This window comes from Ammospiza caudacuta, chromosome 17, assembly GCF_027887145.1.
Source record: "Ammospiza caudacuta isolate bAmmCau1 chromosome 17, bAmmCau1.pri, whole genome shotgun sequence".
Classification (NCBI taxonomy): domain Eukaryota; kingdom Metazoa; phylum Chordata; class Aves; order Passeriformes; family Passerellidae; genus Ammospiza; species Ammospiza caudacuta.
This window is the reverse complement of record NC_080609.1, coordinates 16,171,330-16,236,879: the sequence shown is the minus strand read 5'-3', so window position 1 is coordinate 16,236,879 and position 65,550 is coordinate 16,171,330. Positions and strand designations below refer to the sequence as shown.

General features: G+C 56.0%; 7 protein-coding genes and 2 non-coding genes across 9 annotated transcripts; 5 read left to right on the top strand and 4 right to left on the bottom strand.

Annotated features, from left to right (window-relative positions):
- Positions 1 to 8,844: 8,844 nt before the first annotated feature.
- Positions 8,845 to 11,819, top strand: NOXO1 (NADPH oxidase organizer 1). The gene is made up of 8 exons (XM_058815703.1): positions 8,845 to 8,919; positions 9,034 to 9,097; positions 9,575 to 9,755; positions 9,984 to 10,165; positions 10,355 to 10,468; positions 10,931 to 11,048; positions 11,252 to 11,437; positions 11,480 to 11,819. Exons 1-8 carry the CDS (start codon positions 8,845 to 8,847, stop codon positions 11,817 to 11,819), a joined length of 1,260 nt encoding a protein of 419 aa, XP_058671686.1.
- Positions 11,820 to 13,052: 1,233 nt separating this feature from the next.
- On the bottom strand, positions 13,053 to 22,635 carry TBL3 (transducin beta like 3). The gene is made up of 22 exons (XM_058816062.1): positions 22,574 to 22,635; positions 22,386 to 22,437; positions 22,216 to 22,311; positions 21,955 to 22,002; positions 20,804 to 20,945; positions 20,599 to 20,683; positions 19,949 to 20,116; positions 19,501 to 19,576; positions 19,275 to 19,371; positions 18,548 to 18,744; positions 18,120 to 18,261; positions 17,724 to 17,782; positions 16,880 to 16,983; positions 16,345 to 16,495; positions 16,009 to 16,239; positions 15,779 to 15,849; positions 15,234 to 15,390; positions 14,819 to 14,877; positions 14,485 to 14,588; positions 14,261 to 14,332; positions 13,832 to 13,990; positions 13,053 to 13,358 (listed from the first exon to the last, which is right to left on the bottom strand). Exons 1-22 carry the CDS (start codon positions 22,624 to 22,626, stop codon positions 13,246 to 13,248), a joined length of 2,436 nt encoding a protein of 811 aa, XP_058672045.1. The 5' UTR covers positions 22,627 to 22,635; the 3' UTR covers positions 13,053 to 13,245.
- A 1,059-nt stretch (positions 22,636 to 23,694) lies between these two features.
- On the bottom strand, positions 23,695 to 23,819 carry LOC131565490 (small nucleolar RNA ACA64). Its single transcript, XR_009275458.1, has one exon. It is a non-coding gene; the product is annotated as a small nucleolar RNA ACA64 (small nucleolar RNA).
- A 360-nt stretch (positions 23,820 to 24,179) lies between these two features.
- Positions 24,180 to 26,815, top strand: RPS2 (ribosomal protein S2). Its single transcript, XM_058816098.1, has 8 exons — positions 24,180 to 24,200; positions 24,304 to 24,462; positions 24,575 to 24,664; positions 25,085 to 25,192; positions 25,617 to 25,790; positions 25,884 to 26,043; positions 26,424 to 26,515; positions 26,695 to 26,815. The coding sequence occupies exons 2-8, from the start codon at positions 24,307 to 24,309 to the stop codon at positions 26,773 to 26,775; spliced, it is 861 nt and encodes a 286-aa protein (XP_058672081.1). The 5' UTR covers positions 24,180 to 24,200; positions 24,304 to 24,306; the 3' UTR covers positions 26,776 to 26,815.
- Positions 26,187 to 26,324, top strand: LOC131565488 (small nucleolar RNA SNORA64/SNORA10 family). Its single transcript, XR_009275456.1, has one exon. It is a non-coding gene; the product is annotated as a small nucleolar RNA SNORA64/SNORA10 family (small nucleolar RNA).
- A 287-nt stretch (positions 26,816 to 27,102) lies between the features above and the next one.
- NDUFB10 (NADH:ubiquinone oxidoreductase subunit B10) lies at positions 27,103 to 28,919 on the bottom strand. The gene is made up of 4 exons (XM_058816227.1): positions 28,707 to 28,919; positions 27,823 to 27,961; positions 27,424 to 27,563; positions 27,103 to 27,311 (listed from the first exon to the last, which is right to left on the bottom strand). Exons 1-4 carry the CDS (start codon positions 28,852 to 28,854, stop codon positions 27,187 to 27,189), a joined length of 552 nt encoding a protein of 183 aa, XP_058672210.1. The 5' UTR covers positions 28,855 to 28,919; the 3' UTR covers positions 27,103 to 27,186.
- An 816-nt stretch (positions 28,920 to 29,735) lies between these two features.
- Positions 29,736 to 38,041, top strand: RPL3L (ribosomal protein L3 like). The gene is made up of 10 exons (XM_058816104.1): positions 29,736 to 29,844; positions 30,818 to 31,010; positions 32,176 to 32,344; positions 33,429 to 33,564; positions 34,278 to 34,464; positions 35,157 to 35,317; positions 35,879 to 35,980; positions 36,067 to 36,162; positions 36,679 to 36,798; positions 37,931 to 38,041. Exons 1-10 carry the CDS (start codon positions 29,842 to 29,844, stop codon positions 37,985 to 37,987), a joined length of 1,224 nt encoding a protein of 407 aa, XP_058672087.1. The 5' UTR covers positions 29,736 to 29,841; the 3' UTR covers positions 37,988 to 38,041.
- A 587-nt stretch (positions 38,042 to 38,628) lies between these two features.
- On the bottom strand, positions 38,629 to 47,963 carry LOC131565355 (testis-expressed protein 2-like). Its single transcript, XM_058816207.1, has 13 exons — positions 47,878 to 47,963; positions 45,179 to 45,341; positions 42,999 to 43,873; positions 42,715 to 42,915; positions 42,217 to 42,514; positions 41,556 to 41,770; positions 41,259 to 41,411; positions 41,070 to 41,169; positions 40,784 to 40,916; positions 40,548 to 40,685; positions 40,097 to 40,309; positions 39,707 to 39,827; positions 38,629 to 39,066 (listed from the first exon to the last, which is right to left on the bottom strand). Exons 3-13 carry the CDS (start codon positions 43,860 to 43,862, stop codon positions 38,941 to 38,943), a joined length of 2,562 nt encoding a protein of 853 aa, XP_058672190.1. The 5' UTR covers positions 43,863 to 43,873; positions 45,179 to 45,341; positions 47,878 to 47,963; the 3' UTR covers positions 38,629 to 38,940.
- A 746-nt stretch (positions 47,964 to 48,709) lies between these two features.
- On the top strand, positions 48,710 to 51,186 carry MSRB1 (methionine sulfoxide reductase B1). The gene is made up of 4 exons (XM_058816152.1): positions 48,710 to 48,808; positions 49,277 to 49,419; positions 49,515 to 49,629; positions 50,110 to 51,186. Exons 1-4 carry the CDS (start codon positions 48,754 to 48,756, stop codon positions 50,133 to 50,135), a joined length of 339 nt encoding a protein of 112 aa, XP_058672135.1. The 5' UTR covers positions 48,710 to 48,753; the 3' UTR covers positions 50,136 to 51,186.
- The last annotated feature ends 14,364 nt before the right edge of the window (positions 51,187 to 65,550 follow it).

The window sequence follows — 65,550 nt, the reverse complement described above, 5'->3', positions numbered from 1 at the left end:
TGTGTTCCTATGGGGTCTGTAGTATCTCTTTGATGAGGAGAGACTGCAGGAGCTGGGCCTGGTCAGTGACCTGGTCTGGCCAGGGGCTGCACTGGGTGATCTCTTCCAAACTCCACTATTGTGGGATGAAGATACTGTGTGTGGCAGAGCCCATGGCACACAGCAGCTCTCCTTCGTGCCAGCGGTGCTGACGGGCACCTCAGCGTTATCTCCAGCAGACTCATACAATCAACAGGGCGATTTTATGGACAAACAAGTGGATAACTCCATTCATCTCGTGCTCCTTTATAGCAACACGCCCATATGAAGTTCTCCATGTTTTTAACACCTGTCACATGCTTGTAAATCCATACTGAGGGAGGATTTTCCTCTTTCTGGGAGCGTTGGCATGGGTCACACCAGGGCAGGCACTGTCTGGGAGTGGCTGGGCTCTTTGGGGTGATGGAGAGCCAAACCTGGTCTCAGGGCCTGGGTCTTGAGTGGAAATTTAGCATTTTTTCTTTTATTCCCAAAGAGCCACAGGCTTGTGAGCACATGAGGGTGGTAACCTGGGCAACTGTCCAGCCTGGCATCAGACTTTGGAGCTTGCTCTTTCACCCCTGGGAAATGTTAATTAGCTGTGGCCTTACAAAATTCCTAATAGAGGTCAGAGAGTGAAAACTTGGAGAGCAGCACAGACTTGCTAACATCCTTCTTTTTGGCTTGATTCTGTCATGCTCTTAAAGGTTTGAGAGCCACAAGTGTCCTACAATGAGCAATATGAATTTTGTATCCACTTCAAGTTTTCTCCTGTTCATCACCTGTAGGTCAAGTGAAAAATATGATTATTTTGTTTAATGCAAACAAATCTATGTCCAGGATGGAGCTGGACCAACATTTAAAATATATATATAAATATATATATATTAAAATATAAATGAAAAAAATATATATGCGATTTATTTAACACAGTGGGGTGTAAAATGTGTATTAGAAAAAGCCTCATTTTAGAGAAATACCTCAAAGACTTGCCCTCAAAAATACTTCAACACTTGTGTTTCATGTGGAAATGGCTGAGCTGTTCCTGCTCTGTGGAGCACTGAGCTGATGGTCTGGATCTCCATCTTGGGGTCTCTATTTACCAGTGCGCCTTTATTTTTATTTATTTGCAGTTTCTTGGGAATACTTATTTGCTGATTTTTGTGAGGCAGGGAGAAGACACGTGAGTAACTGGTAGGAGCTGCTGGAATGGCTTTGTTTAAAGTCGTAGACAACTGTAAAGATAAATCTCACACGCAAAAAAAAGATCAAGTAGGGACAGCAACATTTTTATGTCTGTTTTCCTTGCCCACCAATAAATGTTTTAACTGATGCTCATGACCTCATTAATTTTTGTAAAGTCAGGAAAAAAGAGAATGAGATACTGAGGGAATTTCCTCTAGAGCTTTATTGTTTGGTCTTCAAGCAATTAAACAGGCACAGAGATGTTTCCAAGTCACAGCAATCTCCTGGTTTGACCGTTAGCAGACTTTGCTTCCTTGATTGTGATTTAATTTACGGATTCAGTTAAAACATCAGCATTTTTATTGAAAAGGAAAGGCCTTGAAGGAGGCTGTTGGTTACAGAGATTTGTGCTCCACATTGCTCCCCTTGCCCATTTCCTGCTCAGCTCTAGCAGCAGAGCTGACTCTTTAGGAAAAGGTCCTCCCAATTTTCTCCACTTGCCATCACCTCCAGCATCAGCTATGATTTCAAAGTTTAAAAAATAGAGAAACGCTCCAAATGAAGTCAGAGCAAGGAAATTCACTTAACTGTCTCTAATTGAATCCAAGTGCAGAGCCAAATGATTTCCATCCAAAGGAAGGAATGGGGTGCGGAGCCGAGGAAGGATGAGGGAACATTCCCTCCTGCTCCCCTTTGGACAGCCCTAACCCACCCAACCCTCTGCTCCCAGCACTGATTTAGGAGCTGGGGTGTGCTAGAACCTGTTACCAAACAAACTCCTCACACAAATTCAATTCTGGGGAGCAATCCTTCCCTGTGAGGGTGGGCAGGCCCTGGCACAGGTGCCCAGAGCCACTGTGGCTGTCCCTGGATCCCTGGCAGTGCCCAAGGCCAGGCTGGATGGGGTTTGGAGCAGCCTGGGTTGTATTCCTACAATACAGCAGGAAGCTGTCGTGTATTTACAGGTAAGAGTATGAGCTGAAAGTCTGACCAGTGATAAACCAGCACCAGGAATTAGTCATAGACTCGCTTGAGAAATTACAGCCAACTAGGAAATAGCAACAACAACAAAAAAGACGTTTATTTCTAGGTATGTGAATCATATTGATCCTCTCTGCCTGCGTAGAAGAACTTTATCACCTGCAAAATTTCCCCAAAGCATGAATTTATCCCTCAGATATCACGAAGAAGCCTGCAGCCCCCTGCCAGGGAATGGGTGAGGTGTGTCAGATCAGATCCATCCAGAACTGTTGAAATGTGTTCAGAACAGTCTGAAGGACAGCACAAGGCACTGCCTTGCTCAAATCTGGGCACCTACACCCGACACTGAGTTTGTTCTTTTAAAGTTGGTGCCATTTTTATGTGTAGGTCCTTCTGCTGATTAAAATGAGAATCCATGAGGAATGGTGATGGCAGGGGCAGAGGAGAAAACCAAATTATTTATTATTTCTGTTTGTGTCATGCTCTAATCTATCTCCTCCTTCCCAGACCCACCCTGAGCTTCCCTGGAATCAGTTCATCCATTCTGAGGATAAACACAGCAAAACTGGGCGTTCCTTTTGTGCTCTTGAAAAACAAAGTCTTCAGTGAGGAGCTCCTGTTCCTCTTGGCTTTGCAATAGGAGAGTGGCCCCCGACTTGGGATAATTCCTTTTTTCCAGAAGAAGGTCAAAGGAATTCAACAGGAAATCTCCTTCGGTGGGAGAGGTTTTCCTCAGGTAACAGTTGCTATGTTTGGACTCATTAAGAATTAAACCTAAATGAAAGAACAATCCCTTCCACATTGCTCTTCTCCCACCAGGCTTTTGAGTGAAGGAAGATTGGGTCTGGTTTTCCCTGGTTTCTGGAGGGGCCAAGGAACACAAGTTGCTGTCTTTGCTCTGAAATGCAGGTGGACATTTAGCTGGTGAAATCCCCAGAAGAGATCAGGCTTTGCCTGCTCTGCTCCTCGATGGCCGTGGGGAATGAGGAAAGGGAAAGAGTGGGATAAGCATCTCTGACTAATCTGGAAGGAACACAACGGTCCTGTCTCCGATCAATTTACTATATTTAGCGTGATGTAAGAACAGATTTTCCCCAAGTGCAAACAGTATTTCTTCATGTTCACTCGTGCTTGCTGCGCTTGCTGTTGGCTGTACTGGTGTTGCTGGGATTTTCTCCCACCAGATTTTGGAATGTGTAGGGCAGGCTGAGCCCTGCAGAGCCTCAAACGTCCTTGGAAACTCCATCCTGCTTTTCTTCTGCCTTCACATCTCATTTCTGGGTCACAGCACATCCACAAAGCTCTGCCCTCATGCTATGCACTCATCAAACACAGCTTTTTCAAAAAAAATAATTCAGGGAACCTCCTCTTCTTGAAGCAGCTTAAGTTACATTCTCACCCTTTCTGGAAGATTCCTTCTCGAATCACGCTTTTGTATTTTGCATAACCTTAGGAAAACATGTCACTTTTATAAAACAACAAGGAAATTATTTCAACAAGTGCTTGGTAAACAAGAGCCCGTCCGCTGTGCGTGCCCCAGGCAGCGAGCAAAGCTCCTGAGACGGGCAGAGCTCCCCTTGGGCTGGACAGGGCCATCCCAAGGGCTTTGCAAAGAAAATGACACCTCAGGAGTGAGGTTTGAGGGAGTTTGATGCGATGCTGAGATTTTGGATCCTGAAATAAAGCTGCCTGTGAGGAGTGAGTGACCCCCTGCACTGAGGAGGGATGTGCTCCTTGGGAAGCTCCTGTGATGGAGTGGGAAAGGGCTGAGCTGCTCCCTGGGCTCAAAGGCTTCCTGAATTGGGTCTGCCACAGAGAAATGCTTTAGTGCCTACAGCAGCTGCTGGAATTAGGATAAAATGAAATACTTTCTTCTGGATTAGTTACTGCAAAATTTCTCATCCCAGCCTGTGTGAAAGTTCAACTGCTCCCTTTGTTCGTGATGTGAAGGAGACTTTTGTCAACTCCAGTGTCTGGGTTTTCATTATTCTTTTTAAATAAAGGTCTGTTTCTCTATTTATTAAAAGTCTAAAACCTCTTTGTACTTTTAAAATCGGCTTTTAGCATCTGGGCTTTTCATTAAAGGTGCTGATAGGTCATGTGTCATCACAGGTGACCTTCAAGAAAAGTAAAGGGCAGGTTTTGATCCTGAAGGTGAGCAAGGGAAAGATGAAGCTTTTCCACCAGCTTTGTTCCAGGCCCCCTTGGCTGTGCCCACAGCTCCTTTCTGTATCTCTTCCTTGCAGCTGCAGTGTCCTGAGGGTGGTTTGAGGACTTTTCCTCTCTTTGCCTTTCCTGTGCCGGCCATAGAAGGAGAAATCCCTGATGCACAGTCCCACACATCGTCAGCCATGAGGGGCACAGGTCACTCAGCAGCCCAGACACAACCTGTGTGTGTGGGACAGATGTTCAGGACACAGCTGCTCCTCTCCAAGCATTTGGGACAAGGCTGTTTCTTGTTGGACCTGGAAAATGGCTCAGGAGGAGCTGGAGAGGAGCTGCCTTTGGCTGCCCCCGAGCATCTGTGCACTCAATTCTGCTTCTGCTGAAGTTACTCCTCATCCACACTGAAATGAGTAGAAAAGAGAGCATCAGTGTTTATTTGTCATGGAATGAGGCTGATATTGGAATGGAAATACTCAGTGGGACAGCCCTGGTGACTCTGGGGCCTTCCTCCAGCCTCTGGGTGACCTCCTTCATCTTCCCAGCCGTGGGCAATGTGGGGCAGGCAGCCTGGTGTGACTCCCTGTGACAGTGCCTTAGTCACCTGCTGTGACACAAACATGTTTCTGTCCCCAGAGGAGCTGTTTGTGGCTGGAGTGATGCTCCTTGAGCAGCAGAGCTGCACCTTGGTGGGGTGCAGGAGGCTCTCTTGGAGCAGACTGCAAAATTATGGGAGTCATTGTGGAAAAATCTGTGTGTCCTGTATCTTGGCAAAGCTGGGCAGTGCACTCCTGCATATTGCCTGTTAATTTATGATCTCTTTGGTACCTTGTAAAACAACTAAAGGAAAATTAACTGCTGCCCTCAGAGCTGTGTAAATAAATATCGATGATGAAACAGCAGCATCCAGTAATTCCTGCTGAGTATCACTTTTTCTGGGCAGCCCCCTCCTCCCCTGCCATTAATTATTACCCACGAGAGGCACTGATTTATGGCAGGATGACATGGGAACTGTAGAAAACACAAAGTAAACTTGATAATGCCGGAAAAACAATGTTTGTCTTGTTTTTTATAAGCGAGTCCAAATGCATCCAGCAGAGCAGTGGAGTTGTGGCCTCTGCTGGTGGGTGACCCATCCTTGCCAATGGGTCCTGCCATGGCTGGGAGTTGTGGAGAGCTTTGAGGAGCACTGTGCCCATCCAAGGCCATCTGGCCCAGCCTCCTTCCAGCTTCATGGGCAGTGTCACTGCAGAGGTGACGTGGCTCCTGAGGTCATCCTGGAGCTGGCAGTTTCGTGACATCACACTTGACACCGCTGGGACACCGATACTGCTGTGACAGCTGCAGAGCTGGAGCTGGGCCCTGCAGGTGACTCCAGAGGTGTTGGTGTCTCAGAGGAGTGGCAGGCTTTCCCCCTCCCCTCCCTGCACCTCAGTTCTGCGTCACAGAGACCTTCACTTCCACAAAACATTTTCTCAATAACCAATTATTAAGTTTTGAGCAGTTTTGGTCATATTTGGATTTATACAACACCGCAGTCACCAGCAAGCTCCAGTCAGTCCAATCTTTTCCAGAAGATCAGCTCTCCAAGCTGCAGGGCTGGTCCTTCTGCCTTGGGTGACTTGGAAACCCCTGTGTAGCTTCACCTTCCAGTTGTAATATTCCATTAGATGTTTTCCACACCCCCTTTCTGCTTGAATTCCCTGAGAATGATGAAATACAGCAAAACCAAGGCCATTTCCTACTCTTCTGGTTTTTATGGCATCCTCAGATCAAGGTGCTCTCTGAGCCTCCCCAGCTGTCTCCTCATCCTGCAGCTCCTCCAAGGCTTTCCTTGTCTTTGGCTTTTCCCAGTCAGGATAAACATGCTGAAACCTTTACATTCTTGGAAATACATCGTGGTTTGTGTTTGCTCTGAGACAGGAAACCAAGCCAAGGTGTTTCACTGGGAGTCTTGGTCCCAGATATTTCCAAGAGCCACTTAACAGAGCCACATGAGGGGGAGCTTGGCCCTGGCTTGGCTGCCCAGGAGAAGCCAAGGAGCGCAGGTTTGAGGACATGGAGTCAGCAAAGGGTTTTGGCACCTCAGAGACTGGAACTTTCTAAATAAGTCTGCTGGATGAAGTGATTTCCTCTCACTCCATAAAATCCTCACTCTGTGATTTGGGGAGATTTACCAGCGCATGGTTTGGCTGGAGGATTTGTAACAAGAGGATGGAGGGTCTGATTCCAGGGCTGTGGAGGGCAGGGAGCTGCTCCAGATCCCTTTTTCACAGGGCAGCTCCTGTGCAGCTTCCTGAGCCAGGAAATGCCTTGGAGGTGCTGTGGGACAGATTTTCTCTCCAAAATCCACACTGAACCAAAGTGCTCTTTGGATAACTTTCCCTTTTTAATGCAGGTCAGATATCCAGCAGCAATAAATCCAACTGCAATAAACCTGCTTTCTTTGTCTCCAGAAACTGCTGCCCTGCTGTGTGGGAGCAGCCTCCCTTGCTCATGGATCACAAACCAAGACCCTCCTGACTGTATTTTCCAGAAGGAATCTGGTTTGGCTCCCTGTTCCAGTTCTGGGGGGGATGGTTTGGTAGATGAAAAATCATCTGTAGCCATTGCTGAGGGTTTGAGACACCAGGTGTAGCTGGGAAATGAAAGGGAGGCACGGCTGAGCCTCTCAGTTTGGGTTCCAATAATGATAATGATAAAGATAATTATAGTGAGAATGGTCCAATTGAGGCTTTATCAAAGAAGAGGTGCTTTGATCACTCGGTGCCCATCAGCCCTGAGGTTCAGGGAGAGGACAGGCTGGCCAAGGCTGGAATTATCTCTGCTGCTGAGCCCCTGGGCAGTGGAGCTGCTCCTTAGGAAGAGCTGCTGGCTGCCCTGGGAGGGTGTGGACACCTGGCTGCACACAGGGCAGAGCACTCAGAGATGAATTTCCATCACCTATTTACACCTGAGGAGCTTTCAGTCTTTTAGTTACATCCTGGGAATGTGTCTGTTCATTACATCGGCATCTCAATGGAGTTACTGATAAAACTGTCTGAAATCTATTTAAAGTAACTCGGCAGGTGGGACAAAGAAGGAAAAATATTTGCAACAAATATTACTCACATTTAATGGTGCTTGATCTGTGTTTTACGACCCACGTTCTAAATCAGCCTTTGAGGCTGGAGTGAGCTCAGCCCGAGCTGCAGGTTGTGTATTACAGCCATAAAACCCTCACCTGTGTCCCGGAAACATCTCGGGCCAGGTTCTGCAGCCCCTGTGACCTACTCTGCCCCAGCGCTGGCAAACAGCCCCGCTCCCTTCCCTGCCTTCCTTCCCGGCACTGGTGAGTAAGGATGTGATAACAGAGTGTGTTTTCCTCCTCGGCTCCCTGAACTCTGTCCCTCCTGCAGCCGGCAGCATTTGCATGTTCAAAGCGGGGCGAAAGGTAAAAGGCACGCGAAGTTTGGCAAATCGGGGAATTTCTGCCCGGCCTGGGCGGAGGAGGAAGCTCGGGAGCACCTCTGCCCTGCCTCCTGCTCCGTGGCATTTAAACTGGGCAGTCGGGCTGGAGCTGCATTTCTGCTCACTCCAGCTCCCATCGCTCCAGCTCCCATCGCTCCAGATCACATCCCTCCGTCTCCCATCGCTCCAGATCACATCCCTCCGTCTCCCATCGCTCCAGCTCCCATTGCTCCAGATCACATCCCTCCAGCTCCCATCGCTCCAGATCACATCCCTCTGTCTCTCATCGCTCCAGCTCCCATCGCTCCAGCTCCCATCGCTCCAGCTCCCATTGCTCCAGATCACATCCCTCCTGCTGCCATCCCTCCCGGTCCCATCCCTCCCGGTCCCATCCCTCCAGGTCCCATCGCTCCAGATCACATCCCTCCAGCTCCCATCCCTTGGTCTCTCATCACTCCAGCTCCCATCACTGCAGCTCCCATTCCTCCGTCTCTCATCCCTCCAGCTCCCATCCCTCCCTCTCCCATCCTTCCCTCTCCATCCCTCTGGCTCCCCGCGAAGGAGGAGCAGCAGCCGTGGGGAAGATGAGCTCTAACAGATATCCCGTGGATGTGAAGGCTGTGGGCTTCATGCAGTGCAGAAAACAGAAGGTACTTTAATTTTTATTCTTTTTTTTTTGGCTTTGTTTTCTTCCTTAAATATAATTTGCAAACTGGGAGACTAGAGGATTTTGAATTACTCTTCCAGGGGTATGTTTGCTTATTCCCCATAGTATTGGGATTGGAGCCTAGGGGTCTAGGATAAGGGGACTTGGTTTTTAATGAGCTTAATATCTTGGGGTTTGCTCTCTTTTTGTCACCATAAAATTCTCCTGGTTTCAGCAATCATTACCTATTTGGGACTATGAAATTAAAAACATTTTTGTAGGTTTAATGCTTTATTTAATTTTTTTTAAAAGCCTCAACTAAGCCACAGCAAATGCTAATTATCTGGAAGCATCTAAAATTGAACATTGTGATTAAACTGCTTTTCTTTTCCCAGAACTACATGATGTTTGTGTCCTGGTCAGATCAGAACAACATTCTCATCTACAGGACGTTTGAAGACTTTAGGAAATTCCATGTAAGTGAATTTCCAATTCCTGAAAGTTCAAGGTTCCTGTCCTGGGGAGGGGAAGAAGCCGAGCCATGTGTCAGCTGTGAGGAATCACTGTTCTCTCCTTCTCCTTGCTTTTAGAAAGAGCTGAAGAGAAAATTCCCCACTGAGAATGGGTCACTGAGGAGTTTACCCAGGTTTAAAGGTAAGGACAAATCTCTGATGGACCAACAAACCCAAGAGTGATCAGGGACAGCCATACCCATGACAGACACTGAAGCCTCTGAGTCTGACCTTCCTCTGGAACAGATCAGGGGCTCACTGCTCCTGCCATGGCACCACTGGGTCACATCATCATGTTTGGGTCTAGTACAGACTTAAAATGACCCAGAAAGGCTTTTCTAATAGATAGCTGTACTTGGCAAATTAATGCTACACTTCAAATATTGACCTAGAACTTCTTGAAACGCTACATGTGAAAAAAAAGAGAAATCTTAGATGTTAAAAAATCCTATCAGGAGCTGTTAAAATGGCAGGGAGGGAGGGACAGTGCCTTTGTACAGTTTGGGCTTGGGCAGGAAGGGTGGTGTCTGAGGGCACCCACTGTTCAGGGAAAAGATGCTGCTCCAGGGACCCAGATCCATTGCTGTCCTCTCCCAACTGTGCCCTTGTTATTTTGAAGGAATAACTATGCAGCAGAGGAAGGGTGGCAAGCTGAACAGGTGCCTGGAGATCCTGAAACTGCTGGAAACCTATTCCCAGGAGCTGCTGAAAACTGATGTGAAAATCTCCCGGGGTGAAGAGGTGATTCAGTTTTTCAAGGCACAGACTCAAGACCTCGATCCCTCCTTCCCTGAAAACAGGTGTGAAATATGAATTGTATTTTTTTGTTTGTTGGTGAAGCAAAAATGTCATGGGATATGGATAGAAGGGAAACACCAGGTACACTCCAGGGCAGTTCAGCTGGGTGCTTTTAATTTTGTTTCTGGTGCCTGAAGCTTTTCTCAGCCTACTGCAGAAATGATTTCGCCAAAATCAATACTAAACTCAATCTCTCACATGAGTTTTTGATGTGCACCTTCACCTTCCAGTGCTGTGATCATGCCATCAGTGTTCAGAAGGGAGAAGAGCCCCCAGCCCCTCTCCATCACCCTCCCTCAGGCGTCGCAGAGCTACCGCTGCATCGAGGCCTTTGAAACCAAAGACACAAAGAACAAACCCTTTACAGTGGCTCAGGAGGAGATTGTGGAAGTGCTCATCAAGGACATGACTGGTAGGTCTGAGAGGATTCAGTGTTGGGGTCGATGGGCAGATGGATTCATAGCTAGGCAAATGCTGAGGTAGTGTCAGGGGTTCAGGTGTTTGCACTTGTCCCTCCTGTCCCTTGTGTCCCCTACCCAGGGATTATTGTCATGTCTTGACTTGCAGGCTGTTAAAATCTGGGTGTTCTTCCTCTTTGTAGGCTGGTGGCTGGTGGAAAATGCAGACAAGCAGATAGCCTGGTTCCCAGCCTCATACCTGGAAGAGCTTGATGCCTGTGAGGACATCCAGAATGCCTTCAGCTCAGATGAAGAGGGTGAGTCTGTTCCTCCTTCAAAACACGAGTTCTGCAAACCGCCACCACTTTACCCACTGCCTGGAGTCCCTGCCTGGACCTCTGACTCTTCTGGTTGGCTCTGCCACCACCTGTGGGTCATGGAACCATGGGCTGGTTTGGGTTGGAAGAGAGCTTAAGGCCCATCCAGTTCCAACCCCAACACCTTCCATTGTGCCAGGCTGCTCCAAGCCCTGTCCAACCTGGCCTTGGACACTTCCAGGGATCCAGGGGCAGCCACAGCTTCTCTGGGCAACCTCTTCCAGGGCCTCCACACCCTTTTTGTAAAAAAACTTCTTTATATTCAACTTAAATGGATCAGACTGGGGTCCCTGAGCAAACCAGTCACTCTGAGGGACAGCTGCCCTGCAGCTGGGCTGGTCTCTCACAGGGATCAGAGCATTTTCTCCACAAGGCAAATCCAACCTTTCCCTCTCTCTGCAGGTAGTCTGTACTTTGTGGTGCAGGCCTACGAGGCCCAGAAGGCAGATGAGCTCTCTCTGAACCAGGGGGTGGTCGTGGAGGTGCTCAGGACGTCCCACAATGGCTGGTGGCTGATCAGGTGAGGCTTTCCCAAGCCCAGCTGCTTGCTGTTCCTCCTGTGTGGGATGCACAGGAGCCCCCAGAGCTGGATGTCCTTGGCTGGGGATGCTTTCCCCGTCCTCACACCCTGTGTACAGCACTGACCTGCTCCCCAAGTGCTCCCTCCCCTTGGCCTGAGGTGCTGGAAGGGTTTTCTCAGTGTTTTTCCATCCCTGCCCTCAGGTACAACGGCTGCACTGGCTACATGCCCTCGCTGTGCCTCCGGCCCTACCAGAACCCTCACCACAAGCTCCAGAGCATCCTGAGCTGCAGCCTGCACACCTGCACCCCGAGCCTCAGCTCCCGGGAGGAGCACAGCTCTGCCAGGAGCAGATCCCGCTCCCTGCCCCAGGCCAGCTCCACCTCAGGGCTGGATTTGGGCTTGGACAGCTCCTCCCTGAGCTCGGGCAGCAGCAGCGCCGGGAACGCCCGGCTGGCCCGGAAACCCGAATTGTCTCGGTCCCTGCCCGAGGTGGAGCCGGCCAGGAGCTCTCCTGGGCCGAGCCACGAGCTGGGCACACACAGCAGCAAATCCCCAGAGCTCAGTGCCAAGGACAGGAACGACTCCGGCTTCGTGGAGCCCTCCACGGCCGAGCCGCCCCCCGCTGACCCCGAGCTGGCCGCGGGTGTCCCCAAGGTGCCAGCCCGTCCCTCAGCCCAGGAGATCCTGCAGCGCTGCAGCACCGTCACCAAGCGAGCTGTGCAGCACTCGGCCCCCCGGCCGGCCCTCCCGGACCCCAGCCAGCATTAGGGACCCTGGGCAGGGGACACGGGGACAGCCCTGACACCCTGGAGCCCCCTGGGCGCCGTGGGCAGCAGCTCTGGAGTGTCAGGGCTTGCGACTGTCCCCTCCCCAGGGACACAGAGATCCATCACTTCTGGAGTGTCAGGGCTTGGGACTGTCCCCTCCCCAGGGACACAGAGATCCATCACTTCTGGAGTGTCGGGGCTTGGGACTGTCCCCTCCCCAGGGACACGCACACATCCACCACCTCCCTGGGCAGCTGCAGCTTCCCCAGGGAGTTACCTGGACAGGGCTGAGTGGGGTCACTCGAGCTTCCAGCAGCTGCAGGGCTGGAGGTCACTCAGAGCTCTCCCCCAGGCAGGTGTTCCCCTCCCTGCAGTGCAGCTGGGCTATTCCCCACGCCAGGATCAGCTGGCACAGCCACAGCCACCATGGAGGGCACAGGAGTGGCACCAGAGTGCCTCAGTGTCCCCTGGCACAGCCATGGGATTGGGGAGAGATGGGATGTATGATGGCACCTACTGAACCCGCTGTTTTATAGGTATTTTTAAAAACTTTTTGACTTTTGGTATTGGTTGGAGGTTTTTTTAATAGGTTAGTGGAGAGGTCATGAAATACAGGGATGGGCTGGATGTGCTGAATGGTTGTGAGAATAAAAAACCTGCTGGGGAGGAAGCTCATCCCTGCTCCCTGCAGCCACGTCTGTGCAGGCACAGGAACACAACCAGGGGAGCCACAGCTCCTGTCCCACCTGGGGATGGGAACAGAGACCACCTTTATGGACAACACATTCCTCTTTCCAGGGGACTGGCTAGTTACTGAAACAACAATTCTAATCCTCAACTCACTAGCTAGAAATGAGTTAGAAAAAGAGTTACAGGAAAATCAAGACTTTTCTCTACACTGATGGCTTTAATTGTACTTATTCTCCCAGGTATCTGTTAATATTTTTATAAAGAACTTGTGAGGTATTTGTGTTGTTTGAATTTTATACATTTTTGTCTATGAAATAAAATACATGTAAATATCTCTGAAGCCTGCTTGTGCTTTATGCTTCAAAAATTTGCTATTTGGGGAATTTAAATTGTGCTTCCTTCCTCCCAGGTGCTAAATTTTGGGTGGGCACAGGTGAGACCCCTGCCTTTGCCCAAGCAAGATCCCAACTCCATGAACCCTTTAAATCCCAGCTGCTCATTGGGATTTTGCCTTTTTTAAATCCCAAACTGCCTGCTGTTTGTGAGTCTGAAAATTCAGGGTGTGAAAACACAAACCCTAGCTTGGCCAAAGAAATGACCTTTTCCTTTCATTCATCCCTGAGGAGATTGAATGTTAGACTTGGCTTAGAAATGAAAACATTTATTATAAAATACAGGAGTAAAAATCCTGGTGGGAAAAGCTCTTTGGAAAGAGCAATTGGTGGGAGGACGGAGGGTCACAGAGTGCCCTGGTCCTGCTGGGCCACATCTGCCAGCCTCATGTTGTGCCACATGAACTCGATGAAGGTGGAGGCCTGGAGCAGGCGGCTCAGCCTCTGGAAGTGGCGCTCTGCAGGGAGGGAAGGAGGGCTCAGGGAGGCACCAGAACCCTGCCCTCGATTGTGAAGCCAGGCTGGGAGAGCTGGGAATGGCCAGCCTGGACAAGGGAACACTCCAGAGGGGCCTGAAGGGGCTCCAGGAGAGCTGGAGAGGGACTGGGGACAAGGCATGGAGGGACAGGACACAGGGAATGGCTCCCAGTGCCAGAGGGCAGGGATGAATGGGAGACTGGGAATTGGGAATTGTTCCCTGTGAGGGTGGGCAGGCCCTGGCACAGGGTGCCCAGAGCAGCTGTGGCTGCCCCTGGCAGTGCCCAAGGCCAGGCTGGACACTGGGGCTTTGGATGGGGATCCCACCCTGGGATGGTGGAAGGAAGGTGTCCCTACCATGGCAGGGGTGCATTACCTGGCCTGCCCCTTCCACCCCAAACCATTCCATGATCCCTGACCCAAGCCAGCCCCTCCTGTCCCCACAGGGCCTCACCTGTGTAGGGCAGCAGGGACTCCACGGCAGATTTGATTCCTGAGAACTGCAGGAGGGTGTCGGGGGCCTCGTGCCTCAGCAGGGTCTCCATGACAGCCTGGGCCTCGTGGCAGTTCCTGGAGTTGGTGTTCCACGTCACCAGGAACGCCAGCACGGCCTCTGTGGGGGGAAGGAAGCCTGGCCAGGCTGGCACACAGCACAGCCCACACTGAAAACATCCCGGGGCTCTCACCGAGGTTCAGGTCCCACTTGCCATCCCTGCAAGTGCCCAAGGCCAGTCCTGCTCTACTCAAGGTGTCCCTGCCCATGGCAGAGTGTAAAACTGAACACTCTCCCAACCCAAACCATCCCAGGATTGCAGCATTCTAATTTCAGTGACAGAAAAGCCTCTGACCTGGACACTTTCAGCACTTCAGTAACGCCACAAACCTTTCTGATCCTTGCGGAGCCGAACAATGTTCTCCTCCAGGCGCCTCCTCCCCTCGGGCTCCCTGAGGATGGCTGGGGAGAGAAACCACAGCAGGGACACCCTGGTGATGGCGCTCAGGGAAAACTCAGGATTTCAGAGTAATTATTGCCCTGAGCTGGCCGGAAGGGGTGTCCAGGAAAGGAGGGAGGGCAGGAAATGCCCTCGGAGCACGCTCTGGACTCACCCTTGACCACGGTCAGCACCGTGTGCGGCCGGTCCAGGGAGATGGCCAGGCCCAGAGCTTTGAGGAACCTCTTCTCATGGAGAAGGTTAGACAGCTCCTGCTCTCTGGAAAACAAATCAGGAGTGAGAGTGAGACAAATCTTCAGGTGCTGAAAAAACCAAAACCACAGAAAAAGCAGCAGATTTGGAAATAAAAGTTAAGGAGTTTGTGGTGCTCATCAATATATGCCCTCACTCCAATATTGGGATCAGGTGGAGCTGGATGGCTCCAGGTGTGCACAGTTCCACTGCACAGTTTGCCTTTCACAGTTCTTCATGACACAAGATCAACTCACTTCATAATCTGCTCCTCCTGTTTAGCCTGTGCTTCTTTCTCCTCAATTTCAGTCACATCCTATTAAAAAAAAAAAAAAAAAAACAGGTTAAAACTTTATCAAATCCTGCTTTAATACAGAAGGGTTTTGATTTGGCCATCAAGTGATGTGGGACCAGTTTCTGCAGCAAAATCTTGGGGTCAAGTAATTTAAATGTTAAATTTCCAACTTCCCTCCAAAGCTCATTGCTAGGGCCCAATTGCTACTCTGAGGAAATACAGAATGGCCAAAAAATACCCTCAAACCCCAAGGTCAGCCTCGTTAACCTAATTTCAAACTGCAGACAAGGAGAACACATGAAAAACAAGCCACTGGGACCCTGAGCTCTCCGATTACCCCCATTATTAACCCAGGGAGGAGGCAGCCCCTGCTGTACCTGCCACAGGGTGATGCAGGAGTCACTGGAGGCTGTCACGACCATGTCATCCTTCTTGTTGGAGTGAAGGCCCCAGATTTTGTCCTCATGACCATCCAATGTTTTCACACACTCGTTTGTTTTAATTGTCCAGAGTTTTAAGAGACCGTCAGATCCACTTTTGGAAGAGAAACACAACAGAAAGAATCACTGGACAGATCCTCTCTTGCTCTGTCCCACCTCAAATATCAGATGGACTTGAATGAATTGAACTAATATCCCAATTCCTTCCAAACAGGAGCAGAGTTAACCAAACATGAGGAGGGCAAGATGCACCCTTGGCTTTGTCTACTGAGTTTGTCCCAACCCAGCAATGCCACAGCAGCCACATGGAACCCATGGGACACCTGGAGAGGAGGAAGATGAAAATAACCTCCACAGAAAGCCTGGCCTAAACATGGCATCTTCCTATAAACCTGTCCCAAAATTCTTTGGACACAGGAGTGTTTCCTCTTGGTGCTGCTGATGGGCTCAGACATTCCCTGACTCTGGAATCAGGCACAAACCTGCTGAGCAGCTGAGCCCCTCGGCTCACAAAGATGATCTTCAGCACTGAGGCATCGTGGCCCTCAAAGGTCTGCAAAACACAAAGGGAGCTCAGCACTTCCAGGCCTCTGGAGAGACCCCAAAGGATCCCAGTTACTCCCAAAGCCCAAAGGAATAAGCCCCAAATTTTGGAAGGATCCTTGAGGAACCCCAAGGTTTTGCCCAGGGCAAGAGGCAAAGCTCTCATCACCTTCAGACAGCTGAAATCCCGAAGTCCCCAAAGCTTCAGGGTCCCATCGGCCGAGGAGGTGGCCAGGACCTGGTCCACAGGGGAGAACTGCACGCACCAGATGCCACGTTTGTGCCCAGAGAACACCCCCAGCAGGGAGCAGTCGGAGCAGGACCAGAGCTTGGCCAGCCTGTCCTGCGAGCCCGTGGCCAGCAGCTTGTCATTGGGGGACACTGCCACGCTGTTGATGTCCTGGGGAAGCCACAAGAGGAGGAGGAGGAGGGAGAGGGTCAGGCCTGGCTGTGGGACACTGAACAAACAGAGGCTGAAGCACTGAAAGATCAGCTGGAGCTGTACCTTGTCATGGCCCCTCTCAGTGACCCTGGCATGGAGGGGCTCTGGGCTGGAGACCAAGGCTGCTTTAGCTTTGGAAGTGAGGGATTCCGGGATGTTCCAGATCTTGATGGTGCAGTCCTGGCTGCTGGTCACTACAAAGCTTTCCTTCATCCTGAGAGCAGAGAAAGCATCAAGGGCAGGGAAACAACTCCGTGGTTTCTCCTCCCTGACTGGGATCCCCACACTCAGCCACTGCTCGGTGTGGGAAATGGTTTCATGGCTCCCCAAGCTCTTTCAGAGGGATTCCCCCATTTCTGGGAGCATCCAGGGCCAGGCTGGACAGGGGAAGTGTCCCTGCCCATGGCAGGGGTGGCACTGATGACACCTGAGGCCCCTTCCCACCCAAACCACCCCACGGTCCCTTCCCAGCCGGGCACCAGGAGAAGCTGGGAGCAGGGCTGAGGAGCAGCACAGCTGGGAGGGGACAGCACCCCCAGGACATTCCCCTCCCTCCCTCCCTCCCTCCCTCCCTCCCTCCCTGCCCAGCGTGTGTTACCTGGAGCAGGCGACAGCGCCCACGCCGTGGGCATGGCCCAGGCCCTGTGCCACACAGGTGACCCTGCCAGCCCTGCCCATGCGCCACAGCCGCACGCTTCTGTCCTGGGGGGGACAGAAAAGCCTCAGCTGGCTGGGGACAGCAGCTCCCTGAGCTTTCACCTCATCCCTGAGCCCCGCTGGTGTCTGCTGCTCCAGCCTGAACCTCACAGCAACATCAGCTCTGGGGCTCCAGCATGGAGGGTTATTGCTGGTTCTCTCAGAGCTTTGGGTTTGGCTCTGTCAGGGCTCTTGGCACCTTTTCACAGAATCACAGAATTTCTAAGTTGGAAGAGACCTTTAAGATCATCGAGTCCAGCCCATGCTCTAACACCTCAACTAGATCATGGCACCAAGTGCCACATCCAGTCTTCCCTTAAACACATCGAGGGATGGTGACTCCACCATCTCCCTGGGTAGATGATTCCAGTATTTGACCACTCTTTCTGTGAAAAACTTCCTCAATTCTAGCCTGGATCTCCCTTGGCGCAGCTTGAGACTGTGTCCTCTTGTTCTGTCTGTTGTTGTTTCCCTCATCAATCTCACACTAACAACTTTTCTGAACTCTAACACCAAACCAGAATGTTTGGAGAAGGAAATATCTCCTTCAGGCCAATAAAATAAAATACAACCAATTTTCCCAGGGACAATGTTAAAAAGGGACAGGGGGAGAACCCCTTTGGGGCATGCAGCAGACTGAGATTGTATGAACAGAAAACCCTTTCTGGATTCCTAAAATAACGCAATTTTGCCCACAAGGTTCAGTAGGAATGAAGAGTTTCATTAAATGGAGAACAGTGACACACCTTGGCACAGGTGACAAACATCAGGCCTTTCCTGAAGACGTCCAAAGCCAGGATTGTTTCTAAAGAGAAGAAATAAAAGCTGGTGGGTGCAGAGCAATGCTGAGATGGGACAACAGAAAGGGGGGAGTTAATGAGCCCAGTGCATAATGAGCCCAGTGCATAATGAGCCAGGGGACAGGTCTGAGACACACTGGTCCCTGAGGACTGAGCCTGTCACACACCTGCACCTTCAGCTCCAGTTTACACTGATCTCACTGCCAGGGACAGGGACAAAGGGACACATCCTCTCCCCACACAACTCCCAAACCTGCTGTGGTGCTGCTCCACCAGGAACTCGGGGACTGCTCTCCACCAGAGCTCCAGGAGAAGCTGGATAAAGGCAGGGCTGTCACCCACCTGTGTGCCCGTACAGGATCTGGCAGTGGGACGTTGCCAGCTCAAACACTTTCAGCTGGGGGCTGTTGGTGGCCACCACGATGTGAGAGTCACCAGGGCCCAGGAACTTCACATCCAGCACCTCCTCGTTGTATCCTGCGAGCTGCAACGGCCCAAGAGGGAAATGGAGCTGAAGGGGAGGTGGGAGTGGCTGCTCTTCATTTCATACTGTCTGTAACTTCTACACACAGGAGGCATTTCCGGCTTAGTCTGTTCTGCTTTCTCCCTCCTGTGCTCATCTCTGGGCAACATTCCCCCAAAGCAGTGGAATTCCCTGCCCATGGAGCAATCCCAGAGCAGGCTGGAGCCAGGGGTGCCCTTGGTGCCTCTGCCAGAGCACAGCTGGTCCTGGAGCAGGGACAGAGGGACAGGGAGGCTGGGGCCGTCACCTGCTTCCTGAGCTGCAGGCTCTGAGCATCATAGAACAGGATGTTGTGCTCCATGGACACGGTGAGGATCTCGTTCCTGGCGGGCACAAACTGGCACTGGGAGAGGCTGCGCTCGCTGGGCTCCTCCCGCAGCGCGAAGGGCACGGCCTGGCTGTGCACACAGGCACCTGAGGCTGCCTCCCACACCCTCAGGATGCCTGGAAGAACAGGAAAAAACAGGAGAAACCATGGCAGGGCCACTGCTTCACACAGGGAACAGCCTGGCTGTGCACACAGGCACCTGAGGCTGCCTCCCACACCCTCAGGATGCCTGGAAGAACAGGAAAAAACAGGAGAAACCATGGCAGGGCCACTGCTTCACACAGGGAACAGACAGGAGAAACCATGGCCGAGCCACTGCCTCACAGTGCATGTCCAGGGAACACCATCCAAAGCACAGTGGGAAAAGCCACCCAGCTCCAAGGCAAGACTGGGCAGGTTGCAGTGGCTGGAAAAGCCCCAAGGGTTTGGTTGTTCACTCAAACTCATCGAGTTTGAAAACAGAGATAAATGTGTTTGAGCGGTAAATCGATCTGTGCCTGTTCCATCCTGTTCCTGCTCATCCACCCTGCCCAAGGAGCTCAGGAGCAGGCTCTGCTCTCCACCCAAGGCTCCTGCCATGGAGAACACACAGCCTGGCAACAACAGCAGTGAAGTGACCCAGGTGCCACCCTTCAGTGTCACTCACCTTTGCTGCCAGCTGTGACAAAGTGCAGCCCTTGATTCTTCACACCCAGCTGAGAGAAATCTCCCTCCTGAGGCAACAGCACAGCAGCTTCCACGGTCTGCAAGAGTCAGAGAGGCACAGGCTGAGCTGAAAACCCCTGGGAAGGGGGAGAAACCTGATTTCACAGCATGCAGACCCTGAAGAGGGAGACCATGGCCTCAAAGGAAGGGACAAAGAGCAGTTTCACCTCGTAGACAGGGACGGTTCGTTTGCTCTGCCTGCTCTCCAGGTCCCACACCATGCAGATCTTGTCACGGCCAGAGCTGCAAATGGAAAGCTCAGTTTTAGTGCTGAACCTGTCCAGCTTGGCTCGGGGTGCAAATGTGGCACTGTGGGAGCTCAACACCTCTCTGCAGAGGCCATGGGAGAGAGAGCAGCAGCATTCCCTGTGCCAGCACAGGAGATTCCCAGGAACACAGGCAGGTGGGATGGGGCTGGGAGCACCCTGGCACAGTGGAAGTGTCCCTGCCCATGGCAGGGTGGCACTGGATGGGCTTTAAGGTCCCTCCACCCCAAACCACTCCATGGTTCCAATGCACACCCACTGAGCACCTGCACCGCCCCTTCCCCTCAGAGCAGAACCCAGCCAGGCCCTGCAGGAGTGAATGGATGGAGGTGCAGCCCTGCCAGGATACCTGAGGAGGCTGTTCCCATCTGCAAAGGCCAGCGAGGTGACAGCACTGAAGTGTCCCTCCAGCACTGCCACACACCTGCTGCAGCTCAGGTCCCAGATGCGGATCTTGTAATCGATGGAGGAGGAGAAGAGCTGCAGGCGGGAGATGTCGGGGTGGAACTGCACCAGGCTGAGCAGGGCAGAGGACAGCACAGGAATAAACCCCAGCCTTTAAATCATGCACATCCCACAGCAGCCTTTAAATCATGCACATCCCACAGCAGCACAGCTTGGGTGGGCTTGCAGCATCCTGGCCTACTGGGAGGTGTCCCTGCCCAACGATTCTGTGAGAATTCTGTGAAACAATTCCATGAAAATTCCGTGAAACAACTCCATGAAAATTCTGTGAAAGAATTCCATGAAAATTCTGTGAAACAATTCAATTAAAATTCTGTGAAACAATTCCATTAAAATTCTGTGAAACAACTCCATTAAAATTCTTGACCCGACTGTTTCCTCTCTGGGCACAGTCAGCCATAACCCTGCTCTCAAACAGCAGGAAGAGCCCAGAACCTGCTGGGAATTTGCTTTCCTGCTGCGTTAACTCCAGAACTGCACCTCAATCTCAATATCCCAGCACAGCAGGGACTGACAAACAGCACAGCTCCTTACTGTACCACTCCAGAGGATCCCTTCAGGTTGTGTGTGCAGTAGTGTTTGACCATGTCCCAGACCTTGATGGTGCTGTCACAGCCACCTGGAAGAGAAGGAAGAAGGAGCCCTGAGCTCTGGAGGGCAGAGCCGTGGGAGCTCCAGGCTGGACACAGCCCTGAGGCTCCCCAGGAGCAGGACAGCCCTGGGACAGGGTGGCTCGTACCTGTGGCCAGCAGGGTGGCCGTGGGGTCGAAGGCCATGGTGGCCACGGGCGCGGTGTGCACGGCTCGCCAGCTGCGCTCACACCTGGGCTCCCTCCAGCGCCAGCGGCGCAGCAGCAGCGCCCTGCTGCCTGTCACCAGCACCTGGGGACACGGGGACACCCTGAGACACGGGTAACAGCGCCCTGCTGCCTGTCACCAGCACCTGGGGACACGGGGACACCCTGAGACACGGGTAACAGCGCCCTGCTGCCTGTCACCAGCACCTGGGGACACAGGGACAGCCTGAGACACGGGTAACAGCGCCCTGCTGCCTGTCACCAGCACCTGGGGACAGGGGACAGCCTGAGACACGGGTAACAGCGCCCTGCTGCCTGTCACCAGCACCTGGGGACACCCTGAGACACGGGTAACAGCACCCTGCTGCCTGTCACCAGCACCTGGGGACACCCTGAGACACGGGTAACAGCACCCTGCTGCCTGTCACCAACACCTGGGGACACGGGGACACCCTGAGACACGGGTAACAGCACCCTGCTGCCTGTCACCAGCACCTGGGGACACCCTGAGACACGGGTAACAGCGCCCTGCTGCCTGTCACCAGCACCTGGGGACACCCTGAGACACGGGTAACAGCACCCTGCTGCCTGTCACCAGCACCTGGGGACACCCTGAGACACGGGTAACAGCACCCTGCTGCCTGTCACCAGCACCTGGGGACACGGGGACAGCCTGAGACACGGGTAACAGCGCCCTGCTGCCTGTCACCAGCACCTGGGGACACCCTGAGACACGGGTAACAGCGCCCTGCTGCCTGTCACCAGCACCTGGGGACATGGGGACAAGGGACAGCCTGGGCACAGGATGGGTTTGGGCTCCTGTCAGTGCCACACAGCACAGGGAGCTGCTGGGGGAGCTCAGGCTCTGGGCAGGTGTGGGTGTGAGCCACAGGTGTGAGGTGAGCCAGGGCTCTGAGTGTGAGCCACAGCTCCCAGGGGACCTCAGGAAGCACACAGGGCATGGAATGGAACCATGGAAGGGATGCACAAGGATCATCGAGTCCAAGCCCTGGCCCTGCATACACACCCCAAAATCCCCCCCATTCCTGGCTCAGCCTGTCCCAGGCTGCTCACAGCCCCCAGCACAAACCCACCTCGTCATCAGGGCTCAGCACGAACGCTGTGACATCCTCTTCCTCATCCTGGGAAAACAGAGGGGAAATGCCACAGCTGAACCATCCCTGCAGGGATCTCCGAGCTCCCTTCTCCAAGGGCTCTGTTTGGCTCAACCAACCAAACCTGTGCTTGGTTGGTTCCCCCTCCCTGCGCTCCTCACTCCCGGGAGCTTTGTATCCACAGCGAGAAACCCCCCCGGGCTCCTCGCAAGCCGCCCAGGAGAGGCGGATGCCGGTCACCTGCTGGAGGCTGTGCAGCACCGCTCCCGTTTCCACATCGATCACGTTGACTTTGCTCCCGCAGGGGCAGAACATGAACTTCCCATCGCGGCTGATCTGGAGAAAGGGATGGGGAACGTTAGAGCCGGGAGGCGCGACATGCCGGGATGTCCCTCCAGAGCCGGGGTTACCTGGATTCGCCCTCCTTTGTAGAACGGCTCGATCTTGCGCGTCGCGGCATAGCTGGAAGGGAAAGAGACGCGCCGGGAGGCCTCGTTAAAGCGGAGCGGTGGCGACCCGGGGGCTCCGGTCCCAGCCCAGCCCGACCCGGCCCCTGGCTCGCCCTCGCAGCCCCAGCCCGGTCCCGCGGGTCCCTCACTTGCTCTTGAAGCGCACGGGAGCGGCGGCGGCGGCCGGGTCCGCGTCCGCCATGGCCGCGGCCCACGTGCTTCCGGTCACCACTTCCGGGAAGTGAGGGAACACTTCCGGTCCCTCAGTGACGGAAGCGAGGGGCGCCACCGGCACCACGTGGGGAGCGCTCCGGAGAACGGGATGAGAATTCCCGGTTCCCCCGGGACAGCGGCCACGGCCCGGCCCCGCAGAACGGGATGAGAATTCCCGGTTCCCCCGGGACAGCGGCCACGGCCCGGCCCCGCAGAACGGGATGAGAATTCCCGGTTCCCCCGGGACAGCGGCCACGGCCCGGCCCCGCAGAACGGGATGAGAATTCCCGGTTCCCCCGGGACAGCGGCCACGGCCCGGCCCCGCAGAACGGGATGAGAATTCCCGGTTCCCCCGGGACAGCGGCCACGGCCCGGCCCCGCAGAACGGGATGAGAATTCCCGGTTCCCCCGGGACAGCGGCCACGGCCCGGCCCCGCAGAACGGGATGAGAATTCCCGGTTCCCCCGGGACAGCGGCCACGGCCCGGCCCCGCAGAACGGGATGAGAATTCCCGGTTCCCCCGGGACAGCGGCCACGGCCCGGCCCCGCAGAACGGGATGAGAATTCCCGGTTCTCCCGGGACAGCGGCCACGGCCCGGCCCCGCAGAACGGGATGAGAATTCCCGGTTCCTCCGGGACAGTGGCTACAGCCCGGCCCCGGGCGGCCCCTGCGCTGCACTTTTCCGTCATCCGGAGCGTTCTCCAGCACAACCGCCCCTCCCCGCCGCAAGGAAGCGTAAAGTAGAACTCCCTGACCACAGCGTAAAGGAGAGCTTTGGACAATGAGAAAGAAGAAAGACGCTCCATCTTTTAATAATTTCATCTTTTATTGCACATTAAAATACAAAAGCGAATCGTTCCCAGCTGTGACTCCCGTCCATCACGGCAGCCCCGTGCTCTTCACAGCTCCTCCGGGGACGGGATCGCCGTGAAGTGCCAGCCCAGCCCAGCCCGTGGCGGGGCCGCGCTCTCAGCGCCCAGGAACGGCACCTGGATCAGGGAACAAACCTCAGACACAGCCCCGCAGCCCCGCGGTGCCGGTACCGCCGGGCACGGCGCTTATGGGAACATGGGTTTCATTCCCCACACACGGCCGTGGGCAATAAGCTTAATGTTCCCGATGCTCTGGGCGCCGTTATCTCACCCGGGGCCACCGCAGACCCCGAATGATTTTCAGACAGCGCTGGGCGCTACCGCGGCCCCCGGAGCGCCTTCCCGGGCAGCACCATTCCCATTTCCCAGCAGTTTTAGAGCGGCTGAAGGCGCAGGGCAGTAGGGAGGTGCGGCAGTGCCCTCACTCCCGCCCGCACCCGCAGCTCCTCACGCCAGCCCCTCACCTGTGGCCGCCGCGCCGCGCTCTGCGCGCTCCGCCCGTGCGCGCCCCTACACCCCGGGCTCCGCGCCCGCCCCGCGCTCTGTATAAATAACAACAAACCACACGTTCCAGCCCGCAGTTATTCCTCATCCAGCGCGCAGGGCCCACTGGCGCCGCTCTCGCGAGATGCCCGCGCAGTATAAATACCGCGCCGGGCGGCGGTGCGGCCTTTTACGCTGAGGGATCACGTAAGTATGGCGGGAGCGGCGGCGGCGGCACCGCGCGGCCCGGCCCGGCATCCGGCCCCATCCGCGCCCGCCGCCGCCCGCCTGACGTCCCGCTTTGTTCCAGCAAATGGCGGACGACGCCGGTGCTGCGGGAGGAGCGGGAGCGGCCCGCGGGGGCTTCCGCGGTGGATTCGGGACCGGGCTGCGGGGCCGCGGCCGCGGCCGCGGGAGAGGCCGCGGGAGAGGCCGCGGAGCCCGCGGAGGGAAAGCCGAGGATAAGGAGGTGAGTGGGGAGCGGGGACGGGGGCGCTGCCAGCCCCCGGGATGGACCAGCAGAGCTGGGCCCCGGCCGGTGCTGGCACCTGGTGACTCTTGCCCCTGGGTTTCTCTGCCAGTGGATTCCTGTCACCAAACTCGGCCGCCTGGTCAAGGATATGAAGATCAAGTCTCTTGAGGAGATTTATCTCTTCTCGCTTCCCATCAAGGTGAGTTGCTGTGGACATGGAAGGGAGGGGTCAGGGAGATGCTCCAAGGAGTGGAGGCAGGCAGGGGGAGCCGGGATTGTTCATCTGGGGTAGGGAAAGCTCTGGGGACACCTCAGAGCCTAAAGGGGCTCCAGGAGAGCTGGAGAGGGATTTGGGATAGGGTCAGATGGGATATTGGGAAGGAATTGTTCCCTATAAAGGTGGTGAGGTCCTGGAACAGATTCCCAGAGCAGCTGTGGCTGTCCCTTGATCCCTGGAAGTGTCCAAGGCCAGGTTGAATGGGGCTTGGAGCAGCCTGGGACAGTGGAAGATGTCCCTGCCCTTGGGACGGGGTTGGATTAGCTGACCTTTGAGGTCCCCAAGAACCCAAACCATTCCAGGATTGTGTGATTCCTGTGTGCTCAGTGCTGACTCTTGCAGGAGTCGGAGATCATCGATTTCTTCCTGGGCTCCTCGCTGAAGGATGAGGTGCTGAAGATTATGCCTGTGCAGAAACAGACCCGTGCTGGGCAGCGCACCAGGTTCAAGGTAATCCCCTTTTTCTGGATCCTCCTGCTCACAACTTCCCTTTCTGCACTTTCAGAGCCATTTTAATCACTGCAAATCTCTGTTACTGTGACATCTAGTAAATAAGTATTTTGTTAAGAAAACTTTTCTGACACTGCAAAATTCAGTTGTTCTTGCGCAGCAGTGTTGGGTTTTCATGGAGAAGTTTTGGGTGTAAGCAGGGGGTGCTGTTGGGGAATTGTGGGGAGTTCTGACCAGAGTGAGGCTGCAGCAAGGAATTGAGTTCTAGTGCTTGGCTGGTTCTGCCTGCAGGATGAACTCTGAGGGGAGAAACGGGTTTTGAGAGCCGTGTGTAAGGTTTGGGGGTGAGCTGTGAGTTCCTGCTAAGTGCACACCACCATGCATAGCCCTGGCTGGAGCACTGAAAACTCCTCTTGTGCTGCAGGCCTTTGTCGCCATCGGGGACTACAACGGCCACGTGGGGCTGGGGGTGAAGTGCTCCAAGGAGGTGGCCACGGCCATCCGCGGGGCCATCATCCTGGCCAAGCTGTCCATCGTGCCCGTGCGGCGCGGCTACTGGGGCAACAAGATCGGGAAGCCACACACGGTGCCCTGCAAGGTGAGAGTCCTGCTGGCCTGGCCCCAGGCTGAGCTCTGGGACTGACCCCACTGTGTCCCTCTGCTTGGGGCTGACCCCGCCGTGTCCCTGCAGGTCACCGGGCGCTGTGGCTCCGTGCTGGTGCGCCTGATCCCGGCCCCCCGTGGCACTGGGATCGTGTCCGCCCCTGTCCCCAAGAAGCTGCTGATGATGGCCGGCATCGATGACTGCTACACGTCAGCGCGGGGCTGCACGGCCACCCTCGGCAACTTTGGTGAGCTCTGGGGCTGCCGCGGGGTTTAGGGACAGTTCTGTCACCTATGGGGCACAGCAGCTCCATTTGTGCTGCCAGTGCAGTCAGTGCTGCTGCAGGTTCCGCCAGAGTTGGTGACAGAGCTGTGGGGTTCAACGCTCCTGGATCTCCCAATCTGCGCGATTGCACTTGTGTGCCGTGGTGTAATCGTCGTAACTGGAGAGAGAGAGCAACCTGAGCTTTGTTGGGTTCATCAGAGAGGCCCTCCCTGGTCTCCCTGATCCTTTCAAAGTTCTACATTTTTGTAACCGGGGGCTATTTTGGAGCTGTGGGTTGATCAGCGGGCTGGTTCTGCAGCCGTTGGCGGGCACTTTGTGACAGCGTGTGACATCTCTCTGCAGCTAAAGCCACCTTCGATGCCATCTCCAAAACCTACAGCTACCTGACTCCTGACCTCTGGAAAGAGACTGTCTTCACCAAGTCTCCCTACCAGGTAAGAGTGTTTTGGTAACTTAGAACTCAAAATTGCCCCTAAAATTCAGATTTCTGTACCCAAAGGTTTGGCAGCTATGAAGCTAAGCCACCCCAACCTCAGTGCACACGAGGGGTGGGAGTGGTGCTGAGGAACCCGTGAGGGGTCTGGGGGAATAACCCCATTGGTGTCTCTTGCAGGAATTCACTGATCATCTGGCCAAGACCCACACCAGAGTGTCGGTGCAGAGGACCCAGGCAGCCGCTGTGGCCACCACCTAAGGGGTTTTGTAGGACAATAAAGAGATCAGAGAACCAGGAATCCATGCTTGGTGTGATGGGGGTTGGTGCAGGTGGGTAAAACCACCTGGGGTGGGTTGGGAAGGACCTGGAAACTCATCCAGTTCCACCTTCCACTAATGCTGCTCCAGGCTCTGTCCAGCCTGGCCTTGGGCACTTCACTCAGTGAGGGAAGTCAGAGCCAGGGCAGAGCAGCACACAGAATGTTCTGGAGGCTCATGGAGGAGAGGAGGGCAAACCCCAACAGTGGCGGCCCCAAGTGCCTGGAGCTGAGGGCTTGCAGAGCTCTTCAAAGAATGAATACAGAGCCCAGCTGTACAGATGTCTGTTTATTGTGGAGGCCAAGGAAGCAACATGCACTGGGATACCAGCACCACGGAGGGAGGAACTGCTTCAGGGCCGACCCGAGCCAGTGCCTGGAGGGCACGGATTTTCTGCTGCTTTCCTCTCCTCCATCATCCTGTGCTTCTGCTTCATCAGGCATGTCCGTGCATTGCCATGGAAACCCAGTTCACCGTCTGAAAAAGAAAGGGGATGCCTGAGCAGTGCCTCCATGATGAGTGTGGGATGTGATTTCAGAGCCCCTTCCCTGGGCTCAGCCCTTGCCCTGTGTGCTGCTGCCACACTCACATCTGTCCTGGTAGGCCTTGGTGACCTGTGCCAGCAGCTCCATCTCCTTGGCACAGTTCTGGAACTGGTTGGGCCCTTCCCTCTGCTTGCACGCAGCCATCCTTTCCCGGACTATCTCCACAATCTGCTGATCAACCATCCTGCAGGAAACAGGGTGAGGAATGAAAAACTGAACCAAGGGCTGAGGACGCCCTGTGGAATGCCAGCTCTGGGATTTTCAGTGTCCTGGTCCCTAATGTTACCATGCCAAGACATGCTGGAGGGACAGCAGCACACTGATGTGTAACGGGTGGGCTAGAGGTGGTGCCTCAGCACCCCAGCATCCCCCAAAACACTGCAAGTCCCAGGGCTGTGTGCTCTGCTGTGAGCTGGCTGGGGACAGTGCAGGGGCAGCCATACCTGTCCCTCCTCCACTGAGCCTCGGCCTCGTAGTAGCACAGGTAGTCGCCCTCCAGGCACTGGCTCAGGTCGGGCACACGGCGGAACTTCTGGTGGTAGTAGTAGAACTTGTTCCTGTTCTGCCACCGCTCGATCCAGCCTGCAGGGACAGCCTGGTCACACACCTGGCCCAGCTCCGAGGGCAGCACAGCCCACACAGGGCTGGCACTGCCCAGTGCCACCTTCCCTGGCAGCGGCAGTGGCTCCGCACTGTCCAGCTCATGCCCAGCTGTGTATCTGCCCCTCTGTGCTGTGTCCCATATCCTGTGTCATTGTGTCCCTGTATCCCCTGCACGCTCCCAGTGTCCGAGCTATGTCCTGATGTTGCTGTATCTTCACAGTGTCCATGACATGTCTCATGTCCCTGTCCCACTACCAATATTGTGTTCTTGTCTGTGTCCCATGTTCCCATGTCTGCAGTGTCCTATGTCACTGTGTCTGTCCTATCCAAGCTGTGTTCCTGTCTGTCCCATGTCCCTGTGTCCATGCTGTGTTCTACCATGTGTCCCCTATCCATGTCTGCCCGTGTCCATGTTGTGTCTCATGTCCCCTGCGCTGTCCCTCTGTCCAGGCCGTGTGTGCATCTGTCTGTGTCCCATGTCCCTGTGTCCATGCTGTGTTCTTGTCAATGTCCCGTGTCCCTCTGTCCCAGTGTCCTGTCCCTCTACCGTTACTGTCAGGACCGGTGTCCCTGTGTCCTTGTGCGTGCCCTTTGCCTGTGCAGGTGCCCGTGTCCTCACGCCTTTGCCCCGTGCCCGGTGTGCCCATCCCCGTGTCCCCGTCCCCGCGCCGCTACTCAGCTCCCAGGGAGGAGGACAGGGAAGGGTATCTCGTCCCGCCGGTACCTCGGATTAAGGTGACGGGCGAGTCGAGGACATAGTTGAAGGCGCTCTGGAAGTAGTCGACGGGGTTGGGCACCGAGGTGGTCCTCTCGGAGACGGGGGTGCGGGTCGGAGGCACCTTGTACGCCTCCCAGTCGTGATCCTCCGGCATCGCGGCGGCGGCGGCGAAAGATGGCGGCGACCCCTGAGGGGGCGGGAAACCGGGAACATGGCGGCGACCCGAGGGGCCGGGCGCAGGAATATGGCGGCGGCCCCGAGGCATGCCGGGAGTTGTAGTGCGGGTGTGCCCCATCCGTGAGGGGAGCCCGGCATGGGGCGGGCCGGCAGAGCCCACAGCGGGTCCCGACTGTCCCCTCACTGCTCACAGCGGGTCCCGACTGTCCCCTCACTGCTCACAGGGCCATCCCGTCTGTCCCCTCCCTGCTCACAGGGCCATCCCGCAGCCCATGGCACAGTGCTGGGAGCAGATGGCTTTGGGATATCCCCGGCGTGGGAGGCTCCACGCCCTCTGTGGGATCTGTGCTCGGTCACTGCACAGGAATAAAGTTCTGCCTCGTGTCCAGTGGAACTGTCTGGGATCGGTTCTTGCCCATGGCTCTGGTGCCATTGCCATTGGGTCCTGCACACAGGGACACCCCGGCTTGAGTGAATGGGGCTCATCCCTGGAAGGTGTCCCTGCCCATGGCAGGAATTGGCACTGGATGATTTTTAAGGTCCCTTCCAATCCAAACAGCTCTGTGATTCGGAGATGCATTGTCTCAATCTCTTTTCTAGCTAGGCTCACAATCCTGGGCTGACAGACTCTCAGCCTGTGCTGGGGGTACCTGGTGCAGGTGTTCACAGCTCTGGGTGTGTGGTGCCCCTTTTGGAAACTGTCCCTAATGCAGGAAACTGCCCCAATTCCTGCCATTCACACCAGAGTTGTTCAGGAGGGAGCAGCGTAAACTGAGCCAGCAGCAAGTGACCTTTACCACACCACAACTGTCGTGTCCAACCTGCCAGGAATGAAATGAATATCGCAGCGGGTGAAGTGAGCGGCTAAATTTGTGTCTTCAGACCCATTCCCATCTCAAGTATTAATCTGGGGAGGCACCTCCTGACAGCCTCTCTCTGCTGCTGCCTGGCCTGAAGACGTCCCATGGTTGGTAGAGCTCTGCTGTGTGTGCGAGGGTCGGCGAGCAGGGCTGGGTTGTGCTCCTGGTGGTGCCACAGGAATGGGGCAGAATCCTCAGAGCTCCACTCAGGCTGGAAAAGGAGCTTGGTGGAAAGAACAGCCGGGCGTTGGCACTGATCTGAGCTAGGAAGGAGATGCAGTGGGTGCAGGACTAACTCTCCGCTGCTTGTGGTTGAGGTTTATGTGTTTATCTCTTCTCACCTGGCTTTCAAGGTGCCTGTAGAACCTGTGCATGTTCGTGTTGCCAGTTCCTCTGGGCATCCTTTCCCCTGTTTTCCCAATCCTTAGCTGTGCTTGTTTTGTGCCATTTGCCTTGATAACATGAAGCCCAGGAATTCCAAGCAGGCCTTTTTGGTGCTAGAGGATACAAAATAAATTGTTATCATTAAGAGCAGAGAAGGACAGACCTAGTAAAGAATGAACTTCTCCTTCAATGTCCTTCAGAAGAAGCTGGAGGAGGGAGTTCATGTTAAGTTTTTTTATTTAGGTGGCATCATTTGTCCAGAAATTTAGTAAATTTGCTGACAGAGAGTAGATTTAGAAAGGGTGTTAGGAAGAAATCCTTCCCCTGTGAGGTGGGCAGGCCCTGGCACAGGCGCCCAGATCAGCTGTGGCTGCCCCTGGATCCCTGGAAGTGTTCAAGTGATGGGGCTTGGAGCACAGTGGAAGTGTCCCCGCCATGGCAGGGGTGGCACTGGATGGGTTTGAGGTCCCTTCCAACCCAAACCATTCCAATATTCTATGTCATTTTCCATGTACGTGACAGAAGCTTGAACAAACCCCTGTCCTGTTGGGACGCAGTGAAGAGCCCAGAACCTCCGTGCCATTCCAATCTGAAAGGGGGGATTTTTGTTGTGTTTTTGTCGTGTTTCTGCCATGTTTCCCTTATCCCCATTTCCCTGAGCTGAGTGCGCAGCTCCCTCTGTGTTCCCCTCCGCAGTCCCACCGCAAGTTCTCGGCTCCCAGGCACGGCCACCTGGGCTTCCTGCCCCACAAGCGCAGCCGCCGGCACCGCGGCAAGGTGAAGGCCTGGCCCAAGGACGACCCCAGCAAACCAGTGCACCTGACAGCTTTCCTGGGCTACAAGGCTGGCATGACCCACACCGTGCGCGAGGTGCACCGGCCCGGCCTCAGTAAGGCTGGGCTGCAGGGGGAGGGAAACTGGGAATGGGCTCCTGGGAAAAGAAAGGCTCTTCATGGAAAGGGCAGTGGAGTGTGATGGTGTTCACAGGGGTTCCAGGATGAGAGATGAGATGAGAATCTTGACTCCCTGTTTCAGAAGGCTGATTTATTATTTTATGATATATATATATTATATATATTTATTATTTTATGATATATATATTATATTAAAATCGATTAAAATATATTATAATGTTAAATATATTAAAATATATTAATTTATTTTAATATATTAAAATATATTAAACTACAAAATATATTATATTATTTTAATTATCTTATATCTTATATCTTATATATTACATTTAAAAAATTATATATTAAAACTATACTAAAAGAATAGAAGAAAGGATTTCATCAGAAGGCTAGCAAGGAAAGAAAGGAATGGAATGATAATAAAATCTTGTGACTGGCCATATTATTATTTTATTACATATATTATATTAAAATATATTAAAATATTAAATATGTTTAAAATATATTACATATATATTAAAATAAATTACTTTATATTTTTAATATATTAAAATATATTAAAATATTAAATATATTATATTAAAATATAATAATACATTATATGAAAAGAAAATTATATATTAAAACTATACTAAAAGAATAGAAGAAAGGATTTCATCAGAAGGCTAGCAAGGAATAGAAATGAACGGAATGATAATAAAATCTTGTTACTGACTAGACAGTCCGATACAGCTGGGCTGTGATTGGCCATTAATTAGAAACAACCACATGAGACCAATCACAGATGCACCTGTTGCATTCCACAGCAGTAGATAATTATTGCTTGCATTTCGTTTCTGACGCCTCTCAGCTTCTCAGGAGAAAAAAATCCTAGCAAAAGGAATTTTCATAAAATATGTCCATGACAGTGGAGCCCACAGCGCTGGGTTAAATCCTGGCTGTCCACATCTTGATGGTCAAAGCTCAGCATGGGCTGAGTGTGGAACTGTGCACACTGGGATGGTGAGTTTGGGATGTGAGGAGGCTGTGGCTGGCTGAGATCAAACACAACCTCGCCCCAGCACTCTCTGTGACAGCAGGAATCCTCCAGGGAGCGATCCCAGAGGATGCCCAGCACCCCTTCCCTTTACTGCCCTGCAGAGGTGTCCAAGCGGGAGGAGGTGGAGGCCGTGACCATCATTGAGACGCCCCCGATGGTGGTGGTGGGGGTCGTGGGCTACATCGAGACCCCCAAGGGCCTGAGGAATTTCAAGACCGTTTTTGCCGAGCACATCAGCGATGAGTGCCGCCGCCGCTTCTACAAGAACTGGTACGGGCTCCCAGAAAGGGTCACCAAACACTGGGAATGCCCAGGGAGGTGGTGGAGATGACCAAGGCACCCCTGGGTGTGGCACTCAGTGCCCTGGGCTGGGGGACAAGCTGGGGATCAGCCACAGGTCAGACTGGATGATCTGGGAGGGCTTTTCCAACCTCCTGGGATCCCCAGAGTGGGGCTTTCCTGTGGGGCTGCTGGTGAGGGATCCCTGGCAGGAATCCCACAGGCTCTCCAGGATGCCCAGACAGTTCAGATCCCGAGGAGTGAGCCTGAGGCCTGTTTAGTCATGCACAGGGATACACTGCAGACAGCCCGGTGCTGGGGAGCAGCGTTTGCATATGTAAATTTATTCTAAGAGCTGAACCAAGTTAGCTCTCTCCACAATATCGTGTGGCAGGTTCCTTTTCCCTCGTGTAGCTCCTTGGCTCCCCAGTTAAACGGAATCCTTGATCTGGACTGAAACCAGATTTGCCAGGGGGAAAATTGATGCAGAATGTGGCCCCTGACCCCTATAAATATCAACACCCCTCAGCAGAGACGGAAGTGGGAACACGAATTTCCTGGCTGTGGGAATTGTGTCTCCTGTCACAGCGCCATGGAGACCCACCCTCACACTGATCCCTGTTTGCTCCTGTCAGCCCTTTTCATGCTCATCCCTCTTCCCACCGAGCCCTTGGCAGGCAGGTGAGGCTCAGGTACCCACAGGTAGCAGTGAAGTGATTTCCTGGCTGCAGGAATCCCCTGTAAGTGCCATGGGGACGCACCCACCCCAAGGCTCTGTCCCTGCTTTCTCCTGCCTCGGATTTTGCGCCTGTTCTGACGGTGCTGAGTCAGTCAGTGGGAGAGAACTGCATTCCTCATGCAGAAAGGCTTGAATTACCATTGCAGGAGCCCTTTTCAGGGCTCATTATCCACCTCCCTCTTCCCACCTCAAGGTCCTGACAGTCGGGTGAGGCTCAGGTATCCACAGGTTCCTTGTGCCACTGAGGAGGTGACAGCCAGGGTGACCTGTCCCCTCTCTGCAGTGTCACCAGCCCTTTATCAGCTCTGATGGCTGCTAAACCACTCCTGTCCCTAGGCACAAGAGCAAGAAGAAGGCGTTCACCAAGTACTGCAAGAAATGGCAGGATGAGGCTGGGAAAAGGCAGCTGGAGAAGGATTTTGCAGCCATGAAGAAGTACTGCAAGGTCATCCGTGTCATTATGCACACACAGGTCAGAGCCTCCCCCTGGCAGGGGCAGGGGGCTTGGGGGCTTCCTCGGCTCTGAAGGGCCTGGAAATGGGATCAGGGGGTGTTTTGGTGGGGTCAGAGGGGCTGAGAGGGTGTGAGATGGGGATAGGAGGTGCTGGCTGACCTTTCCAGCTCCCAGAGCCCTCCCAGCCCTCTGCTCCAGGGCTGCCATGGGGGCTGTGGTTTGGGATCCCTGGGGAGCCCCCACACCCCAGTGGGAGCCCACGCACCCCATGGAGGAGAGCAGGAGCAGGGCAGAGCCTGGGCAGGTCCTGAGTCCTGTGTCAGCAATGGACCTCATGATCACCTCAAATTAGCAACTGGTGTCAAATGTTTTGGGCAAAAATAACCCCACGGGCAGGCACAGTTTTGCCAAATGCTGATTCCTGGATACACACAGAGCCATTTTAATGCTGATCCCTGGAGTTAAGGGCTGCTTTGGGGTCTGGGGGAGAGCTTAGCTGGCTCAAGGCCAGACGGGGTCTCTGGGCTCAAGGACAAGGAGTTGGCTCCATAAAATCCCAGCTATAAAGAGCTGCTGACCCGGGGCTGCTATGAAAGGGGGTGGCTGTGGCAGAGAGGTGAAGCAGTGGCCCTACTCACCCCTGTGCCCCTCACAAATTGTGAGGGACCCATCCCTGCTGCACCCTCCTGTCTGTGGGGCGAGGATCCACCCTAAAGCGTGGTGTGCTGCAGATGAGGCTGCTCCCCCTGAGGCAGAAGAAGGCCCACATCATGGAGATCCAGCTGAACGGGGGCACGGTGGCTGAGAAGGTGGACTGGGTGCGGGAGAGGCTGGAGAAGCAGATCTCTGTGCACAGTGTCTTCAGCCAGAACGAGATGATCGATGTCATCGGCGTGACCAAGGGCCACGGCATGAAAGGTACAGGGCTCTGGGGCTGTGCTCCTCACAGGGCTCTGCCCAGCAGCTGCTTTTGGGGTAGGGGAGTGTTAACCATGCTGAGAACCCCTCGCTTTCTGTAGAGGGAGTAGCAAAAAGCCTCAGCATCTAAAGCATGACATCCAGTTCTGGTGTGGCAGGGCTCGGCTTCCTTAATTTCAGCAAGGGAAAAATTCAACAGGGGCACCTCTGGTGTAGATACAGAGGAGTTGACAAGGTAATCTCTGTTGGAAGGATTTCCCCTGAGATTAAGGCCAGTGAAGGCCTCCTCCCAGGAGGCTCTGAGGCACTGTCAGTGCATAGAGCAACCAGGTCTAATGGGAGGTGTCCCTGCCCATGGCACGGGTTGGAACTGGATGGTCTTTACGGTCCCTTCCAATCCAAACCATTCTGTGATGGTGTGAATTTCACAAACCCCACATGTGCAGAGGTGTGGGCATCCCTGGGTGTGTACGTGGGACCTCCAGGTCTGATCAGAGCCCTGGAAGGTGAGAATAGCTCCTGATCTCCTCCCAACACGGCCTCCTCTGATAACTGCAGGAGAGCCATGGGACTGTTCCTCAAGAGAGCCATGGGACTGTCCCTCAGGGACTGTCCCTCAGGGGAGCCACAGGACTGTCCTTCCCAGCCCCAGCCCTCCCTGCTGGCCCTGCTGACTGTCCCCACGCCCCCAGGGGTGACCAGCCGCTGGCACACCAAGAAGCTGCCCAGGAAGACGCACAAGGGCCTGCGGAAGGTGGCCTGCATCGGGGCCTGGCACCCGGCCCGCGTGGGCTACTCCATCGCGCGGGCCGGCCAGAAGGGCTACCACCACCGCACCGAAATCAACAAGAAGGTATGGCCAGGGGGCTCCATCCTGTCACACCCTCCTCCCCACGCTGCCCTCAGCTCCCTGCATCCTCACGGATGTTCCCCTGGACACCTCCATGTCCCTCCTGGTGATTTCCTGCTGATTGAGGGCATGCCAAAAACCTGTAGGGGAATTCAGTATGGGTAAATGAAGGTGGTGTAGGATGTGATCTTATCCCCTAAAGAGTTGCATCTGAACCAATTATTAAAGATTAGGAGCAGGCCTGATGTTAACAGGCCACACCTCTAGCCAATAAGAAGAGTGTTATAAAATAGTGGATTGGTTGGTTGAGGGGGAACTGAGAACTGGAGTCAGTTGGTTCCTGTGAGGACAAGGTAGGGTCAGTGCCTGGAGGAGCTGCCTGCAAGAAACATCAAGGAGTATGAAACTCTAGCAATATGGAACCCTTGCAATGTAGTGATAATAGAGCTTCTGCAATATAATGACAACAAAAACCACATGGTTCTGTGGGAGATTCTGGCACCCTGTGAAGCTCCTCAGCAAGGGGCAGGAGACCCTCCATCCCCACTGCCTGTGTGTTCCCAGATTTACCGCATTGGCCACGGGATCCACGTGGAGGATGGCAAAGTGGTGAGGAACAACGCCTCGACGCACTACGACATCACCGAGAAGACCATCACGCCCATGGTGAGGGCTGAGGGGTGACAGGGCCGTGCCCCCCTGACCCTCCCAGCCAGCTCTCCTGCCCACCCACCCCTCTGCTCTCCCCACAGGGTGGTTTCCCTCACTACGGGGAGGTCAACAACGATTTCCTCATGCTGAAGGGCTGCGTGGTGGGCACCAGGAAGCGCGTGCTCACCCTGCGCAAGGTGAGAGCACCTGGCATGGGCTGCAGCTCCCCAGGAGCACATTCCCCACATGGAGAACCCTCCAAGTGCTGGGCAGGGACACTGGGCAGGTCCTTGGTGCAGTGTCAGCAGGTGGATGGAGCTGGAGAGCTCTGAGGGCTGTGGTTCATTTCAGAAATGAAACCTTGGGTTGTCACAGCAAGGTGAGTGGGCACTGGAATGGGCTGCCCAGGGATGGGGTAGTGGAGTCCCTGGTGTTTAAGGACAGAATGGATGTGGCACTCAGTGCCATGGTCTGGGTGACAAGGTCAGGTCATAGGTTGGACTTGGTGATCTCAGAGGTTTTTCCAGCCTGGCTGATTCTGTGCAATGCTGAGCAAAGAGCAGCTCTGCAAGCTCTCTCCCATCTGAGTCCCAGGGTGTCACTGTGAGAACACAGATTTTTGAGGGGATGTTTTAGAGGATATTCCAGCCCTGCTTCCATGAGACCAGCTGTTCTGTGACACTTCCCCTGCTGTTGTGGCTGTTCTTTCCCAGTCCCTGCTGGTGCACACGAGCCGCCGGGCCCACGAAGCCATCGAGCTCAAATTCATCGACACCACTTCCAAATTCGGCCATGGCCGCTTCCAGACAGCTCAGGAGAAGAGAGCTTTCATGGTGAGTTCCTCAGGCTGCCACTGTCTGACTCCAACCAAGCATCTTCCATGGGCAGGGAGGTGGAACTGGATGAGTTTTGTGTCCCTTCCAACCCAAACCATCCCAGGATTCTATGATTCCATGATTCTGTGTTGTGTTCATCAACACAACAACAGCCAAGTGAATGTTTGAGGCTCTCTTGCCTAAAGGCAGCCATGAATTCCGTTCACACAGCAGAAATGATGCTGAGGAAGAACAGGATGGTTGTGTGAGTGATCCAAGACAACTCAACCAGCAAATAAAAGACCATATGGGCAACCAGTTCACATTCACCATGGGAAGTTTTAAACAAGCAGTTAACTTGGCAGGCACTGTCTTGGCCATATGGTGCCTTTCACTCAGAATTGTGCACTGCTTTGATTTGTTTGGAATGATTTATAGCTTTAATGTTCTCATAGGAAAAAAAAGTTTGGGTCAAATTCAGATGCAGATTCATGGTGCTTTTGTCAGAAGCTTTCAAGAAGGCCAAGCAGTGTATTTTTCTTAAATCCAGGGCAAAAAAATAATATAATTAAATAATCCAAACACAGCAGTTTCCTGAATAGTTTTGCAGCCTTCACCAGGCTGGGGTGAGTCTGAGTCTGAAGCGGAGGAAGCACTGAGTAAACCAGGAGAGGGAGAAGGGAAAGAAACAAGTGTCTGTGTCCCACGCAGATGTAAACTGGGTCTGGCTGTGGCCTGTCAGCCAGAAATGCCATGTGAAGCTGGCTAAGCCTTCTTAGTGCTGCCAGGGGGATTGGTGAGGCACTGCCTCTGCAGAGCTCTTTAGAGGTTAAGCTGATTTCCTCCAGCTCCGTGTCAGGAGCCTCTTGTGTCACTGCCAGCCCTGAGCTGCTCTGACAGGAGGAGGTCTGACCTGGGTGCAGCTCTTTTCTTTGCCATTTTGCCCCATGGACTCTGTGGTAAAACATCACATTTGTCTGGAAGTTGAGGGACATAAGTAATTCCTGCCACCTGCTCCCGTAGGATTGATTTGCTGTGGGATAATCCCATTTTTCAGCTGCTGGCCCGAGCTGCCTTTCTGGTCACCACAGCCCAGACGCAGCCAGGTGTGTGTCCCTAAATCCAAACTCTCCTCTCTGCTCTCTTCCAGGGCCCCCAGAAGAAGCATTTGGTGAAGGAGAAGCCAGGTGTGCAGGAAGAGCTCTGAGGACAGAGATCCAAGGCTGCCTGCTGGGCATTTGCAATAAAGGGGCTCCAAGCCATGCCTGCTCCTCTCTCCTTCTGGAGGGGTGTCCTGCCTGTTCTCAGGCTCCTCAGCAGCTGGGGATGGGAAAAGTGGCATTTGGGACTGGCCCACATGGATGGGGACTAACTGGGACAGCCAAGTGCCAGGTCTGCCCTCTGGATCCTCCCTTTCCTGTCCTCCCAGTGAATTTTTCCCTCTCACCCAAATCACCACAAAGTCTCCCCCATCTCATCCAGCAGAGAGCAGAGCACATTCCAGCACTTCTGCCCCAGTTTCCACTGAGAATACTGGGCCAGCCCATGGCCTGGCTCTGCCCAGGTTCCCTGTCCCCTCCTGCCTCTCCCACACACCTCCAGCACTGCTTTTGCCAAGCTGAAGGTGCAACCTGGGGGCTTCTCCTGCTCAAAGCCCCCTGATCGTGGCTGGGACCCTGGCAGAGGTGGGAATTGTGCACAACAAGAGGGCTGCCAGGCAGGGCTGGGCAGAGATGGATTTATTCACCTGGGAGCCTTTCCCACCCGTGCTGTCCTTGCAGCCCAGCTGCCTGTGGGGAGGGGGCATGCCCCAGAGCTGGGAATTCTGGATCAGCAATGATCCCAACTCCTTCAGTGCCGTGATCCAGGTGTCCTGCACCCTCTTTGGAAGCAGACAGTGGGAAGCCCAGCCCTCCCCTGCCCCGAGCTGCCTGCTTGACCAGGAGTCCTGGAGCGTGGCCGTGGAATCCCTGGGTCTCCAGCAGCCTGGCTGTGCCCTGAACGTGTGCTTGCAGGGTCTGAGGGGGCTCATCTGCACAAGCAGAGCGTGAGGATGAATCCAGGCACAGCCCTGGCTGCAGGCAGTGGCCAGGCCTGGCTGTCCCGTGTCCCAGCGAGGTCCCTGAGCTCTGGGCAGTGTCCCTGCCCCTGGGTTGTGCTTCAGAGCCTCCTGTCCCCCGTGGATGGTGGATCCTGGGGCGGTCCCGGGCTGGGGGGCCAAGGATCCAGGCCAGAGCGCATGATGGGCATGATGAGATCGTCCATGTTTGGCATCACCAGGATTTTCTACAAAGAGGAATTCAGAGTAACAAATCAGTGGGTTTGAGCAGCACGGGGACACTCCTGGAGGTGGCTTGGCAGGAGCCACGTGGGGATAAACTGGAGGTTCTGGGCTCCCATCCCACAGCAGCAGCCCCAGGAGGGTCCCAGCTCTGGGTATCAGGGTGGGGACAAGCAGGGATAGTTTGTCTTTGTCTGGCCACCTCAATGGCTGCAGGGGTGGCCACAGCAGAGGGGAGGGACCAGCATTTGGAAACCATCCAGATGGGTGGCTTTTGGGGGGCCTTAAATATCTGTGGGGATATTTCTGCTTTTAGAGCAGAGCTGAGAGGCCGAACACAAACCCTTGGGAAGGCAAATCTCCCAAACATCCCCAAACCAGAATGGACAGGTGAATTCAGCTCTTCTGGGGCTGAACCCTCCCTGCTTGGGGCAGGGCTGCAAATGATGGGAGGAAATCACTTTTCCTCAGCCCTTGAACTCGTTCTTTGGGTTCTGTGTTGTCACTGCTCCAAGCTGGCCAGACCAGACCAGTGCTGGCTTTTTGCAGAAACAACTAGCCCAAACTGAGGCTGCCTCTCCCCGATGGCAGCAATGCCCAAGGCTCAGCAGGGCTTGCTGAGGCCCTGAGCAGCAGCCCAGGCACCTGGAACTCGTGCTTCAGCTTCTTCTCGATCCACTCAGTGACATGCAGGAATGTCACCTCCCGCTCGCCCAGCTTGGGGCGCACCCTCAGCTCCAGCTGCGGGGGCACTCGGAAGCTGTACCTGTGAGGGGAGAGCAAACAGGCAGAAAGCATCACCTGCATCACAGGTGTGGCACAGCCACTGCTGGGTTTAGGGAGGAGGTGACAGCTCAGGGTGCCCAGATCTGTGCTGGCCTGGGTGCAGACCCAGAGGAATGAGCTCTGTGAGCCCCTTTGGGGAGCAGCTTTGGGTTGTTGGTGCCAAGATGAGCCCAAAGCCCTGGGATGGCTCCTTGCAGGGAGCAAGGGGCTCTGGCAGCGGGATGTGATGAGGGGAAGGAGAGCTGGTACCAGACACGGTCGGTGGGTGGCGGGGGGATGTTCACGGCCAGGGTTCCTGCCAGCTCCTGCACCTCCACCGTCAGCAACAGCGGCGTGTTGGACACCTCCTCCATCTTCTTCTTGATGAACTCGTTCTCCGTGGCCTTCTGGAAGTACTTGGACTTGGCGATCTTATCCACGAAGCGCAGGATCCTCCTGCTCGTGCTGTTCCCACTGACGTGCCTAAAGCAAGGGGGGCCCCAGCTCAGCCCTGCTGGGTTTGGGGGTCCCCCAGCCCTCTGCCACAGCACAGAGGGGGACAGAGGACGGGGACAGAGTCCCCTTTGGAAGCTGCCACACTGTGCTGTGTGTGTCCTGCCATGGACACCATCCCCATGCCCCTGTGCTGCTGTGGCACTGTGCATCCCCATCCCCTCCCTGAGCCCCCCGTGGCACAGACAGACCCCCAGCACCCCCGTACCCCTCGGTGCCGGGCGGGGGCAGCCGCTCCCCCGGGGCTCCCACGGGCTCTGCACCGGCGGCATCGTCCTCGTCGGAGGAGCCGGCGCTGGAGGACTCGGCGTCGCTGTCTGCCAGCAGGATCAGCCGTGGCCGGGCCCTGCCAGCCCAGGAGGTCACAGCCAGCTTGGGGACAGCGGCCTCACCTCGCCGGGGCAGGAGGAGCAGGGTGAGCCCACCCACGGGCAGGTTCCTTACCCCTCTCTGCCTGCCTCTGCAGGGCCGCTCTCCTCTGCAGAGCTCTCCTTCCCCAGCTTGCTGAGGTTCATCTTTGTCTCCAGTGTCATCTGCAAGGAGCCGCTGTAGGTGACCTCCAAGTCCACCCAGAGCCCTGCCAGGGAGAGGGACAGGGTGAGATTGGGTCAGCACCACAGGGGTCAGAGCTGCTTGTGCACTGCCAAGCCCTCCCAGCTCTGGGCTGGCAGCTCTGCAAAGCCATCCTGGAGGCAGCACTGGGGTCCCCGTGCCTCTGTGGGGCTCTTACCTCGCTCATTGATGGTGGGGCTGGAGGCACTGAGCACTGAGGGGATGGATGTGCCCATGTCCAGCTCTGTCAGCGTCAGCTCGTTCATGAAATACGGGAGCTGATGGAGGGAATCCCCCATGGGGACAGTCACCACTCACCGTGGGACCTTGGGAGCAGGGCTCCCTGAGTGATGCTCCTGCCTCTCACCTTGATCTTGCTCAGCTTCTTCTGGATCTTGTTGGACACCTGCTCTGCCCAGTACTGCTCCCTCAGGAAGTCCCAGAAGATGCGTCCCACCAGGGCGTTCATCCAGGCCATGCTGGCCGTGTCCTCCTGGGAGGGGACAGCAGCCACCAGCCCCTGCAGAGAGGTGGCTCTGTGAGCAGTGGGACCTGCTGTCTGTGCTCCCTGCCCCAGGGCTTGGCTGCTCAAACAAACCACACACTGGAAGCGTGGCTCCATCAGCCTCCAGCCCGCTCCCAGGGCTGGGTTTGTCCCTCTCACCTTTGTGGGCGTGGGGCTGCCCAGAGCTCCATGAGAGGGGCTCCTCTCCGGGCTGGCTGCCCCCTGTGCTGGCACAAATCGGGCCATGTAGGTGCTGTAGTCCAGGTAAATCTCCTCAGTGCTCCCTGACACATCCCTGGAGGGATCTGTGGATGGGATGTCCTCAGTGCTGCCTCTGCTGCTGCTGCCGCTGCTCTGTGGGGCCCATCCTGTGCCTGGGGAGGTGGAATCACAGAATCACTGAGCTTGGAAAACCCCTCTAATGTCATCAATCCACTCCCCAGCACCAGCCAGGCCAGCACCAACCCAGTGTCCCCAAGTGCTACATCCACATGGCTTTAACTCCCTCCAGGGATGGGCACTCCACCCCTGCCCCAGGCCTGGACAGCCCTTTCAGTGAAAGAAATGTTCCCAATACCCAACATTCACTAATACCCAACATTCACTAATATCCAATATTCACTAATATCCAGACTGTTCGGTCAGGATGGCATCAGGGGTGACATGACGCCTGTCCATGACACCAGTGACATGCCACCCACCCTGTGCTGACCACCTGAACCCTCCTGGTTCCACTTTGGGCTCCTCCCCATCCCTCCACACTCCCGGCTGCCCACCAAGGCATTGTGCTCCTGGCTCAGCCCTGGTGGCTGCCCCTCACCTGCCCTGGTGTCACCGTGGCCGCTGGCTGTCCCACGGGAGGCTTGCACGAGGTGCTGGTACCACTCCTCCTTCTCCCGCCCCGTCCTCCCAAACAGGTACAGGCACCTGTCCCTGCTGTCCCCCGGGCTGTCCTGCCCGGCCAGCGGCACCTTCCTGCTGCCCTCGTCCCCCTGCGGCTCCGTGTCCCGCTGCTCCTCGCTGCCCCCTGCCTCGGCCGCCTCGGGCAGCAGCACGCAGATGGGGTATTTCTTGTTCCACGTCCGCTTTCGGGCCAGGCTGGGGGGGCACAGGAACACCTGCGGCACCGAGAGCGGGGTGAGCCCAAACCACGTTGGAGGGGCACAGGAACACATGCGGCACCGAGAGCGGGGTGAGCCAGGCTGGGGGGCACCGAGAGCGGGGTGAGCCAGGCTGGGGGGCACCGAGAGCGGGGTGAGCCCGGGCCAGGCTGGGGGGTCCCCGTGGGAAGGGGGCTCCTGGGGACCCCCGGGCTCACCTTGGCGTCCGTCAGGTCGTAGCAGCGGTGGCTGACGAACACGGCGTCCAGGATCTCCTCCTCGAAGGTGGCTCGGCGCGGGATGTTGCTCTTGGGGTAGGACAGCTTGAGGGTGGCCCCGTCCAGCACGGCGAGCACCGAGTGCGTGAGCGACGGGTGGAAGAGCTCGGGGTCGTACGCGTGCAGCTGGTTCATCCAGCCCTGCAGAACGGGGAGAGGGAGCCGGCTGTTCCCCTCCTCACCAGGGACACCTCCAGCCCCCATCCCGGAGCACCCGCTCCTACCCGCAGGTGCGGCGCTTCCCGCGGCTCCCCCGGCAGCAGCTTGGGGCGCAGGCGGCCCCAGGGTCCCCGAGCGGCCGGCGGAGCCCTGGGCACGAGGAGGAGGATGGCGAGGAAGCCCAGCAGCAGCCCGCAGAGCAGCCCCAGGCCGAGCCCGGCGGCGTAGGGCGGCAGCGGCAGCACCAGGTACCCGTAGGCGAGCAGGGCGATGCCGCCGAGGGCCCTGCCCGGCACGGAGCCCCCAGGCCGCGCCGCCGCCGGGGCCTCCTCGGCCGCTGGGACCGGCGGAGGCTCCGCGTCCCTCTGTGCCACCTCCACCACCTGGATCACGTCCCCGTAGGAGCAGATCTCGTAGCGGCAGTTCTGCGTGGGCTCCCAGGGCGTCCAGTCCCGCAGGCGGCGGCCCCCGGCCCCGCGGCCGCCCCCGGGGCTGCCCCCCGGCTCCCTGGGCCCGCTCTCCTCGGCCATCAGGCGGCTCAGGCGGCTCAGGGGCTCCTGCACGGCCTCCGACAGCCGCCGCCTCGTGTCCTCCAGCCTGGCGTCGCGCAGCCGGAGCAGCGCGGCTCGGCTCTCGGACGGTGACACGCTGGGCGACGGCGGAGCCGTGCGAGACCGGGCCGGGCTCAGCCGGGGCTGGGGGGCCCGCGGGAGCTCGGCCAGGAGCATCCCCGCGGGCTGGGGCGAGGGGGGACGCTTCGTGTCCCCGTCTGCCGAGGGAAGGAGCCCGCAGCCATCCCGGCCGCCCCCGTCCTCCCGGGCGTGCGGCGTCGGTGCCTCCACGTCCCCGCGCCGAGGGGAGCCCGGGCTCGGTGCCAGGGCTGGAGAGGCCTCTGCTGCCACCGCAGCCGGGTCTGCCATGGCTCGCATCGCCGGCGGCACTGCCGGGGGGCAGGGGAGCGGCTGTCAGAGCTGGAAGGGCTCCGTGTCACCTCCGTGTCACCGCGGGGCACAGAACATCCATCCCTGCCCTGCTCCTGCATCCCCCGGACCCTCACACCGGCCTGGGCGCTGCCAGCCTGTTCCCCCCATGGCTGCGTGTGAGAACCTGCTTGTCCGAGGAGGATAAACCCCAGCCAGGCAATTATCCACGGGGCTGAGAGAGCCCAGAGCTGCCAGCCAGGCTGCAGCCAAACAGGGGGATTTTCCACACCAGGATATTCCCCTGCTCCCAGCGCCAGCCCAGGGCTGCCAGGCCAGCGGGCAGGACTCCCTGACTCCTCTGAACGTTCATGGTTTGGCCCCAGCTTCGAGCACTGCATGGATCCAAACTGGAGCCGGCCCAAGCTGCGGCCCCAGTGCCCAGTCAGCAATCTCTGCCTTCACTGGGGATGCAGAGGACAAAAGTTTTTCTAACACCAAGTTTCCATTGTCCTGAGGGTGTCCATGGCCTCAGGGAATGCTGTCCTGTCCCCACCACCCCTCACTGCTGCTCTCCATGGGCTGGCCTGCCCTGAGCCGTGTCCCCTCCGTGATTTTGGGAGGGAGAAGGGATCTGCAGGACGGGCTCTGAGGGCCCCGCGGTGCTGAGTCAGCCCCCAGCGGGTCCCTGGAGTGCTCAGCCCCTCCCTGTCCCCCTCCCCTCACAGCAGCCCTGCAGCAGCAGCAGGAATGCATCCCAGGGACCCTGGGGCTGCCTCATCCTCCCATCGCACCACCCTGGATCTTCAGAGCTCCTCGGTGCCAGGAATTAATCACAGCCTGTGCCGCAGCTGCCTCCAGCCCCCTTTATATAATCTCAGCTCTTGCTTTGCTTCTCCTTTGCAGGAGCCACTTGTTAACCCCGGATCATCCATGGGTGATTGTCCCAGCCCCTGGCAGAGCCTGGCTGGTGCTGGTGGCACTGCTGGCACCGTTGGCAAGGCACCAAAACAGCCAAAGGAGGAGTGAGCAGGGCAAATGAGCAGTGGGGCTGGGCCTGAGAGGGACCCTGCTCTAGGGAAGCTGCCCCTGTCCATGGCAGGGGGGGGTCTTTAAGGTCCCTTCCCTTTAAGGTCCTTTCCAGCCCAAAGCATTCTGTGTGTGGTTCCAAGGGATCGCTCCCCTGACCCTGCAGGGCCCTGTCCCCCTCCCACCCAGCACTGCAGTCCCTGCCCCTCACCATGCAGGGTTCTCATGGGCCCATCACAGCCACTCCCAGTATGCCCAGTATGCCCAGTGCTGCCCACACCCCGGGCTGCTCCTACCAGAACGCCCCTGGGCTGGTCCCTGGAGGGTCCTGGCCGGTCCCTGTTGTGTGTCCCTGCCAGGTCAGGGGACAGTGTCTCCCTGTGCTGGCCTTGGTGCTCCTTGTGGTGCTCACTCCACCGTGCCCAGCTCTCCGTTCCCACCACTCGTGGGTTTTCAAAGCTAAAAAAAAAAAAAAAAAAAAAAGGAAAAAAAAAGAGAAGTCTGTTTCCTGAGAGACCATTAGCACGGTGGAAGACAGAGATAATAATAGCCTGGGTTTGTATGGGAGTTCTCCTCTGGCAGGGATGGTGAGTACAGGTGGGGCTACGCTGCTGCTGCTGCTGCAGCCACCTCTGGGGAGGGTGGGCAGCAGGACAGACCCTGCTGGGTGTCCTGGCTGCACCCCAGGGGCAGGTGCAGCCCTGGGGGAGGCTCTGCTGCTGCCTCAGGCTCCGAGAGCCAGCACTGAGTGTGGGGGTGCCCAGAAGTGAGTGTGTGGATGCCCAGAAGCGAGTGTGTGGGTGCCCGCGCTGCAGCCCTGCAGGATCAGGGGGATCTTTGTGCTCTCTGCAGGATAAATCGGACATGAAGGTCCTTGCAGGGGTTGTCATGGGGGCAGCGGGGTGGGTTCATGGGGGCACAGGGCAGTGGGGATGATGGAGGTGCCAGCAAAGAGCTCTCAGGGGTGATCCCACCCCTTCCAGGACACCCCTGAGAAGGACTGGGGCTGAGGGGGATGGCTGCTGAGTGGGACACCCAGCCCAGGACAGTCACACCTGTGCAGGGCAGGGACACAGGACCCCCAATGACAGTGTCCCCCCTCGCTGTGTGAGGACACACCAAGGCCATGACCATCAGTGAGCCTCTCCCTGGATTCCAGCCCCAAAATTCCTCTCCTTGCTCCCAGCTTTGGTTCAAATCCAGGGCCTGACACAACCTGACAGAGACAAGCTGTGGCCCAGCTTGGGCTGGAGTCCTGGAGTGTGTCCCCCTGGAACATTCCCTGATTTGGCCAGGGCAGCAGAGGTGGCCTGGCACAGCCTGGCAGGGTGGCAGCTCCGGGTGGGCACCGGCTGCCTGGTGTTTGCTCTGCTTGTAGGATCAGGGAGTTAATTGAAATATCAACTTCATTAACTTCCCTCAGTCCTCTGTGGTTAATTAGGGCGGCAGTGGCACCACAGCAGCGCTTTCCTCACGCAGCCAAAGGAGCTGGAAATCCCTCTCCAATTATCTGCACAAAGCACCGTGACAGAGCCGGCTGTCCCTGCATTATCCCAGGATCAGGGAGCATTGGGGTGGCTCTGAGGGAATTCTGCAAGCTCAGATGTAACTGTGGCCAGCGGGCCGGGCAGGGTGGGATCCCAGCTCCATCCCCTGCCCCCAGCTACACATCACATCGCTGCTTCTCAGGGGTTTTACTGGTGGATACTGGGGTGGGTTTTGTGCTGCTGCTGAGAGCCTGCCAACCCCAGGAGCCACTGCCAAAGCCTCTCCAGCATCCTGTGCATCCCAGGGCTGGAGCTGAGCCCTTCCTGTCTCTGGGCTCTGCCTCACTCCTGTGTCTCAGCCATTCCCAATTTCCATTCCTCTTCCTGAGCTGCGTGGCCCCTGCAGCTCACAGGGGCTCTGAGCCATGGGGCAGGATCCAGCCACTCCCCACATGCATCCCGTTCCCTCCGGCACAGCCTCGCCGCAGGAATTGCAGGGAGCAGCACTTTCCCGATGCATGATGCTGCCGGGAGCTCCTGGCAGCTGCAGCTCCTTCCAGCGCCTGCAGATCCACAGCGCTGGGCTGTGCGGGGCCCTGTTTGGAGTCTATTTGGAGCTTTCCCTGACATCCCGCTCCTCTGATCTCGGTGGATCTTACGGGAGGCGCTTTCAAAGCAGCGCATCCCCCTCCTCCCTCCCTCCCTCCCTCCCTCCCTCCCTCCCTCCGTGCCGTGCCGTGCCGTGCCGGTGTTGCTGCGGGTCCCCGCTCCCGTTCCCCGCCGTGCGGAGCCCCTTCCTCCCCCTGCCCGCGCTCCTGCCCCGAGCCGTCAATCCCGGGGCTGCGGCGGGAGCTCAGCCCGCCCGGGGTGGATGAAGCCTGACCTAATTCCGACAGGGCAGCGGCCCCAGCCGGGGTCCCGCAACGCCCGGCTGCATTTGGGAGCGGGGATCCGTCCCCGCAGGGCCGGGGCGGCGGAGCCAGAGCCGCGTTTTGGCCAAAAAGCACCAAAATTTCTTCCTCTTGCACCAAGGAAGGCGCCGCTTCCAGCAGAGCCTAAACCCGGGGACTCACCCCGGTGAGAGGTTGTGGATAAAGTCCCCGAGCAGGGATTTGTGCTGCTGATCTCTGCAAGGAGAAGGAGGCTGCAGCAGCTCAGCCCCTTTGGAACCTGCCCAGGTTCACCTTCAGAGCCCTCACCTTGCCACACTCCGGGCTGTCACCTCCTCCTCCTGCGGGGATCCCCGCGCCCACCACGGGCCCGGTCAGAGCCCGCATCCCCCGGTCGGACCCCGCATCCCCCGGGGGCCCCGCTCTGCGCTCCCGGGACAGGGGGGTCCGTGCTGTGCCCGCTCCCATCCCGGGACAGGGGGGTCTCTGCTGTGCCCGCACCATCCCCAGAGCCCGGGAGCGCCTGAGGGACCCCCGGTCCGCACCGCCCCCAACCCTGCTGGGCAAACCGGTGCTGCCCGGCCCCGCCGCCCGCCCCGGGCCCCGCAGCGCCGGTACCTGCGGCAGGCGGGGGGCCCGGGGAGCCGGGAAGGGCCGGTCGGTGCCCGTGGAGGAGAAGGACGAGCAATGCCGGGGAATCGGAGTGGTCCCAGTGCCGGGGGAGGATAACGAGGGGTCAGTCCCGGTGCCGGGGACACCGGACCTTGTGCCGGGGAAGGAGAGCCGGTGCCGGTGTCAGTGAGGCCGGTGGGTCCCGGTGCCGGGATCCAAGGACTGATGCCGGTGCCGGGATAGCAGGGCCGGAGCGCTGCCGGTACCGGTGGCGGTACCGCCGTTGAAGAGCCGGTACCGGCGGCTCCGTCGCGGTCGCGCTGCCCGTTACAGACGCCCAGAGCCGGGCTGGCGCCCGCCCCGCTGCCACCGGCGGTGCCGGACGGAGCATCCGCAGCCCCGAGCGGGCTCCGCGCTCCGCCCCGCGCCCCCCCGCGCCCCCGCCGGGGCTGCCCCCGCTCCGCCGCCGCCACCGGGAGCCCGCGCGGGGGCTGGGCCGGGCCGGGGCTCCCGGGGATCAACGGGGGGCTCGGAGCGGGGTCCCCCCGGTACCGGGACCGCCCCGGGACCGCCGGGCCCGCAGCGCCCTCTGCGGGCGGCGGGGCGGGGCCGCAGGGGCGGGACCGGAGAGGGACCGGGGAGGGACCGGTGGATGGGAGGGACACGGGGGTGGCACCGAGAGAGGCGGGACGGGGGGGGGGGTGGCACCGAGAGGGGCGGGACGGGGGGGGGGGGGGGTGGCACCGAGAGGGGCGGGACACGGGGGCGGCACGAGGAGGGGAGGGACGGGGGGGGTGGTTCGGGGGGGGCGTGGCGGGGGCGCGGCCGGGCCGGCGGAACGGAACGGAACAGAACGGAACGGAACGGGCAGCGGGCGCAGCCATGTCCTTCTGCTCCTTCCTGGGGGGAGAGGTGTTCAAGGACCACTTCCAGCCGGGTGAGGGGGCTCCCCGCGGGCTCCGGGGGGGTCCCAGCGGGGCGGGCAGGGGGGGTCACCCGGCAAGGCGGAACCCTACGGGGGAGCGGTTTGAGGGGGGTTTTGGGGGGTTTCCTTCTGCGGAGCATCCAGGCGGGGGTCCCCTCTCTGCGGCCCTTGTTGGGGTGGGAGAATCCTCCCGATGGGGACGGGGGTCCCCATAGGGGGTTCCGTCCCTTGTGGGGATCTGCCCTGCGGGAACCCCTATGGGGAGTGGGGGTCCTGCCCCTCCACCCCCTGCCTGGCCCTGGGGGTTCCCTGGGGCTGCCCTGGGGGTGTCCTGGGAGGGCTCTGGGGGTGCCCCGGGGGTTCCCTGGGGCTGTCCCGGGGTCCGGCAGCCGCAGCTGGCAGTGCCCCGTGTGAGTGCTGTGTGTCCCGTGTCCCCGCTCTGAGCTGACCCCGCGCTGTCCCTGCCGTGCCCTCTCGCAGGTATTTACGTGTGTGCCAAGTGTGGCCATGAGCTGTTCTCCAGCCGTGCCAAGTACGAGCACTCGTCGCCGTGGCCGGCGTTCACCGAGACCCTGCGGGAGGACAGCGTGGCCAAACGCGAGGAGCGCCCGGGAGCACTGAAGGTGCGGACCCCGAACCCTCGGGTGTGACCAAAACACCCCCGGGCTGGCTCTCCGTGAGCCCCCGATTGCTGCCAACCCCTCCTTTGCTCCCCCAGGTGACCTGCGGCAAGTGTGGCAACGGGCTGGGCCACGAGTTCCTCAACGACGGCCCCAAGAGGGGCCAGTCCCGCTTCTGAATATTCAGCAGCTCGCTGAAGTTCGTCCCCAAAGGTACCAGCGCGGCTTTGGCCCCTGCCCAGCCCAGGGAGTTGTTTCTGGCACGCTGAGAGTGCTGCACTGCTTGCAGCAGGGTGGCTCTGGCCAAGCTGATAAGGGCAGGGAGCTGCTCCTGGGATAAATCAGGCTCATTGTGCTCAGCTTGAGGCTCCCCCAGCTCAGCTGGAGCTCCTGGCTCTCACCAGCACCCAGGGATTCCACGGATTTGGGGGTGGCTGAGTTTTGGGGGGTGCAAAGTGAGGGCAGGGATCTTCTGTGCTGGGACTGAGGGGCTGAGGGGTTTGCTGGGCATTCCCTGGGGAAGCTGTCAAAGAAAAAAATGTTGAGGAAAGGCCTCAGCACAGCCATGAGCTGCTGTCCTGCTGGTCAGGCTGTGGTGGTGGGAATGTTGCGTAACAGAAATCCCCAAATAAAAAGGGCTGCTGGTTCTGGAGGAAGAAACACGAGCCCTCATTGCTTCTCCCCTGTTTTTAGGTAAAACTGACCTGAAGGAGAAATAAGTGAGCTGCTGAACCTGCCACTGCCCTGGGCTAATCCTGCCTCCACTCCTGGGATGCACTGACCTGCCAAGGGACCCACAGCAGGAGCAACCCCAAGGAAGCTCCTGGTCCGAGTTTCCCCTGATCTCCTGGTCACGGTTTCCCCTTGATTTCCCTGTCAGTTTTCCCTGTTGCAGTTCCCCTTGATTTCTCTGTCACAGTTCTCTGCTGGTTTCCCTGTCCAGGTTCTCTCCTGGTTTCCCTCTCACAGTCCCCCCTGGTTTCCCTGGCCCGGTTCCCCCTGGGGCTGTTCCAGCTCCACCCCGGAGCTGCTGTGCCTGTGCTGAGCCCTGGATCTTTGCTGTGACAGTGTCCAGAGGCAGGCAGGCTGTGCTGCAGCCCAGACAGGCTGTGCTGGCACTCCCAGGCACTCAGGCAGGATTAGCTGGGCTCGGGCTCGGGGTTAATCCCTGGAGCTATTCTGGGATCATGCTATGAAGTGCCCCATATAAACCCTGCCAGGGTGCTGGGGCAGGGATGTTTGATGGTCCCACTGGCAGCATCCAGGGGTTTCCCCCTGCCCACCCTGCAGGGACGGTTCCACAGCGCTGTCCTCGACCCTGGCCTGGCCTTACCCCTGACTCAGCACTGTGCAATCCATCCCGGGGGCACTCAGGGTCCTGCTGGCCCTGCCCTGTGGGAGGGAGCTGGAACTGGGCCCAGGGGCTGCCCTTGGCACTGCTCAGGCTCTGGGAATTGTGGCTGTGCTGCCTCGGTGCTCCCAAGGGCTGCCACGCTCATTCTCCTCAATCCAGTGCCTCATTCCTGCCTGTCCCAGGAGCCAGATCCTCCTCTGGAATGGATACACCAGGATTTTAATGAGGGAAGGGGCTGCTGCTGACCCCTGGGGTTTGGGGGGCTGCACCCACACTTGGGGACACCTTGGGGCCTTTTCTCTCCCCGTGTTTTCCCTCAGTCCCGCAGATCTGAGGGCACCGGGGGAGGTTTTCCACCCCAGCTCATTCCCTGGAGCTCACTGCTGGACCTGTCCATGCTGAAATAAAGCACTGATTCACTGTGTTGGGGTGTTGAACACGCTGGGAATGGCATCCCAAAGCCCTGGGCTGCTCCTCTGCTCCCTGGCTGAGGGCTGGGGGGGTGGAGGTGTGTGCTTTTACCTGGAATCTCTTCCCATTCCCCAGGTTTGCCATTGCAAAGGGGGTTGGGGCATTCCCAGAGCCAAAGCTGCACTGGGAAGGTTTCATTTCACTCCTCTTAGCACTTTTCCCCAAATGAAGCCAGTTTCAGCTTGTTCCAAGGGTGTTCGTGGTCCTTCCTGGGCTGTCAGGGTTTTCTGGGCACAGGGAGCTGAGTTTCTCACCAGAACTTCCCTGCACAATCTCTGCAGGTCTGGAAGCCACAACCCTCGGTGTCACAGGGGATCTTCACCCCTTGGAGCTGGATCCTGGATCCCTGGAGGCTTGAGCTGGGCTTTGCTGGGCTCCAGTTCCCTGCTCCAAGGGGTGAAGTCCCCTCTGGAGCTCAGGAGCCAGTGCCAGCTCTGCCCCCATTGCCCTCAGCTCGGGGCAGCCTCCAGCTCTAATTATTCACCATCTTCCAGTCTGAAGGTCCAAAGTGCATTTTCACTGATTAATCCTTGGGTCTTAGGGCATTAAGGGGGGAATTGCTCCCTGGGAGGGCAGACAGGCCCTGGCACAGGTGCCCAGAGAAGCTGTGGCTGCCCCTGGATCCCTGGCAGTGCCCAGGCCAGGCTGGACAGGGCTGGGAGCAGCCAGGGACAGTGAGAGGTGTCCCTGCCATGGCAGGGGTGGCACTGGGTGGGCTTTGAGGTCCCACCAACCCAAACCATTCCAGGATTCTCCAGGTCAGGTAGCATCCATGGGGGCCCTGGAAGGGTGGCAGGAAGGGATTTTTGGGTGCTGCAATGGGAGGAAACCTTGGGAATGCCAGGCATGAGGGGATGGCAGAGCTCCCTCCCCATCGTGGGCAGCTGTGCCAGGGATCCAGCTGGAATTGCTCCATCCCATCCCTTTCCTGTAGCCCGTGCCAGGGGGATTTAGCCAGGATTGCTCCATCCCTGCCCTGCCCGCAGCAGATCCAGCCCGGATTCCAAATTGCTGCGTTGCAGTTTGTGGATGCGGGCACGGGAGGGTGCCAGTGCCTTTCCCAACCCTTCCAGCAGGGAAGGGAGGGAGGAGGATGCTCCTGTGGGATCCCTGCATCCAGCCCTGCAGCCACAAGGAAATATCCCCGGAGCCAACACCCCCTCGGGGATGGTTTAAATAGGAGTGGGGTGTTTTCATGGAAATCTGCCTGGAGATGGGGTTTTAGCAGGAATGTTGAAGTCCTGAGGGTGGAGAGCTCCAGGCTGCCTGGTGCTGAGGATTTAGGATGCAATCCTGCAGGAGGGATCCCATCCCATCCCATCATCCCATCCTATCCATCCCAGTATCCCATTCCATCCCATTATCCCATTATCCCATCCCATCCCAGTATCCCATCCCATTATCCCATTATCCCATTATCCCATCCCATCCCATTATCCCATTATCCCATCTCCCGAGCACCCTCAGCCCTGGGCACACACTGTGACCCCTCCCGGACCCCGGGGCACTCAGAATTCCTCTTTTCCCCCCTCACTCCCGGCCCGGCCATTCCCTGTGCCGTTCCCCCTCCTTTCATTACCCCACTGATGACAATTCCGCCTTAACCAGAGGATTTTCCCTGCTCGGGCGCAGCCGCCCAGGCCCGGCTTTAACGACGCAAATTCAATTACGTCTCCAGGCCGACACAAACTTCCCTGATTGTTTCAGAAATCGCTCATTTCCTCGCCCGTAGCCTCCAGCTGACCTCCCTTTGGAGTCTGGCCGGATTTTCCCGCATGCCCCGCACGGGACCTGCCCCTGACCCTCCCGGGACGGCTCCAGCCGCCAGCACAGCATCCAGAGCCCAGAGATTCAGATTAATTCTCTAATAAGACAACAAGCCCCACAGAAATGATATCCGAGGGAAAGGCAACGACCTGGAGGCGCTCGGAGGCTCCAATTACCGCTGCTCCTCGGAGCCGGTGCCTGGCTGCTCCTGCTGCACCCCTGGAATGCTCAGTCCTGATTCCAGCGGCTGCTCAGCATGGCGGGGATGGCTCCTTCCATATCTGTGTGATTTTATTCCATTTTCTTTATTAATTTATTTTATCTTTATTTTATTAGTTATTTAATTGATTTTATTTTTATGTATTATTTTTATTATTTATTATATACTTTTATTATATATTAGATATTATATTATATATATAATATTATATATTATATAATATATAATATGAAATGTATAGAATTAGTTTTATTTTTTATTTTAGGTTTTTATTTATTTATTAGTTATTTAATTTATTTTATTTTTATTTATATTATTATTATTTATTATATACTTTTATTATATAATATATAATATATAATATATAATATATAATATATAATATATAATATATATTATATATTATATAATATATAATATATAATATATAATATATAATATATAATATATATTATATATTATATAATATATAATATATATAATTATTTTTATTTTTATTTTAGGTTTTTATTTATGTATTAGTTATTTTATTTATTTTATTTTTATTTCTTATTTTTATATTTATTATTTATTATATATGATATGCGTTTATTATATATAATATATATTTATATAATATATAGTATATATTATATAATATATAATATATAATATACATTTATTAGATAAATTTATTTTTATTTTTATTTTAGTTATTTTATTTATTATTTATTTTATTTTTTCATTATTTATTTTACTTTATTTTATTTATTATTTTACACTTCTCTTTATTTATTTAATTTTATTTATCCTCTGATCCACGTTTTTTCCTGCTCCAAAAGGCCAGGACCCCAAAGCAGCACTTTTAGGGGGTTACACATCCTTGTGGACAGGAGCACAGCCTGGTTTGGGATGCTCTGGCACCCTCATCCCAGCAAACATTGCCTTCATGCCAAGCTGTGCCACCTCCCATCCCTTGGTGTCCTTTGTCATCATGCCAAGCTGTGCCAGCTCCCATTCCTTTGGTGGCCTTTGGCACCAGTTTGCTTCGAAGGGATTTATTTGGGTTTTTTTTTTTGGAGGCTGTGAATATGCAGGTGTTGTGTTAAATATGGGAAATAAAGGGATGGAAATTAAAAAATTATCCCACCCCATCATGATTTCCTGGGGCTGGCAGGAGGAGAGGAGCCTCCATCACCTCAGCTGTCCCAGCACCTCCAGCTGCAGAGAATCCAGGATTTATTTATTCCAGTTTATCCAGCAATAACAGCTTCACCCTGTCCCAAACCCCCTCCGGCTGGCCCTGCCCGATCCCTTCCCCAGGTCTGCTTAAACCTCCCAGAGCCACAAGGTGGGGAAATTTATTTGTTTGGGGTTTGTGAAGTGCGTTAATTAGGGAGATAACGACTGGGGACACCCACAGCGAGTCTGAGCACGCCGCAAAAATGTTTAGCCCGAGGAAAATTTTAATCCTTTTTTTTTCCCCCTTCCCTGGCTGTCGAGATGTGACTTTTTAAGGCAATTAGTGAGGGTTTAGCTGTTAATCAGTCAGACGCTTGCTTTGGGCTCCTATCTCCTGCTCCCAAGTGAGCATCGCCTGGAATCGCCAGCTCCGTTTTTGATGTGGGAAAATCAAAAATGCCTGTCCCGGGTGGGGAATACCTGTCCCGGGTGGGGAATGCCTGTCCCGGGTGGGGAATGCCTGTCCCGGGTGGGGAATACCTGTCCCGGGTGGGGAATGCCTGTCCCGGGTGGGGAATGCCTGTCCCAGGTGGGGAATGCCTGTCCCGGGTGGGGAATACCTGTCCCGGGTGGGGAATGCCTGTCCCGGGTGGGGAGTGCCTGTCCCAGGCGTTTTCCTGTGCTCAGCACCGCCCGCACAGGGCAGCACAGGCTGCTAGGTGGGATCAGAGGAAAACTTTTCTGTGGAAGAGATTTTAAAGCCCTGGAGCTGGCTGGGGAGCCAGCAGTCCCGGAGGAGTTTCAGTTTGCTGTGACCACGGTGGTGCTGCTGGTTGGACTCGATGAGTTTAAAGTTCCTTTCCGACCTTACCAATGCCATGATTCCGTGCCTGGAGAGCCGTGCCCACCACAGCACCCCACGGCCCTGGAGGGGCTCCCCAGGGAGGACTGGGGATTTTCTCAGCTTAGCTGAAGAAAGAAGAGAGATAATTTTTCTCAGGCCTTAAAGGAAAGAAACCAATTATTATCTGTCTTTTTGTGATTGTCGTTTATAGATATGATTTTTTAGAGTGTGTTGTTCATAATTCACTAACAGTGTGAGAAGTTTTTACTTTGAGGCTAATCAAGTCTCAGTTTAGTGAGGTGCATTATAAAGAGACATGTTACTCTCTATTAAATGGGTTTTTTTCACTTTTCTTTCCATCCCTGACTCAACAGTGACAGAGAATGCTCCAGGCTGTGCCAGCATCACTCCAGCCCCGTGCCAGCATCAGCCTGGCCTGGGAGTGCTGGGCCAGGCTCGTGCCAGCACCAGTCCAGCCCTGCCAGCACCAATCCAGGCTGGAGAGCATCAGTCCAGCCCTGCCAGTATGAATCCAGCCCTGCCAGCACCAGGTCAGCCTTCCCAGCACTGCTCCAGTCCCACATCAACACCATCCCAGCCCTGTGAACATCCTGTGAGCCCCATCTCATTCCTGTGAGCCCCATCTCATTCCTGTGAGCCCCATCTCATTCCTGTGAGCCCCATCTCATTCCTGTGAGCCTCATCTCATTCCTGTGAGCGCCATCTCATTCCTGTGAGCCCCATCTCAGCCCTCCCAGCAGCATCCCAGGCCTGCCGTCATCATCCCAGCCCAGTGAGCACCATCCCAGCACCATCCCAGCTCCATGAGCCCCATCCCAGCCCTGTGAGCACCATCCCAACCCATCCCAGCTCCATCCCAGCCCCACATCACCTCCATCCCAGCCCTGTGAGCACCATCCCAGCCCCATCCCAGCTCCATGAGCCCCATCCCAGCCCTGTGAGCACCATCCCAGCCCTCCCAGCACCATCCCAACCCCATCCCAGCACCATCCTAGCCCTGTGAGCCCCATTCCAGCTCCATGAGCCCCATCCCAGCCCCATCCCAGCCCTGTGAGCACCATCCCAGCCCTCCCAGCACCATCCCAACCCCATCCCAGCACCATCCTAGCCCTGTGAGCCCCATCCCAGCCCTGTGAGCACCATCCCAACCCCATCCCAGCTCCATCCCAGCTCCATCCCAGCCCCACATCACCTCCATCCCAGCCCCGTGAGCCCCATCCCAGCCCCGTGGCCACCCCGGTGTGCCCCCACCCCAAACCCCTTTTGGCGAGGCCGATGCCCTCCGGGGCTCTGTCCCCACGTGCTGCTGTTCAGACGATCCCCTGCGCTGTCTGCAGCGGTGATTTGTTGCTTGTAAAGCCGCCGTGATTAAGTACAGTTTAGCCTGCCGGTTTCATGTCTTATCATGTTTCATCTCGCACAAAAGTCATTTACGGTCTATTTTCGACTTCAAAGCGAGCGCTCCTCGCGTGACCAGGGGCAGGCGGGTCTTTGAGCACAACCTGCACGGCATTAGCGTCCCTTGATGTTCCCTGCCGAGTGAGGATGGATGGCTGCCCCAAAAGGCAGCTTTTCCCTATTGTTTTATGCACCCGTGATTAATATTTCATGTTCCCACTGCTGCAGATTTGCTGGCTGGCACTGGCCTGCCCCGACAGCGCTTTCTGCATGTTTTACATGTCCAGCTTTGTGCTCTTGGACACGGGGAGTGCGGCTCTTGGCAGGGTCCTCGGGGCTTATTGAAGCCTCCTGCCCGAATTTTTTGGATTAAATTTGTCTTGATGGCATCAGGGAGGGTGGGGGGCTCTCCTTGCCCACCCTCACCTCTGTCCTGTCCCTCATGGAGTGCCCTTGGCTGGGCCAGATTTTGGGGGTGCTGTGGCCCCACGGGATGGGGACAGCAGGGATGGCAGCAGGGAATGGATCCTGCACTCTCGGCTTTTGGTTGATAATTGCTGCCCCAGATGTGCAGGGTGTCTCTGCTTCAGCCCACACAGCTGAAGAACGAGTCTGGACTCTTCACTTTTCAGTCTTGAGGTTGTTTATTAATTATTATATATAAAATTTTCTCTCTGCCCAGCTGAGATCTGCTCAGCAGGGCAGCCACAGGCACTCTGTGTTGTCCTTTTATACAGCAAACTACCTATAACATATTTACACTTAATTCCCAATGCCTATCACCTGTGTTAGACAGTGCACTTCTGCTCTAAACCAATCCCAAAGTGCCAACAGCACTGCAGAAAATGGAGAAGAAGGAGAAGAAGAAGAAAGGCTGGACATGCCCAGTTTCTTCCATTTTGCCCCCATAACCCCCATACCAAAAATCCTGAAATCCACACTTTCACCCTGTGATTATTTTGTTATTACACCATTCAAACCTGTGTGACTTTCAGGTCCCCACACAAAGCTGGTACCTTGCTCCAGGGGTCACAATCACATCCCCAGGTGCTCTGGGCTGTGTGCCAGGGTCTCTGATCCCCACAACGGGGTCCTTGGTAACTCTGGACACCCAGAGGGATGCACTGAGCTCTGACACCTGGTGCCACCCCCTGTGACACTGGTGTCACCTGGGCACTGCCACCCCCGCCTGGCACTGCCATGGGGCTCTGCCCCCCAGCTCCAGAGGGAGCCTTTGCACGGGATCCACCACCCCTTCCACACCACCATTCCCAAAATAACCCCACGGAATCCCCACCCAAATAAAATAAAACAATAAAAATAAAATAAAAACCATTTTATAGGATAAAAACCGTTTAATAGAGAGTAACATTCCCAAAATTTTATGAGAATAAAAACTATTTAATAGAGAGTAACATCCCCAAAATTTTACAGGAATAAAAACCTTTTAATAGAAAGTAACATTTCCAAAATTCTATAGGAATAAAAACCGTTTAATAGAGAGTAACATTCCCAAAACTTTATAGGAATAAAAAGCATTGAATAGAGAGTAACATTCCCAAAATTCTATAGGAATAAAAAGCACTTAATAGAAAGTAATATTCCCAAAATTTTATAGGATAAAAGCCGTTTAATAGAGAGTAACATTCCCAAAATTTTACAGGAATAAAAACCGTTTAATAGAGAGTAACATTCCCAAATTGTTATAGGAATAAAAACCATTTAATAGAGAGTAACATTCCCAAAATTTTACAGGAATAAAAACCATTTAATGGAGAGTAACATTCCCAAAAACCCCACGGAATTCCCACCCAGGGCAGGTGGAAAGAGCCCAGGACCCAGAACAGTAAATGAGAATAAACCCAGGGGCTGTGAGGGCAGGCTCTGCTTATCCTCCAGCCTGGAGTTCACCTAATTCAATTAGCCTGAGCAGCAAATGGAGCCCGTTTGAATTCACATCCAGGGGCTGCTGTGGCTCGATGCCTTCATTTCAGGAGCAGGAGGAGCTGAGGGGATCCTGCCAGGAATCTCTGCAGGGCCCACGATTGCTCTGGTGCTCAGAGCTCACCTCCAAGTGATGCTTGGGATGGGGTGGGAGCTTCCCAGAGCACCTGGGAGGGTGCAGGGATTTTAAACTGCGTCATTATTGGGTGGAAAATAAAGCTTGGAAGGCACCAGGAGGGAATAAGTGGCGGAGTTTATTTAAAGAGGAAAAGCTGCACTCGGGAGCGACGCTGGGGCCATGTGTCTGCAGGGCTGTGCTCATTCCTCCCCAGATTATTTTAAATTCGAGCATCTTTTCTGCATCACAGTCTATCTTTGTTCCCCTCTGACGTCTCGGGGTTTTATTGCCGGGGCTGTCGCTGCCAGCTCTGCTGGAAATCAACTCCCCAGCCTTGAAGCCCCTCCTGCAGCATCCCGCCCAAAGCCGGGCTCCAGATCGCTTAATCTCGGATTAATCCGCGCCGCTGGCCCCGCTGGGCGAGCACCGAGGCTCGGGCAGGGCTGTGAGCCGGGCAGGCGGCGCTGCCCCTCTCTGTCCGTCCGTCCGTCCGTCCGTCTGTCCCTCCGTCTGTCCAGGTGTGGCGTGCGGGCCCCACGGCTCCCGCTGTCTGTCGGGGTGAGCTAAACCCGGGACAGAGCTGAGCTGGTTTCCTGGGAATTGTGGCTGGAAAGGGGCAGGGTTTGTGTGTAAGAGCTGCGAGCACCTGAGCTCAGCCCTGGCCAGGCTGTGAGTGCCTCCCCAGGCTGCTCCCAGCACCAGAGTCCTTTATCTGCGCTCTCTGCATCCCTTGGTCTTCTCTGGTAGTGTTCTTTATGCAAGAAGCTTCAGAAATTTGCATTTTCCTACGCCCTTTGTACCACCGCAGAGGTGTCTTAAGTAAAAAGGTTAAAATTCAACACAGGCTAAACTTTACATGCTCGATTCACATTGCTGGTTCAAGCGAACTCCAAAAATCTCGATTTCACTGGGGCAATAGCTCGGCTGGCTCCGGGGTCCTGCTCCCCGAGGCAGCCCCAGTGACCGCAAACCATAAATGAGTCTGTAAAATTAGCGGCTAATTAGCAGAGACCGCGGGGCACCGCGGGCCGGCTGCGCTGCTCCGGAGCCGCCACCTCGGAATGGCAAAATTGGGGCAAAACAAGGGGATTGTTGATATAAGGAGATGGAAACACCGCCCAGCAGAGCTCTGGCAAGGCCAGAGCAGGGTCTGGTGTCGCCTGCCACCAAATTATTGTCCCCTGATGGGCACGGAGGGCTGGCACAGAACGGGGAGATGATGAACCGGCAAATAACCAACCAAAAAAACCCCATGGAACCACAAGTAACCCCTGGACACGGGTTCTGCTGGTGCCTGTGCCGGGCTGGGGTTCTCCCTTTTTCCCTTCCCGCCGCTCCGAGCCGGGCAGAGCCGAGCACTGCAAAGCATTTGCTGCAGAATCCGAGGAATTCGGAGCGAAACCCCCAAAGAAATTAAGGACAGATGGGTTAGAGGAGGCGATGAAAAAAAGAAACTCAAATTCCTCCTGCTGCTCGGTGCCTGCCTCCGGGGCACTGCCTGGTCCCTGCTGGGCTGTGCTGAGGGACGGACCGACGGACAGATGGATGGATGGAGGGATAAATGGATGGATGGGCATCTTTCATGCCAGGCAAACACTGTGAGCACAACTTTGCAGCACCCAGGGCCATCCCCAGCTGGTCCCGGTGGTCTCCTCTGGGGATCCCCGGTTCCCATCCCGCCATCCCCATCCGCTCCTCCAGCGGAGCAAAGCGAGGGACGCGTGAGGAAAATGAAATTTTCCTCATCCAACCACCGGAGCCCCATCCCCGGCCCGTGTTTATCGCCCTAATCACCGGGATTAGGGGTTTTCTGCTCGGGCTGGCGCTGGCAGAGTCACCCAACACCTGCGTGCTGACTTCAGCACCTCAAATATTTCTGATGCAATTCCTTTTATTCCCCTCCTGAAGCGAACGCGATGCGTTAATGGGTAAGAGACGAAGCATAATCGCTCCTTTGTGCGGGATCAGTCGGGGGAAATCGGGGGGAATTGCAAAACTGGAGCTGCAAACAGGTTTGGGGTGGGACCCGCCTGGGCTTGGGGTGCCCGGGAGAGGGAACTCCCGTGGGGTTTGTGGGGTGGGAAATTGCCGGGATCTCTTGCCGGTCACGGTGACCCAGAGAAAAGTTGGAAAGTCTCTTTTCCCAGCCCGGCGCTTGAAGAAAGAGTCAGGGCTCTTCATTTCTGGGTCTCAAGGTTGTTCATTGTCCCTTATCTATAAAAATTTTCTCCTGTCCAGCCGAGGTCAGCTCAGCAGGACAGTTCCGGGCACTCCGCAGTGTTATGTCTTTATATTAAAATCTACATGTAAAATATTTACAATTACTTTCCAACGCCTATCACCTGTGTTAGACAGTGAGCTTCTACTCCAAACCAATCTCTAAGTGCCAACATCACAGCAGAAGGTGGAGAACAAGAAGAAGAAGGAGAAAGGCTGGACACGCCCAGTTCCCTCCATCTTGCCCCCTGAACCACCATACCAAAAACCCTAAAATCGACTTTTCCACTCTGTGATAACTTCACTAATTTTCTGCCTAAACTGTTGTGGCCCGCAGATCTTCATGCAAGGTTGGTAATTTGCTCCATGGGTCACAATCAAACCCACGGGGGCACCTTGGGCTCTGTGCCAGGGTCCCTGAGCCCCCTGGCAGGGTCTGGGCTGCCAGGACAGCCAGAGGGATGTGCTGGGTTCCCACAGGGATTATTGGGCACCTCCTCCTCTCCGAGGGGCACAGCTGGGGCCAGGGCTCCTTGCCAGGCCGGGTTTGGTGCGTTCCCGAGTGCCAGGCTGGGGAAAGCAGCTCCAGATGAAGGCAGCGCCGGGGCCGGGGCTGTTTGAGGCTCCAGATGCGAACAACGCGGCCACAGCGCGACCAGCGGGTCTTGATTTCATCTGTGGGGTAATTGGGCTGGAAGCCTGTGATGCTAATGGCTCCACATCAAGCGCTCAGATGTGACCCATCCCCGGCCGGGGGCGGCCGCGGTGGCCGTGATGAATGTCCCCCAGATGTTCTGCCCCAGATGTTGTCCCTCCCGGGGAGGCCGGAGCCGCACGTGTGTGTTAATAACGCCGAGATCTGAGGCTGGCAATGACCGCGGGGCGTTCCTGGGCGGGGCTGGTCCTGCTCTGAGCTCGGGGCTGCCCAGGGTGGGGACACTCCTGGCTCTGAGGAGCCCCTGAGACCCCTCCGGGCAGCCCTGGGTGCTCTGGGAGGCAGAGGATGCTCTGGCAGCCATGAGAGCCAAAGATAGGGGTGACATGAGGGACAGGGATGCTCTGGGAGGCAGAGGATGCTCTGAGGAGCTCCAACAGCCACGAGAATCAAAGATGGGGGTGACGAGAGGGTCAAGGATGCTCTGGGGAGGCAGAGGATGCTCTGACAGCCATGAGAGCCAAAGATCCCCATGCCAGAGGTGTGTGAGCAATCCTGGATTGCTGGAACAGGAGGAATTGAGCCGGGGCACATCCCGGAGCAGATTCTGGTGGTGTGTGAGCAATCCTGGATTGCTGGAACAGGAGGAATTGAGCCGGGGCACATCCCGGAGCAGATTCCGGTGGTGTGTGAGCAATCCTGGATTGCTGGAACAGGAAGAATTGATCCGGAGCAGATCCCGAGGGTGTATGGGCACTCCTGGGTTGTGGATCGTTTGAGCAGGAGGAATTGATCCCGGGCAGATCCCGGGACAGATCCCGGTGCCAGAGGCGTGTGAGCAATCCCGGGTTGCTGGAACAGGACAAACTGACCCGGGGCAGATCCCGATGGTGTGTGGGCAATGCCGGATTCATGGAGCAGGAGGAATTGATCCCGGGCAGATCCCGGTGCCGGGGGTGTGTGGAAATTCCCGGATTGCTGGAACACGAGGAATTGCACCCCGGGCTGCGGAGCCGAGCGCGCCCCGCGCCCTCCCGGCTCTGGAGCCGCTCCAGCCCTGCCGGGATCGCTCCGCGTGTGCCCCGCAGACGATGAGAGACGAGCGGGGCTGGGCGCGGCTCTGCCGAGCTCCGTTCTGCTCCTGCTGCCCCCCGAGAGCCGGGGTTTGCTCAAAACAGGGGATTTTTCACCCAGAATGTGAATCTGGCCCCAGCAGGACCTGCTGCCCGGGGACAGCCGGGGTTTGCTCAAAACAGGGGATTTTTCACCCAGAATGTGGGTGCTGGCCCCAGCAGGACCTGCAGCCTCTGGGTCCCACTCAGGCTGCATCCAGTGATGGGGAAATGGGGGTCACAGGGTTCTGGGCCGCTTTGGTTGGGTTAAATCCCATCCAGTACCGCCTTCTCCTGTCCCCGGCTGCTCCAAGCCCTGTCCTGGACACTGGCAGGGATCAGAGCTCAGGGAATGGGGCTGTCCCTGAATGGGAGGGTGAAAATTCAGCATTCTGGCCTAGAGTGGGAGCCTGATTGTGCTGCTACTGCTGAAATTCGGGTTTTAACTCATTAAACCCTGGAATCTGTGCTGCCCACAGAGGAGGTTTGGCTGGGGTGCCGCTGGCCAGGCTTTGATCCAGGGCTGGGCTTTGTGTCCCTCTCTGACCCCGTATTTTTTCCTGTTTCCCAACCCCACCAGCACCTGAAAGAAGGACACTGGGAGCCTCCTTCTGCTTCTGATCCCCTTCTGAATCCCCCTTCCCCTCTCCATCCATGAGTCATTCCCCTCCAAACCTCACTTTGTGTTTCCCTGCGCTTGGCTCTGCTCCAGGTGTTCCAATGCTCAATCCCACACCTTTCCCTCCCTTTGGCCACTGGGTGTTTGCCTGAACCTGAGCCAGAGGAAAGCTCCCCCCCCCACCTGTGCATGGAATTAGCATGGGAGGCATGCCAGACCTCCACAGACTCCTAAAGGTGGCCATCTGCACCTGGCAGCAGGATTTTTTAATGGCAAACAAGGAAAACACCCCCTGGTGCTAAATGGGTTGAGGGGCTTTTATCCCCCTCTGGAAAAAATAGGGGGGAAAAAAAGGGAGGAAACCTGTAAATTATTTGCTTGGATGCTGTTACTGCTCAGGACCCCATTCCCCCACCCCAAATGCCATTATTGCTGCTCAGGACCCCATTCCCCCCATCCCAAATGCCATTATTGCTCAGGACCCCATTCCCCCACCCCAAATCCCATTATTGCTCAGGACCCCATTCCCCCACCCCAAATCCCGTTATTATTGTTCAGGACCCCATTCCCCCACCCCAAATCCCACTATTGCTGGGAACAGCAGCACAGGAGCAATTCCTGCACTCCCTCCCCAGGCTGGGCTGCTCCAGCCCTCCTTGGGAACCCTCCGGGCTCATTAGGGACCGTCTGTTTGTGTGTAATTAACTCCAAATGAGATCAGCACTGAGCACAAATGGCATTAAAGGCTGCGGGGGTGCCTGGGCAGGTGAGGAGCTCAGGACAGCCCTGGATGGGCACTGTGGGGATGGCACAGGGGCTGATGGTGGCCCAGAGGCGGCTCCAGTGGCTCCTCAGGGGCTGCACCTTCATCCAACAGCCCCCCAGGGCATTGTGGCCGCGCTGGAATTCCCAATCCAGCTGTGCCTGCAGCTGGACAGCTCCAGGCTCCCCTTTGGCTGCATCCCTCACCCCCTGCCAGCCCTGCTCCTGCTCTGTGCCATCCCCTGGCTGCTCCCAAAGGGACATTTCCCTCTGGAAATACCCTTGGCTGCTCCACATCCAGCCAGGAGAGACAAATCCCTCTGGTTCCTCAGACCTGTGTGCCCGCTGGCTGGGTTACAGCAAATTAAACACCAAAAAAATGTAATTTTTGTGCCTCCTCCCATCCCTGTGATTTTTTCACTCCCAGGATGGTGTGAAATCCGTGTCACGGCTGTGTCCCCACCCAGGAGGGCAGAACTGAGGGAATGAGTGCTGCCAGTTTGTGTCAGATGGGCAATGAGGGGACAGGGCAGTGTCAGAGCCCCAGGGATGGGGTTTGCCCTGAGCCCTGTGCCTCTGCCCCTATAAAAATTGCACATTTCATCTATGGTATTTTTTAAATTGAAGCTTAAAAAGAAAAAAAAAAAACCCAAACCAAACCAGTGGGTTTTGGCTGCCTTATCCCCTTATTGGGATGATTTAAATCAAAAGCAGGAATTGGGGGGAGGCTCCTTTTGTGGCTGCAGCTGAGTGGGAGCCAGGCCTGGCTCTGCAGCCACGGGGTGCCCGTGCTCCTGCAGCCCCCAAATCCCCAAATCCCCAAATCCCCCGGGGACAGGGACACACAGCTGCTGCCCCCACATCCTTTTTGGGCTGCTGGAGGTCCCCCAGCCAAAATCCTCCTTCCTGGGATGCTGCTGCCTTCCTGAGCCAGGGAAATGGGTTTGTCCAGGCTCCTGGGATGCTGCTGCCTTCCCAAACCATAGAAATGGGTTTGTCCAGGCTCCTGGGATGCTGCTGCTTTCCCAAACCATAGAAATGGGTTTGTCCAGGCTCCTGAGATGCTGCTGCTTTCCCAAACCATAGAAATGGGTTTTTCCAGGCTCCTGGGATGCTGCTGCCTTCCCGAACCAGGGAATGGGTTTGTCCTGTCCACGCAGGCTCTGCCCCAAATCCCCGTGAGCTGAGGTGGCCAAAGCTCCTGTTGGGGACAGGCACAGCTGGAATTGGGGTTTTTGTGCTCCCCCTCCCAGCACGGGGCTGTCTGCAGCTCCCCACAAGCCCTGTACCCACGGGCAATTCTCTGTGCTGGAGTTTTGCAGAACCATATTAAGCAAAAATCTCGCCCTGGCGCTGCTGGCTCGGCTCCAGGCTGGAAATTGCATTCCCCTGCTTGAAATTCCTCCCGGAGTTTCAGATGGAGAATGTACAACTTCACTTTCCATCTTGAGCTGCTGTCACACATTTTAAT

Coding starts and splice junctions, on each gene's coding strand:
- NOXO1 (XM_058815703.1), top strand. CDS start 8,845: ATGATGTTTGTGTCCTGGTCAGATCAGAACAACATTCTCATCTACAGG. Junction 9,756..9,983: donor CCCTCCTTCCCTGAAAACAG/GTGTGAAATATG, acceptor TTCACCTTCCAG/TGCTGTGATCATGCCATCAG. Junction 10,469..10,930: donor CTTCAGCTCAGATGAAGAGG/GTGAGTCTGTTC, acceptor CTCTCTCTGCAG/GTAGTCTGTACTTTGTGGTG.
- TBL3 (XM_058816062.1), bottom strand. CDS start 22,626: ATGGCGGACGCGGACCCGGCCGCCGCCGCCGCTCCCGTGCGCTTCAAG. Junction 18,262..18,547: donor GCCTGCAGCTCAGGAAGCAG/GTGACGGCCCCA, acceptor GGGCCGTTGCAG/CTCGCAGGATACAACGAGGA. Junction 16,496..16,879: donor GGCGCTGTCGCCTGCTCCAG/GTAACACACGCT, acceptor CTCTGCTCTCAG/GATGAAGGAAAGCTTTGTAG.
- RPS2 (XM_058816098.1), top strand. CDS start 24,307: ATGGCGGACGACGCCGGTGCTGCGGGAGGAGCGGGAGCGGCCCGCGGG. Junction 24,463..24,574: donor GGAAAGCCGAGGATAAGGAG/GTGAGTGGGGAG, acceptor TTTCTCTGCCAG/TGGATTCCTGTCACCAAACT. Junction 25,791..25,883: donor CACACACGGTGCCCTGCAAG/GTGAGAGTCCTG, acceptor GTGTCCCTGCAG/GTCACCGGGCGCTGTGGCTC.
- NDUFB10 (XM_058816227.1), bottom strand. CDS start 28,854: ATGCCGGAGGATCACGACTGGGAGGCGTACAAGGTGCCTCCGACCCGC. Junction 27,962..28,706: donor GCCCGTCACCTTAATCCGAG/GTACCGGCGGGA, acceptor CTGTCCCTGCAG/GCTGGATCGAGCGGTGGCAG. Junction 27,564..27,822: donor GCTCAGTGGAGGAGGGACAG/GTATGGCTGCCC, acceptor TGTTTCCTGCAG/GATGGTTGATCAGCAGATTG.
- RPL3L (XM_058816104.1), top strand. Junction 31,011..32,175: donor GGTGCACCGGCCCGGCCTCA/GTAAGGCTGGGC, acceptor ACTGCCCTGCAG/AGGTGTCCAAGCGGGAGGAG. Junction 35,981..36,066: donor AGAAGACCATCACGCCCATG/GTGAGGGCTGAG, acceptor CTCTCCCCACAG/GGTGGTTTCCCTCACTACGG.
- LOC131565355 (XM_058816207.1), bottom strand. CDS start 43,862: ATGCGAGCCATGGCAGACCCGGCTGCGGTGGCAGCAGAGGCCTCTCCA. Junction 41,771..42,216: donor CCACGGTGACACCAGGGCAG/GTGAGGGGCAGC, acceptor CCACCTCCCCAG/GCACAGGATGGGCCCCACAG. Junction 40,310..40,547: donor CCCCCGCCCGGCACCGAGGG/GTACGGGGGTGC, acceptor CCCTTGCTTTAG/GCACGTCAGTGGGAACAGCA.